This window comes from Zingiber officinale, chromosome 1A (assembly GCF_018446385.1).
Source record: "Zingiber officinale cultivar Zhangliang chromosome 1A, Zo_v1.1, whole genome shotgun sequence".
Classification (NCBI taxonomy): domain Eukaryota; kingdom Viridiplantae; phylum Streptophyta; class Magnoliopsida; order Zingiberales; family Zingiberaceae; genus Zingiber; species Zingiber officinale.
Genome location: NC_055987.1, coordinates 92465907 through 92537995, shown reverse-complemented (window position 1 = coordinate 92537995; position 72089 = coordinate 92465907). Strand labels below are relative to the sequence as shown.

Sequence of the window (72089 nt, the reverse complement as noted above, 5' to 3'; positions counted from 1 at the left end):
AGGTTGTTTATGTTCCTTAGTAGACTTATGCTTTTGTAGCTTAATTAGACATGCCAATTTGATTTCCTTTATAGCTTACTGGACCAGCATGTGTTTATTAGGCATTTTAGCTTCAGTTTCGATGTATATACAAATATATGCACATTGTGTATTTTGAGTTAGTTTAAATTGTTGGTTCCTTTAGTTTTCTGCCGTGAGTCTTAAAGGAAGAATATGCATGATTAAGTTTGGTTTTTGGATGCCCTAACTAATGTTTCGAGCATGAACAGTTTTAAGCTTAAGGTTGAGTTTTAGTTCCTTCCTTTGTATTCGGATTTTTTTCCTATGGCTTCCAGATCATGCTTTATAGAATAGGGTAGCTAGGGACCTATTTGCTTGATGCTTATGTTCTATTATAGCATGCTTAAAGGTATTTATTTGCTTGATGCTTGTGTTCTGTTATAGCATGCATGCCCTGAATTTAGTCTTGTACATGTGCAGATTGATATTTCATTTATATCATTGAAACAAGCATTATAAAGGTTTTAATTCCAGCATGTATTAGTTTTGTTTTGTGCTATTTGCTGGATATGAATAAGCATGCTTTTATTAGCAAATGCAGAACTTAGTTGAGTTCCTTTCATTGCTGTTTAGTATTTCCTGATGAAGCATGATATACTGTTAATTCCATGCAGCAATGATTCCTTTATTTTCTAGATTCTATTGCATGCCTAGTAGTTGAATTGGTTTTACTTTCACAGCATGCTTAAGTTGTTCTAGTTTCCTATTTGCTATTGGAATAACATGAGCAGTTCTATTTTTATAGCATGCAGATTTTTATAAGTAAAGTATGCAGATTTTTGATAGGCTTAATATGCAGATTTTTGGTTAAGCTTTGCATGCAGATTTATGTTAAGCTTTGTATACAGATTTTCAATACGTAGGGTGTGTTCTAGTGCACACCAAGTGCTTGATAAAATGCTTTGCTTAGCTCAATATAATGCTACAGTAGACATTTTAATAGCTCAGTAAATGCAGTAGAAGCATTTAAAATAACTTATTTAGTCTTGCTTTAGTTTATATGGGACTACGGTCCAATGGGTGGGCTCCCACAGTCGCCTCTAGGTTCAGATAACCTAGCTCTAGGTTCAGATAACCTAGTAAAAGCAAGATAAGAAAATTAGCTATGAATTCAGTATTTTATTTTCAGCAGTGGCACTGTACTGGATTAGATATCCATTGGGTTGGGCTCCCACAGTCGTCCCTAGGTTTAGATAACCTAGTAAACCCTACTAGACTCGGAACTTGCAATCCCGGGTTTGGTTAGGGATGCGCGCACAGCAAGTACAGTTGCCGGGCCCATCAGCAGCATGATTATTATTTTAATCTATTATGTAAATAATTTTCAAAACTTCACAAATTAGTTATGTGAATAAAAGTTAGACTCAGTTTAGCATTAATTAGTTTAGCTTAGGTATCAATTCAGTTTCTTATTGATACACATGAATGTTCTATGATTAGCTTTACATGTTAGCTTTTTAGTTAGTTCCTTTGCTATTTATGAGCATGATTAGCTATACATGTTTAGTATTTCAGTTAGCATGATATGATTTCTTTGCTATTCATGAGCATGAGTAGCTATACATGTTAGTTTTCCAGTTAGTTGATTTCTTGGCTATTTATGAGCATGAGTAGCTTTACATGTTAGCATTCAGTTTTAGCATGTTTTTATTTATATACATGCATATCGGGATTTTGTGAGTAGGATAGCGCTCACTAAGCTTTTAGCTTATAGATACTATTTTCCTCCTACTGCAGATAAAGGAAAAGGAAAAGTATAAGAAGGAAGGCGACAAGGAGATGCTGTGACAGTGTGTGTGATGCCAGGACTATGGAGAGATCTAGAGTTCGCTAGTGAATTTTCAGGACCTACCTGTTTAGAGTTTTAGTTTATGTTATTATGAAGTTGAGATTGTAATTGAGTTTATTTCCGCATTGTAGTTCGATACCTCCTATTGTTGGAGTGATATGGTTGTTTGCCATTGCTAGAGTAGTTTCATATTTTTATTGTGCTATTATACTGCGTGGTTGTGAAATTATATGTTCCAGCCGCCTGTGGCTGAGTATACATGTTATGTATCCCAGTTTGGGGTCACCGGTACAGGGGAGACTCTGTCGAAATTTTTCGGTAGAGTTTCTATGTGATTTTTAATCATACCGGTTAAGTAGAGTTAGTAGTCAAGTAACGGTCATCCTTAGAGTGTAGTAGTAGTAAGAAGGGTGGTCGTTACAAGGGGGAGGTAGACCAAAATTTTTACTTGTTTTCTTACTTGTTTTATTTTTACACTTAATTGCAAAATTTAGTTAAGTTTATTTTATGTCTATTTTTTCCCTAACTTAACTTGGGTTGCTCACACCAAAAAGGGGGAGATTGTTGGAACCCCAAGGTTGTTTTAGTGTGATCAACAAGTTAAGTTAGGTCCTGTGTGTTTCTAACCTTGTGTCTAAGTGTACAGGAGCTTAGGAGCACAGGTAGTCGAGTGGAAGACACAGCTAGCGAGAAGGGCGGCACGTGGTGCGTCCAAGGGACGAGGCGCTGCGGAAGAGTACACCGGCGGATGAGAAGGAAGCGTGCGGTGGTTCCGAGGGACGAAAGCCGGAGCGAAAGACTGCTCGAGGAGCAAGAGACGCAGCTAGCGAGAAGGACGGCATGCGGTGCGCCCGAGGGACGAAGACTGCGGATGAGTTCGCCGATTGACGAGAAGGAAGCACGCGGCGATTCCAAGGGACGAGAAGCCGGAGCGGAAGCCCACTCGAGAAGACCGGAAGTTGGGTTCGGGTGAGCCCTTTTCCGGATGGTCGAGATCACCCAAGCGAGCGGAGCCTGAGTAGAAGGTCCCGGACCGAGGCAAGCTGAACCAGAGCAGAGGCCTCGGACCAAAAGTCAACTGGAGTTGACTTAAGGGTCTCGGCGCCCAGACGTCCGGGCGCCCGGAACCACTCCAGGCGCCCGGAAGTTAATATTTGTCTGGATCACCTTTTATGTGATCTAAATGTTGGGGGATAAAGTTTTATCCCCCCTAGGGCGCCCGGAACCCTTCTAGGCTCCCCGACCAAGGCTATAAATATAGTCTTGGTCCAGAAGCTTAAAACAACTCAGAAATTGTAATTCCAACACTTGTGCGCTCTCAGTTGTAGTTTAGCTTCTTTCTTTTGTGCTTCATCGTTGTACAAGGTTTCTTCGCCTGAAGGAGTTTCTTTAAGTACGATCATCTTCCTTGGATTAACAACCTCCCCGGTTGTAACCAAGTCAATCCCGGTGTGCCTCATTTTTCTGATTTACTTTCTGCTTACTTTAATTTACAAGTGTTAGTTTAAGAGTTCGAGAAAGGTGTTTTTTATTTTTGTTTTATAGGGCTATTCATCACCACCCTTCTAGCCGGCCACAACGGTCCAACAGATACCCTCCTCAAGACTTTCTGTTGGGGTTGTAAGGTTGCAAACATAGTCCCATATTGGAAACACATGGGAAAGATCATGGGTTTATAAAAGAATTTAGATATCTCCACAATTGCATGATATTGTCCACTTTGGGCCTAAGCCCTCATGGTTTTGCTCTTGGGCTCTCCCCAAAAGGCCTCATGCCAATGGAGATATCTTTTTCTCTTATAAACCCATGATCTTTCCCATGTGTTTCCAATATGGGACTATGTTTGCAACCTTGCAACCCCAACAATCCCCCCCTCAAACAAAGGACCATAGGCTTCCCACGTCTGATCCTCGACCCACCAGGTCTTCCTGCCCCTCGGTCCACCCGACCTACTAGGACTTCCTTGCCTAGTCGCAACTAGGACTTCCTGCCTGGTGTCTGGTCCTCTTGATCCGAACATAGGAGCCTCCACTTTCTTTGTTCGAGGTCAATATTGTGCCCACATGACTCAATTAGACCATAGCTCTTGTACACAGTCGACGGTTAAACCTTCTGGCAGTCCGGGCTTTGATACCAATTGTAGGACCGATGCGGCCGGGTAGAAGGGGGGGTTGAATAGCCCTGAAAAAAAATCAAATACAACCCTTTCTCGTACGATTAAGCTAACACATAAAAAATAGATTAAACAGAAACTAAAGCATAAAAACGAGGCACCGAATTTGACTTGGTTACAACCGGGGAGGTTGTTAATCCAAGGATGAAGATCGCACTAAGAGCTCCTTCAGGCGGAGAAGCCTCATTTACAGCAGTGTAAGCACAGAAAGACAGAAGCTAATCTAAACAGTGGAAGCACACAAGTGTTGTTTACAATTTCTGAACTGATGAAGAGCTTCTGGACCAAGGCTATATTTATAGCCTTGGTCGGGGGGCCTGGAAGGGTTCCGGGCGCCCTGGGGGGGATAAAGTTTTATCCCCCAACGTTCAGATCACGTAAATCGCGATCTTGGTCAAAATCAGGGTCCGGGCGCCCGGAAGCATTCCGGGCGCCCCGGACAGCTCCGGGCGCCCGGATTGGTTTCAGGCGCCCCGGAGCAAAAAGTCAACTACGGTTGACTTTTTGTCCGGGACCACGTCTCCGTTAAGTCCCCGTCTCGGTCCGGGTCTTCTGCTCCGGATCCGCTTGATTGGGTGATCTCTGACATCCGGAATAGGGCTCACCCGAACCCATCTTCCGGTCTTCTCGAGCGTGCTTCCGTCCGGCTTCTCGTCCCTCGGAATTGCCGCGTGTCCCTTCTCGTCCACCAGCGTACTCATCCGCAGACTTCGTCCCTCGATCGCACCCCGTGCCGACCTTCGCGCTAGCTACGTCTCTTGCTCCCCGAGCAATCTTCCGCTCCGGCTTTCGTACCTCGGAACCATCGTGCGCACTTCCTTCTCGTCCGCCGGTGTACTCTTCCGCAGCGCCTCGTCCCTCGGACGCACCGCGTGCCGTCCTTCTCGCTAGCTGCGTCTTCCGCTCGAGTACCTGTGCTCCTAAGCTCCTGCACATTTAGACACAAGGTTAGAAAATAACAGAACCTAACTTAACTTGTTGATCACACCAAAACCAACCTTGGGGTTCCAACAATCTCCCCCTTTTTGGTGTGATCAACCCAAGTTAAGCTAGGGTTAACTAGACAAAAAATAAACTAACTAAATTTACAATTTAGTGCACAAAGATAGAGAAAAAAAATAGTTTTAGGCTACCTCCCCCTAGACTTATACTTATCCTTCTCCCCCTTTGATCACAAAAAAAATGGGGTTCCAAAAAAATCTAAGGGTTAAAGACTTAGAAAATTTTGAAAAGCTACCTTAAAAAAAATTTCTAAGTCAAAAGATTCTAAGTTAGAAAAAGAATTTTGCAATCAATAAAAGCAGAAAAATCTCTAAGTAAAATTTTAACTTAGGAAAAAATAATTTTTGAAAATTTTTCTAAACACTCTAAGTAAAAATTATTTTTGAAAATAGAATTTTAAAAAAAATTAATTATTAAAAAAAATTTATGTCAAAATTTTGAAACATGTTTGAATAACTTTTTAAAGCATTAAATAATTCTAGTATTAATGCTTTATTAATTAAACATTTATTTCAATATTTGGCTTCCAGGCAGTGGCGAGGCACTAGGCCTTCTTGGTTATTGGAGCAACAACCACTTTCTAGTCAAAGCCCATAAAGAAATTTTTGTTTAATTTTCTCACTTAAAGCGCTAACTTTGATTTTAAAATTTACACTAAGCAAGATTTAGGAACCCAATAAAGGTTCCAACCTACTGGATTAACTAAAAATTTCTTAGGGACATATTTTCTAGAGATATTTTTAATTTGTCCCTGGTGATATCTATAATACCAATTCAAATTATTGAACCTTCTAAAATTGGTTTTAGATGAGCAAGCAGAGTTTTTCAAGTTTTCTACTTGAATTTTTCAATTTTGAATTTCTAATTTTAATTTTTCATTTTCTAAATTTGATTTATCTAGCATTTCTAACGGACAAGATGTAGCTAATATTGCTTTTAAATCTTTATTTTCATTTTCTAATTTGCAGCAATCTTTTGTTAAAATTTTAATGAATTTAAACATTTTATCAGGAGGAAGAGATCGTACCTCACTTACATTGTCGATCTCGTTGTCGGTTTCTCCCCCTGAACTGTTGCTCTCTTCGGACGTGGCTCCCCCTTCATCGATGCTTTCGATGCTCATTTCGGAAGAGCTTGACTCGTAGTCGTCGTCTTGATGACTCGCCATTAACGCGAGCCCGGAGAACTCCTCGACTTCCGATTCCGACGACATATCGTCCCACGTCGCTTTTAGGGCCTTGTGTTTTTGGATAGGCTTCTTACCCTTGTCCTTCCCTTTGTTCTTCAGTTTAGGGCAATTGTCCTTGACGTGCCCTTCTTCATCGCAATGGTAGCAACGGATGGTTCTTTTCTTTCTTCCCTGTGGATGGTTAGATTTCCTAGATTTACAAATATTTTTAAATCGTCTTACCATCATTACCATTTCCTCGTCGTCGAGAGAAGATTCTGACTCAGGTTCGTCTCTCGAAGCTTTAAGAGCGACATTATTCTTGGGCTCCTTCGGACCTGCACATCTTGACTCATGCACTTCAAAAGTTGAAAAGAATTCGTCTAATGAAATTTTTTCTAGATCTTTTGAAATGTAAAAGGCATCTACTAGTGATGCCCATTTTGAGTTTCTAGGAAAGGAATTTAGGGCATACCTTAGCGAATCTCGGTTACTTACCTCTTCTCCGAGATTCGTAAGTCTAGTGATGAGTTCTTGAATCCTCGAGTGTAGATGTGCAATTGTTTCACCTTCTTCAAATCGGAGGTTTGTAAGCTGGTTACGAAGTAAATCCCGTCTTGCAAGTTTGGCTTCGGATGTTCCTTCGTGTAACTCCAGGAATTTCTCCCAAAGCTCCTTTGCGGAGTTGTAGGTACCGACTCGATTGACTTCTTGTGTTGGAAGTACACTTAGCAGATGGAATTCTGCTTTCTTGTTTGCCACGTGGTCAGCCTGCTCCTTCTTTGACCATTGATTTCTTGCTTTGCCCTCTGGTGCTTCATAGCCAAATTCCATTGTTAGTAATAAATCATAATCTGTTTCAAGAAATACCTCCATTCGATTTTTCTAGCTAGCGAAATCCCCTTCGAATTTTGGTGCGTGGATGTTGGATCCGGCCATCTTGTTGCTTCGTTCGGCGGTTAGTCCTCCTGAAGCGCCTCGGCCCTCGGACGCACCGCGTGCCGTCCTTCTCACTAGCTGCATCTTCCGCTAGAGTACCTGTGCTCCTAAGCTCCTACACACTTAGACACAAGGTTAGAAAACAACAGAACCTAACTTAACTTGTTGATCACACCAAAACCAACCTTGGGGTTCCAACACTTTCAACTCAAAATAAATAGCAATAATAATAAAGTAATAAGACAAAACGAATCAGAGAAGACCAGAAGTTGACTTGGTTACAACCAAGATGGTTATTAATCCAAGATGATGAAAAGCGCACAAACGGTCTCCTTCTCTGAAGGCGAAGAAGTCTTTTACACACTAAAAGTTCAGAACTATTGCTAAAAATGAATATAGAGTTAATTACTTGAATTGATTAAAAGATCTAGACCAAGGCTTTATTTATAGCCTTGGTCGGGGTGCCCTGAAGGGTTTCGGGCGCCCTAGGGGGATAAAATTTTATCCCCCAACATTTAGATCGAGTTTTGACTCGATCTGGTCAAAATCCAACTCTGGGTGTCCCAGGCTGTTCCGGGCGCCCGAACATGAAAGTCAACTCAGTTTGACTTTTGGTCCGAGCCTTTTGCTCTATTTTCAGCTCGCCTCGGTCCGGGTCTTTTCCGCTCCGGTTCTGTTTGCTTGGGTGATCTCCGCTATCCGGAATAGGGCTCACCCGAACCCATCTTCCTGTCTTTTCCTCGAGCAGGCTTCCATCTCAGCTTCTTGTCCCTCGAACGCCGCACACGTTCTTCTCATCCACCGGAGTACTCTTTAGCAGCTCTCTCGTCCTTCGGGCGCACCGAGCCTATCGGCTCTCATCCCGTGCCTTCCTTCTCACTAGCTGCATCTTCCGCTCGACTTCCTGCGCTCCTAAGTTCCTACACACTTAGACATAGGGATCAAATAACAAGCAGGACCTAACCTAACTTGGTTGATCACATCAAAATAACCACGGGGTTCAATAATCTCTCTCTTTTTGATGTGCATCAACCCAAGTTCAAGTTAGGATATAAAAACAAATAGTAATTTGAAAGAAATTACTAACTAATAGTTTAAGCATAAAAATTGTAAAAAGAAATTTGCAATACCAAAAAAAATTAATTTGTCAATTTTCCTAACTTCCCCTTAAGTTGTATACCTACCTCTCCCCCTTTGATCACAACAAAAAGAATGAGAAAAAATTTCAAGTATAACAATTTCAAGTATAACAATTTCAAGTAAAGTGTAAAACTTTAAAAAAATTAGGTATTTGAAATTTTTTCAGAGATGATTTTGAAAATATAGATATGTTTGAGAAAATTTTTAAAAAAAATTGAGTACAAAATCAGTTATTTTCAAAAAGATTTCTAGGAATTTCCTTAAGATTTCGCAAAAATTTTAAGTCAATCCAAGATTTTAAGTAAAAAAAAAATCTAACTTTTAGAGGACTTTTTAACTTAGGCAAAAATAGTTTTAAATATTTTCCAAGAAATTTAAGTTAAAAAAAATTTTCGTACGAGAATTTCTAAGTATAGATTTTTTTTAAAAAAAAAATAACTTAAACAAAAAATATTTTCTAAGAAAATATTTTTTAAGAAAAAAAAATGTTTGAAGAACTTTTAAAAGCATGATTTAATTCTAATTTTAATGCTTTTCAAGAAAGTTAATTAAACATTTCATTTCTATATTTAGCTTCTAGGCAGTGGCGAGATACTATGCCTTCTTAGTTATTGGAGCAACAACCATTTTCTAGTCAAAGCCTCATAAGGAAATTCACTGTTTAATTTTTTCATTGAAAGCCTTTAACTTTTTAAATTTAATCTAGCAATGGTTTTAGAACCCAGTAAAGGTTCCTTCCTACTGGATTAATCAGAAACTTAGGGGGTATATAGTTTCTTGGAACTTTCCTAAGTTGTTCCTGATGTTTTCTAATATACCAATTTAATTTTTCAAAAGTTTTTAGTTTTGATTTTGGAAATTTATTTAAGCATGCATGATTATTTTTCAACTTCTCAATTTCAATTTTTAATCTTTCATTTTCTAATTTTAAATTATCATACATTTCTAGTGGTCATGCTTTTCTTAGGTTCAATTTCAATTCAGTATTTTGTTTTTCTAATTTTACTAGATCTTTTGTAAGCACTTTGATAAATTTAAAGGACTGAGTAGGGGTGAGATCACGTACCTTACTTACCTCTCTTGGTGATGCTCCCCCTTCGTCGTAGCTTTCTTCTTCTTCTGAGGACCCTCCCCCTTCATCTATGCTCATCTCTGAGTTAGAGTCATCTTCAAGGAGATGGTTGGCCATTAGTGCTACTCCTGAGAAGGCTTCAACTTCTAATTCGGTGATGAAGAATCATTCCAAGTGGCCTTCAGACTTTTGCGTTTAGTGGATATCGATCTCTGAGACTTGTCCTTTTTCTTTAATTTGGGGCAGTCATCCTTGATGTGCCCTTCCTCATTGCAATTATAGCATCAAACTATCTTTTTATAGCGTTGATGCTTTTTCGACTGTGATCTAAATTTGTTAGTTTTAATAAATTTATTTAATTTTCTTACCAGAAGAGTCGCTTCAGTTTCGTCGATCGATGCTTCAAAATCGGGATCATCCTTTTCGGCTTGTAGGGCAATATTGAGGTTCGTCTTCTCCATTTGTTTAGGCTCTGCGATTCGAGACTTGTGAAGTTCAAATGTAGAGAATAAATTTTCTAAACTACTTACCTCAAGGTCCTTAGAGATGTAGTAAGCATCTACTAAGGATGCCCACTCTGGAATTCTTGAGAAGGCATTGAGCGTATACTGGATAGAGTCTCGGTTCGTTACCGGTTCTCCGAAGTTGGTCAGTTGATTTATCAATTCCTTAATTCTTGCTTGGAGTTGCGCTACCTTCTCGCCGTTGTTCATCCGGAGGTTTGTTAACTAGGTCCGAAGGATGTCGCGCCTCGCTAGCTTTGCTTCTGAGGTGCCTTCGTGGAGCTCCAAGAATTTATCCTAGAGGTCTTTGGCGGAGTCGTAGCTTCCGATCCAACTTACCTCCTGGGGCGGCAAAACGCTAAGCAGGTGAAATTCTGCTTTTTCGTTGGCCATGAAATCGGCCTGCCCCTTCTTCATCCAGTTGTATTCTTCTTTGTCTTTTGGCGCTGTATATCCATATTTCATTATTAAAAAGATATCAAATTTGGTCTTAAAAAATATCGCCATTTTTTGCTTCCAAGTAGCGAAGTCTCTGTCGAATTTTGGGGGATGAATGTTCGCGCCGGCCATCATCTTGATATTTGTGCTTCAGTTGGCAGTTAGTTCTTCTGATGCTGTCGGGCTCTGATACCACTTGTTGGCATAGCGGGGGCCGACAAGAGATGGGTGAATTGCCTGCAAAATTAAAGATACTCTCCTCAAGACTTTCAACTCAACATAAATAGCAATAATAATAAAGTAATAAGACAAAAAAGAATCAGAGAAGACAAGAAGTTGACTTGGTTGCAACTAAGATGGTTGTTAATTCAAGAGAATGAAAAGCGCACTAACGATCTCCTTCTCTGAAGGTGGAGAAGCCTTTTACACACTAAAAGCTCAAAACTATTGCTAAAAAAGAATACAGAGTTGATTGCTTAAATTGATGAAGAGATCTGGACCAAGGGTTTATTTATAGCCGTGGTCGGGGGGCCCTGAAGGGTTTCGGGCACCCTGTGGGGATAAAATTTTATCCCCCAACGTTCAGATCGAGTTTTGACTTGATCTGGTCAAAATCCAACTCCGGGCGCCCCCGGGCTGTTCTGGGTGCCCGGAGGTCTGGGCGCCCGGACATGAAAGTCAACTCAGGTTTGACTTTTGGTTCGGTCCTTCTGCTCCATTTTCAGCTCACCTCAGTCCAGGTCTTTTCCGCTCCAACTCCGTTTGCTTAGGTGATCTCCGCTATCCGGAATAGGGCTCACCCGAACCCATCTTCCGATCTTTTCCTTGAGCAGGCTTCCATCCCGGCTTCTCATCCCTCGAACGCAGCGCACATTCTTCTCGTCCACTAGAGTACTCTTCCGCAGCTCTCTCGTCCTTCGAACACACCGAGCCCGTCGGCTCCCTTCCCGTGCCGTCCTTCTCACTAGCTACGTCTTCCGCTCGACTTCCTGTGCTCCTACTTAGACACAGGGATCAAATAACAAGCAGGACCTATCCTAATTTGGTTGATCACATCAAAATAACCATGGGGTTCAACAGAGTACTTCCCCCAAAATTCACCTGGCAGCAGAGGAAAAAGTTTTTCTCAAACGTCAAACACTGCACATGGGACGAACCACTACTTTTTAGGAAATGCGGAGATACAATCTACCGAAGGTGTGTGCCGGAAGACGAAATCAAGAGAATTCTATTTCACTACCACTCATCATCTTACAGTGGACATTTGGGCATGTCGAAAATAGCTGCAAAAATTTTACAAGAAGGATTTTTTTGGCCAAGTCTATTTAAAGACACGAAGAATTTTGTGCGGTCCTGCGACTAATGTCAGAATACCGGGAACATCACTAGAAGAAATGAGATGCCACTGAATTGCATCCTTGAAGTAGAACTTTCGATGTATGGGGAGTAGATTTTATGGGGCCCTTTCCTTCATCATGTGGAAACAACTATATCTTGGTGGCAGTGGACTATGTGTCGAAATGGGTAGAAGCCATAGCTTCTCCTACTAGTGATGCCAAAATAGTAATTAAATTGTCTAAAAGGGTGATTTTCCATGATTTGGTGTACCTAGGGTAGTTATTAGTGACAAGGGTTCTCACTTCATTGAAAGACAATTTGAAAATTTGCTAAAGAAATACGGAGTTATCCACAAAGTAGCATCACCCTACCATCCCTAGACCAATGGACAAGAAGAGATTTCCAACTGGGAGATCAAAGCAAAATTAGAAAAGATAGTGTCCAATTCCCGCAAGGACTGGTCATTGAAGTTGGATGATGCTTTATGGGCATACCGTACTGCTTTCAAGACTCCAATTAGTATGACCCCATTCCGACTTGTATATGGAAAGTCGCGTCATCTTCCAGTAGAATTAGAACATAAGACTTACTAGGCAATAATGCAGCTTAACATAGACCTAAAGCTAGTAGGAGACAGAAGGAAATTACAATTAAATGAGCTTGATGAATTAAGGATGGATGCCTATGAACATAACAAATCCTATAAAGAGAGAACAAAGAGATGACATGATCAACACATCATGCAGAGAGAATTCAAGGAAGGGGACTCAGTGCTACTGTTTAATTCAAGATTGAAGCTTTTTCCTGGGAAGCTAAAATCAAGATGGACTGGACCATTCCAAGTCAAAAAGGTCTACCCGTTTGGAGTTGTTGACATTTGGAGCAAGGAGCATGGAGAATTTAAAGTAAACGGGCAGCGTTTAAAGAAATACCTCCACGATGTGCTAGCAAAGGAAGATATGCTGATATACTTCTCAGATCCACGCCCTCCTGAATGAGTTAAAATACGGTCGAGCTAAGGACCTAAAACGAGTGCTTCTTGGGAGGCAACCCAAGGGTTTTCTTTCATTTTAGTTCATCGTTCCTTTTGTTGCTTTATTTCTCTAGTGAGTTCAAGTCAAGCACTTTTATTATTTCTTTATTTCTGGGTATTTACTTTCAGGATGTCCATAGCCTCCATGAGCTGGCCATGAGCATTTCATGGGTGTGGGGGCATTAGGGGAACTGAAAGAGCAAAAGGCGAGTCACCGTGAGCCTAAAGGAGTCGGCTGTGTGATCCCACACGGTCGTGCAAAGCCAACAGCAGGACAAAGGCCACGGGTCGTGCAACCTTGCACGGTCGTGTGGCCTATGCAGAGAGAAGAAGGAAATAGGTCGTGCCAATCGGCACGGCCGTGCGAGACTACCAGAGAAGGAGAGAGCTCAGGCCATACCAATTGGCACGACCGTGAGACATGACCAGAGGAGGGGAAGGACGGGGACGTGCCAATTGGCACGGTCGTGCAACTTCGACCGAGTGGAGAAAAGAGGGGGTCGTGCCAATTGGCATGACTGTGCCATGGAGGGGTCGTGCAAACCTACACGGCTCGACCCACACCCCTGTTTTATTAGGGCACGGGTGTGTGGAGCTTGCACGCCCGTGCCGCCGCTTTCACCTTCTCCCCCACACCTCTTTTCTCTCCTCTCTTCCTCCAACTTCCCAAGGTGTTACCACTCCTTCCCCATGTTCTTCTCCTTCTAATCGATCATCTGTGATGTCGGACTTCGCAAAAGGGAACTCTCGTCAAAGGAAAGGAAAATAAGTGTTGGTCGTCTCAAACGAGGAGAATGCACGCTTCGAAGGTATATATATCGAACAACTTTAGTAGTACTTTCTTTAATGGTGATCAATTGCATCATTTTCATTCTTTATCTAAACGCCCCATTTTAAGCACTAGATTTATGGACAGAGAGACCTTAGAAGTATTGAGGTTTGAAAATGATATTGATTGGTTGCTTGATAGAATAGATTGGTCTAGCATAATGGCCCTAAGGTACCCAACTTACCCTCGTATTGTCTTGGAAATTTTAAGCTCTATTTCTGTTGATAATGTTCAAGGAGGAGGGAAACTAAAATTTCATTTATTTAATGATGACTATGAATGGAGTCTTGAGGATTTCAATATATGATATGATTTGCCTAGGGACGGAGCCTAAATAATCCTGCCTTCTTTTGAAAAATCAAATTTGTGGGAACAAATTGGTGGAGAGTCTGGGTTTAATCCACACGTTTCTAATGGGTGTAGTATCGTTAACCTAATCTTTCGATATGTCCATATGATGATGAGAAACACGATATTTGGAAGGGGTGGTAAGGATGGAATTGTAAGCCTTTCAGACTTATATTGTTCATGGGGAATGGTAGAAAATGTGCCTATTAATTCAGGATATTTCTTTTTGAAGCACTTGGTAAAATTAGGGAAAACTTCCTCCCCTACCCCCATTATTTTAGGTGGATTGCTTACTCACATTGCAGTAGTATTGGGGTATGACTTGAGTGGTCTTGAGATGATTGAAGATATTTCTCGAATGGATCTAAATTTTTGTTTAACCATTCATTTGATTTGCCAAGAGGAATTTGGGTACAGTCTTGTGATTAAGGATAGTTTTCCCCTTAGATTGCCCAACCCGGCTTTGACTACGATCCATGTTAAGGAGAATTGGCATTTGACATTAGCAAGGCAACAGATTAGGCCACCTCCAACCTCCCTTCGTAGAGATATGCCTTCGGTTAGTCGGGATGTTTTGCGATTTGATTTTCAAGAGTTTAGCCCTATCATTGACTCTCTTCATCATGATCTTGAACAAAATAATGGATTGCTTACTAGGAATTTTTACATGGAGAACGAGCAGTTTAAACAACTACAAGACTGTTTTAAGAGTGAGAGAGAGCTATGCACATGAATGCTCGAATTTATGGAAGCTCATAGAAAGAGAATGGTTTGGAACGAAGATTTTAGGTGGTATATGAGGAACTTTCAGAGTAATATCGATGAATTGTTTGCATATCATAAACGGGTAAGGGATCTGAGATGGGTGGTAAAGTCTTATCCTGAGCTTCCAGATCTCCCCAACATTCGGCCTCATCACCCATTTTGATTTCATCGGGATGATGAAAAGTCTAAGTATGGGGGGTGTTGTGTCTGTCTGCACAACCTGAGTCGAGTTTTCGAGTTTCTTTTCTTTTTGCATTTTCTTTCTGCTTTGCATACTTTATTCTTAGTCTGTTTTGTTTATCTGCATTTTTTTCTAGTTTCGTGTTTTTATTTGCACCTCATTTGCACTTTGCTTCATTTATTCGCATTTCTGGTTTTGAGGCATATTTGAGAATATCAAACCTTCTACTTTTTTTGCTACTTGTCCGATAGAAAAATGACTAGTGTTTTCTTAGTTTATGAGTTTTCAAGATGGTGTTAGTATGTTTAGTGTATCTCCTTTCTCTATCTCTAGTAGCATGAAATAAGCTAAGTATTGTACGGAGTTTAGTATAAATTTTGGTCTAACCTTAAGGATCTTATTTACACTACACCTATGTACTTAAGCTTGAATAGTAGAAATATTTTTGGAATAGTTATGATTCATCCAAATTGTTTAGTTCTTGTGTTCCCATGGAGATTTCTTATTTACATTTTGGTTACTGGATGACCTCGGATCATGGAAGCCCATTTGGAAAAATCTAAATCCCGACATATGCATCCTGCATGTGTGATTAGTGCTACACAACACCAAAAAAAGAAAAAAAATAATAAGGGATAAAAAATAGTTGTCATGAGTGGAAACTAACAATTCACCCCTTTGAGATCGAGTTAGGTTACTGGAGAAATGAATGTTATGTTTCTCTTAATTCTGAGAAGTATCCTTTAAGACCTTGTGTAACTTAAGAAAAATGAACCAAGTGTGTGGCAGGTAAGTGTCTATCACTGGGAACATTAGGAACTCAATTGTATGATAACTTAACTAGAACAGAGAATGAAAACATGAAGAGTTTGAGCTGCTTATTGCACCGAGCACAATGACTTATGCTTATGGCATACTTAGGTAACTCCACAATCATGCTTATCAATGAAACTAGTTGATAGAGTTAGGCGAATGCACTAGGGATTATGAAACATTTCCAGGCGCTCATGAACAAAGTTTGTAGTGTTTTGCTTTAGGGCAAGTAAAGGTTCAAGTCTGGGGGTGTGATGTGCGTAAATATTATGATGGTTTATGCATGTTTTTACGCACAATCACTTGCTTTATACGTACATATTCTTTGTATGATTGCCTCTTTTATCATGTACTCATCATATATATTCTTTTGCACAGATATCTGCTCTTTGTTTGGTTTTGTGTTGATGGGAACAACTTTTGGAGCGAAAACAACGTTTGTCGGTGCACCGGAGCGAGCCAGAGAACACGGTTGTGCAAACCTTGCACGACCGTGTGGCCAAACAGAAGACGAAAAGTGCATGGTCGTGCAACCCTTGCACGACCGTGCGACCAACCCAGAGGTGGATCAGAACACGGCAATGTGTCCCTGCATGGCCATGCCCTCCATGACCGAGACCAAGCAGCACACGGCCATGCAACCCTGCACGGTCATGTCCCCAAAGCCGAGTCCCAGCATCACACGGCTGTTCCAATTGGCACAGCCGAGCAGCGCACCCAGAGCCAAGAATGGGCATGGTCGTGCCATCCTTGCACGGTAGTGCTGCCACGCCGTGCCCTAGCCTATAAAAGGGGGTTTAAACCCTTTTTCGGAGGAGGGAGAGTCGGGAGGTGAGCGGTCAAGAGGAGAATCACTCTGGTGCCATTCCACGCCGTCCAGGACACTGATCCAGCAACCTTTCATCACCACATCAACTCCAGAAGTAAAGGATTGGATCCGAAGATCACTCATCGTCGTTGGAAAAGCATACATCTTCTTTCTTTCTTTGTTTTTGAGGATTGTATGTTTATATTCATTATGTCTTTAGGTTTTTCTCTGGCGTCTATAGAGTAGAGTCATTGTTCTAGGATGAGAGAGTAATTGTGGATTGGTTTTGATGTAAGACTCATGTTATGCTTATATTCATTGGATGATTTCACGTGCTTTGTTTCGACTACTCGATCTCTTTATCGTGTTGATTGATTGTGTAGGAATTACCAACCTCATAGAGGGAATACCTTAGATTATACATCCGAGGGGCCCTAGTGACAAGGGTAACCCGTTCACGGACATCTAGGATACTTCCTTGAAAGGAGAGGCAACTCCTCCACAAGGAAGTAAGAGACCAAACTAAGCTTCTTAATTCTATTCTTGATAACATCAATAAAAGTCATGTCCTTGTGATCTACCGAGGCACCCTAGAGACAGGGGTTAACCGTAACAGGATTTCATAGGGATCGTCTTTATTTAGTGCTCAATGATAGTTGCTTTAGCTTCCGGCGAATGCATGCTGATGGACAATGAGTATAGAATAGCATGAGACACATCAATACCACCACAATGAAACCAAACTCCTAGAACTCTTCATTTACCAGGTTGATTTCTTCTCGTTGCTAGTTCTCATTCCCCGCTTTCTAATCTCTTTTCTTATATTACTTACAACCATCGATAGTGTTGCTAATCCTAAGTGTGCCACCACTAGTGTTTATAATCAGTCCTTGTGGGTTCGACAATCTTTTATATTACTAACGATGAATTCGTGCACTTGCGGAATCTTAATAATGCTCTCGAAACGACAGTGAACTTGGTATCTTCTAAGTCAGTACCCTCTACTCCCACATAATTATGGAATGGGCATAAGCCTAGTCTGAAACATATTCAGATTTGGGGTAGTCCAGCACATGTGCTGAAGGGAGACACTGATAAGTTGAAATCACAAACAAAAGTTTACTTGTTTGTGGGTTATCCTAAAGGAACAAAAGAAGAATTATTTTATAGTCCTAAAAAATCAGAAGGTCATTGTTAACACCAATACCCAATTTTTAGAAGAGAACTATGTAATAAATCATAAGTCCATAAGTAAAATTGTTCTTGAAGAAATAAGAGAAGACACGTCTGTTTTAGTACCAACAGTATAAGATAAGATACCACAAAAAACTGTAACATGTGTCACAAATGATGCACAATTACAAGCAGTGCCACGTCGTAGTGGGAGGGTTGTTCAGCAACCTGATAGATACATGTTTTTGGGAGAGTCTTTGGACTTGATCTCTAGTGAACATGAACCTGATCCATGCACATATGATGAAGCACTCCAAGATAAAGATGCAGCATCTTGGCTGTAACACCCCTAGAAAGCCTAGATAAAGTAAGGGCAATGAGAGTACGAATGTAATGAAAAGAATGTGTAGATAGTCTACGTTGAATGTTACGATGGGAAGGATTTAGATGATTAAAAACTTTATGAAAGAAAATAAAGTTGAGAATATAAAGTTCTATACATGATTTATAATGCAAGGAATTAATGTAAACAAAAGAGATAGGAGATATTATATATGCATGTATGAAATATTTATGCATAATGCATATACATGAATTATTTTGTACAAAAATATGTTAGGAGAAGGATTTGATCCTTGGTTCTCTTGTGGATGCATGCATGTGTTAACCAAGTGTGATAGGAGTGAATATTGTAAAAGGAGACATGGGAATTATAATTAAAGGAAAGAAAGGAGAGAAATTAAGAGAAAGAAAAGAGAGAAACTCAAGAAGCATTTCTCTAGCATATTCTTTCTCATTAAGAGGAGAAGTAAATGAGGAGGATGAATCAAGTCAAGTTTTCCTCCCCTCACTTTAGTATAAATAGGCATGGAGGGGGGGGGGCTTCATCCTCAACTCACTCTCCTCCTCTCCTCCATTTGTGCCGAGCACTCTCCCTCCCTCTTTCCTCTTGTTGCCGAGAGCAACAACTCTCACCCTTCTTTCTTTCTTTTTTGTTGCCGAGCAACACAAGAGGAAGAAGCCTCCTCTTCTTCCTCCTCCTCTCCACCAAAAGACCTAGCCACTTCTTCCTCCATTGGTGCCGAGCAAAGAAAGCAAGGAAGAAAGGTCCACAAGCAAGTTCTCAACTATAGGAAACTTAAGCAAAGAAGGTAAGCTTCCCCTCACCTGCGGTACAAGGCTTTCATGTGATTTTCGGATTCTTTTTCTATGCCTTGAAAGAAAGTTTTCCCCTATGTTTGTATACATATATGATGCATGATCAGAGGTGTATGTAACCCTAGAATTTCAATCAAAAATATTGTAAATAGGTTAGGAAAATTATTGTCTAACCAAACTAGTGCAAGTTTCCCTCTATGAAATGCTAAGGACCTTCCTATGGTTTTCTTGCTTGGAAGTTGATTGGAACCAAAAGAACCCCACTCTCATGTTTCGGCCAAGAAAGAATTTAGGGTTAGGAGGACCTTGAATTTAAAATAACTATGCTTATATGACATGATATAAAGTTCTTAAGAGTTGTATACTTGTATGTTGACAGAAACTCATGAACCTTACTCTTAATATTTCGGCCATGGTAAGGTGATAGTTTAGAGAAGCTTAAACAAAATTCTAATATGCTCAATGACCTCTGTGATATTATGTTATGAAAGACGATTAATGCTCTCATGTTTAATTGGAATGTAGAAAATTAGTTACATGATTTATGACATGTAAGATCACAAGAGTCCTAGCTTGTTTATGATCCAACCTTGTGTATGATGTTCTTAGTAAATCTTGCTATGAAATTTACTTAGGTTTCCCATGATTTAGGCCACTTAAAGGAAGTTTATATTCTATGAATTTCGGCCAAGTAAGGTTTAAAGGACCTAGAGGCCTTGGAAATGAAACCTAAGGGGTTAAAAGTACTTCTTATGAAAACTTGATAATGTGTGAATGTGATACATGTTTGTATGACCTAAATGAATCATTATGTGTTCGGCCATGAAGGGATAGATGCCCTAGAAACCCTAGAATAAAAATTAAATATGTCTATACCATGCTGTATGAAAATGATATGATAATAAGTTAGAATGCATGATTGCTTTAGTTACGAAATGATATGCATAATGAAGTTATATTATGAAATATGCCATGATGTGTTATAGCATAGAAAATGCTATACATAATGAAAAGAAATGAAGTTATGTTATGATATGTGATAGCATAGAAGATGCTATACATAATGAAAAGAAATGAAAAGAATAAATGCATGAAAGATTGTTAAGGACATGATATGATAGTTATGCATGATAAGTTATTTTTATGGTTTGTACCAAGGGTGGGCTCCGTAAACGCCCCGGGGTCGATGGAGTAAGACTCGGGCCTCGTCAGTAATGGGCCTTTGAGTGCCCTAGGTCGATGGAGTAAGACTCGGGCCTAGTATGTATGCATGGTAGGGCTCAAGACTTGCTACCTTGGACCTACGCATTATGTATGTGGTACAAACCGGGATCCCAAATGATGATGATATTAATTTCAAGTACTATTAAGTATAAGTTTTCAAATTCACGATGCATTGCCTACATTCATATGTGCTTGAATTATATGATGATATGATATAATGTCATGTGATATTATGATATGAATATGATGCCCTTGTATGTCTCATGCTTGTGATTTATTTGTTTTATGATATGATATTCATGCTTCTATGAAATGATATGTGAATAAGAAATATGCATGATATGTTTGAATAGAATGATATGTTATGTTATGATTAGTTGAGACGATGATATGTTGATCCATTCTTGATATACGATGATTCTCGGTTTTAGTGAGTAGGAAAGGAACTTACTGAGCCATGAGTGCTCATAGCTTACTTTCCTTGTACCGCAGATAAAAGAGAAAGCTGGATGTACAAAGGAGCAGCAGGAGGAGCAGATAGTGATGTGTGTGGTGGTGGCTCGGCAAGAACGATTCGGACAAATTAATATTTTTAGTTATAAGTTCAATATATGCACATTTGAACAAATCAGAATATGTGATATTATGCTTAATAAATTAAATTCTTTAAAGTTTTTATTCTTCCGCTGTTATAACTAAAGCATGTACGTAAGTAGTATAAGAACGTAGCGCCACCTTTGGTTGGGTAAGAAGGGTGGGCGTTACGGGTGTTTGGTCGATGGGTTTGGCAATCACTACACACACATCAAGCTCCTTCCTGTCGCTCCAAGTAAGTACAGTTGCTTAATTTATTTATATGCAAAAATTAGTATGATACTCTAGGATACATGAACAATAGCCTAGGAAGGATACCTTAAGCTATACTCTAGAGAAGGGTGCATGATGACAAGTATGTGTTAAAAATAGTATGATACTCTAGGATGCATGAATGGTAGCCTAGGAAGGATACCTTAAGTTATACCCTAGAGAATGGTGCATGATGATAAGTAGGTGATATTCTAGGATGCATGAATGGTAGCCTAGATACAAGAACCTTAGGCTATAACATAAGAGGAATAATGAATCTTTAAAATCTTGTAGAAATGGACTATATCCCGTTCGAATACGATCCCGAGGATGTAGAATATTCTGGCGAATACCTCGAGTTCGCGGATGAACCCGATATGCTGGAATACTTCGACAACTATGTGAGCGACTCGGAATCTCCGGAACACGGCGAGTTCGGAGAGGAAGATCTCAAGGAAATCGAGGAAGGGAATTCGGACGATAATGAAGATGAAGATTCAGAAATTATGGAATATTATGAAGGAGAGAACGAGTTTCCTGAGATGGGTGAGGATGAATTTAACCTTGCTGAATACATGGAAATGGGTTTCAACCCCAACGATGTAATAGACTTTGAGTGGGGACTGAACAACCTCGAGGGGGAACTAAACGAAGACCCGATGGAACCGAACGAACATGTTGAAGAAGACGAGGGAATGGATGAAGAGACAATAATTGACCCGGAAGAGGCATCAGAGATTCAATCTCCGATAATGCCTGATCCACCCCAGAATGATCTGGGCAAGTCGATACAGGTTGGGTTGATGATGACTACTGCTATCATGTCCTTTATGGCATGAGTAGTCACAACCTACCTGGCCTTTTAAGAGAAGGAGTTATGAACAAAAAAAAAAAATGTAATAAAAGCTTTTGATGAATAAAAAGAGTAGAAATGGTATCAATTTAAGCATGAGTCAAGAAAGAATGATAATACCATCGGCTAGATCTTGACGCGTATGAATGGTAAGGTAATCTAAAGATGATATGACAACCTAAGAAAGAATACCTCAACGATAACCCAAACATGGCATGAAACCTAGACATGATATGTTAAGATATTCATGCATAAATGATAACTTAGACTAATCTTGTTATCATTTAGGAAAAATAAGTATGGCTAGAAGACGAAATACCAGAACGAAGGAGACCACACCCCCACCTGATTGGGCACATGTAGTTACTGAGCTACAACGACAGCTTACGGAACAGCAACAGATGATTGCTACCATGATGAATCAACAAAGGAATCCTGCTACCCCAAATCAGAATAGTACGCCAACCATACCAATAGTTGAACCGGAGCCAGTAGTAGCACCAGTACCACCAGTGAATCCGGCACCGGTGGTTCGCCAAGAAGCGTATCTGATCCAGTGGCAAAGACTGAGGCCAGAGAAATTCTCTGGTAATTGTGAAGCATGGGACGCACAAGCTTGGTTTAAGACAATGGAGAGCACGATAGAATTATTGGACTGGCCTGAGCATGAAAAGGTCAAATGCGTATCATTCTGTCTCACGGGAGACGCCCGAATGTGGTGGGACAGAGTGAAAGTGAAAAGACCAGTGAACCAAATGAGTTGGGTAGATTTTGAGACGGAATTCTTCGAAGAATTCTTCCACACTCGGGTAACAAGTAGGCACTATGATGAATTCACCGAATTTCGACAAGGTGACCTAACGGTGGAAGAAGCGGTGAGAAGATTCAATCGCCTGGCACGACTATGCCCGGAACTAGTTAGGACGAAAGGAGAAAGGGTCAGGCTTATGCTGAAAATGCTCAGACCGGAGATAGCACTTAATGTGGCCGGCGGAGTTAATAGGCCGCGGACCACGGAGGAGGTAATTAGCAGTGCCCTAAATACTGAGCACTACCTAAAGGCACTAGGCAAGGACAAGAAGCAAACTCAGAAGGAAGAACCGGAAAATATGAAGGCCAACTGGAAAGGGAACCACGGTGGAAAGGGAAAGCGACGGAACGACACTGAGAGTGGTCCGTCCAACAAGCAGCTCAAGTTTCTCCAGTGCAACGCATGTGGGAAGAAACATCCAGGAACATGTCGTACGGGTACTAATAAGTGTTACAACTGTGGGATAGAGGGTCATAAAGCAAAAGACTGTCGCAAGAGCAAAATTAAATGCTACAACTGTGGACTGGAAGGACATCTGTCTAGAGACTGCCCTACCAAAACTAAAGCACCACAGTATGTGCCGAACCAAGGTGGTCCCGCAAGGTTATACCAACTGTAGACTTCTATTGAGGGACCTTCAATAAGTCAAGGGAGATTGGAAGCTCCACCAGTATCTAAGGAATCGGAGCAGAAATTGTTATTCTAAGTTCGGGGACGAACTTTCAATAAGTAGGGGAGTTTGTAACACCCCTAGAAAGCCTAGATAAAGTAAGGGCAATGAGAGTACGAATGTAATGAAAAGAATGTGTAGATAGTCTACGTTGAATGTTACGATGGGAAGGATTTAGATGATTAAAAACTTTATGAAAGAAAATAAAGTTGAGAATATAAAGTTCTATACATGATTTATAATGCAAGGAATTAATGTAAACAAAAGAGATAGGAGATATTATATATGCATGTATGAAATATTTATGCATAATGCATATACATGAATTATTTTGTACAAAAATATGTTAGGAGAAGGATTTGATCCTTGGTTCTCTTGTGGATGCATGCATGTGTTAACCAAGTGTGATAGGAGTGAATATTGTAAAAGGAGACATGGGAATTATAATTAAAGGAAAGAAAGGAGAGAAATTAAGAGAAAGAAAAGAGAGAAACTCAAGAAGCATTTCTCTAGCATATTCTTTCTCATTAAGAGGAGAAGTAAATGAGGAGGATGAATCAAGTCAAGTTTTCCTCCCCTCACTTTAGTATAAATAGGCATGGAGGGGGGGGGCTTCATCCTCAACTCACTCTCCTCCTCTCCTCCATTTCTGCCGAGCACTCTCCCTCCCTCTTTCCTCTTGTTGCCGAGAGCAACAACTCTCCCCCTTCTTTCTTTCTTTTTTTGTTGCCGAGCAACACAAGAGGAAGAAGCCTCCTCTTCTTCCTCCTCCTCTCCACCAAAAGACCTAGCCACTTCTTCCTCCATTGGTGCCGAGCAAAGCAAGCAAGGAAGAAAGGTCCACAAGCAAGTTCTCAACTCTAGGAAACTTAAGCAAAGAAGGTAAGCTTCCCCTCACCTGCGGTACAAGGCTTTCATGTGATTTTCGGATTCTTTTTCTATGCCTTGAAAGAAAGTTTTCCCCTATGTTTGTATACATATATGATGCATGATCAGAGGTGTATGTAACCCTAGAATTTCAATCAAAAATATTGTAAATAGGTTAGGAAAATTATTGTCTAACCAAACTAGTGCAAGTTTCCCTCTATGAAATGCTAAGGACCTTCCTATGGTTTTCTTGCTTGGAAGTTGATTGGAACCAAAAGAACCCCACTCTCATGTTTCGGCCAAGAAAGAATTTAGGGTTAGGAGGACCTTGAATTTAAAATAACTATGCTTATATGACATGATATAAAGTTCTTAAGAGTTGTATACTTGTATGTTGAAAGAAACTCATGAACCTTACTCTTAATATTTCGGCCATGGTAAGGTGATAGTTTAGAGAAGCTTAAACAAAATTCTAATATGCTCAATGACCTCTGTGATATTATGTTATGAAAGACGATTAATGCTCTCATGTTTAATTGGAATGTAGAAAATTAGTTACATGATTTATGACATGTAAGATCACAAGAGTCCTAGCTTGTTTATGATCCAACCTTGTGTATGATGTTCTTAGTAAATCTTGCTATGAAATTTACTTAGGTTTCCCATGATTTAGGCCACTTAAAGGAAGTTTATATTCTATGAATTTCGGCCAAGTAAGGTTTAAAGGACCTAGAGGCCTTGGAAATGAAACCTAAGGGGTTAAAAGTACTTCTTATGAAAACTTGATAATGTGTGAATGTGATACATGTTTGTATGACCTAAATGAATCATTATGTGTTCGGCCATGAAGGGATAGATGCCCTAGAAACCCTAGAACAAAATTAAATATGTCTATGCCATGCTGTATGAAAATGATATGATAATAAGTTAGAATGCATGATTGCTTTAGTTACGAAATGATATGCATAATGAAGTTATATTATGAAATATGCCATGATGTGTTATAGCATAGAAAATGCTATACATAATGAAAAGAAATGAAGTTATGTTATGATATGTGATAGCATAAAAGATGCTATACATAATGAAAAGAAATGAAAAGAATAAATGCATGAAAGATTGTTAAGGACATGATATGATAGTTATGCATGATAAGTTATTTTTATGGTTTGTACCAAGGGTGGGCTCCGTAAACGCCCCGGTGGAGTAAGACTCGGGCCTCGTCAGTAATGGGCCTTTGAGTGCCCTAGGTCGATGGAGTAAGACTCGGGCCTAGTATGTATGCATGGTAGGGCTCAAGACTTGCTACCTTGGACCTACGCATTATGTATGTGGTACAAACCGGGATCCCAAATGATGATGATATTAATTTCAAGTACTATTAAGTATAAGTTTTCAAATTCACGATGCATTGCCTACATTCATATGTGCTTGAATTATATGATGATATGATATAATGTCATGTGATATTATGATATGAATATGATGCCCTTGTATGTCTCATGCTTGTGATTTATTTGTTTTATGATATGATATTCATGCTTCTATGAAATGATATGTGAATAAGAAATATGCATGATATGTTTGAATAGAATGATATGTTATGTTATGATTAGTTGAGACGATGATATGTTGATCCATTCTTGATATACGATGATTCTCGGTTTTAGTGAGTAGGAAAGGAACTTACTGAGCCATGAGTGCTCATAGCTTACTTTCCTTGTACCGCAGATAAAAGAGAAAGCTGGATGTACAACGGAGCAGCAGGAGGAGCAGATAGTGATGTGTGTGGTGGTGGCTCGGCAAGAACGATTCGGACAAATTAATATTTTTAGTTATAAGTTCAATATATGCACATTTGAACAAATCAGAATATGTGATATTATGCTTAATAAATTAAATTCTTTAAAGTTTTTATTCTTCCGCTGTTATAACTAAAGCATGTACGTAAGTAGTATAAGAACGTAGCGCCACCTTTGGTTGGGTAAGAAGGGTGGGCGTGGTATCAGAGCCAAGTTTTGCCAGCTCACTACACACACATCAAGCTCCTTCCTGTCGCTCCAAGTAAGTACAGTTGCTTAATTTATTTATATGCAAAAATTAGTATGATACTCTAGGATACATGAATAATAGCCTAGGAAGGATACCTTACGCTATACTCTAGAGAAGGGTGCATGATGACAAGTATGTGTTAAAAATAGTATGATACTCTAGGATGCATGAATGGTAGCCTAGGAAGGATACCTTAAGTTATACCCTAGAGAATGGTGCATGATGATAAGTAGGTGATATTCTAGGATGCATGAATGGTAGCCTAGATACAAGAACCTTAGGCTATAACATAAGAGGAATAATGAATCTTTAAAATCTTGTAGAAATGGACTATATCCCGTTCGAATACGATCCCGAGGATGTAGAATATTCTGGCGAATACCTCGAGTTCACGGATGAACCCGATATGCTGGAATACTTCGACAACTATGTGAGCGACTCGGAATCTCCGGAACACGGCGAGTTCGGAGAGTAAGATCTCGAGGAAATCGAGGAAGGGAATTCGGACGATAATGAAGATGAAGATTCAGAAATTATGGAATATTATGAAGGAGAGAACGAGTTTCCTGAGATGGGCGAGGATGAATTTAACCTTGCTGAATACATGGAAATGGGTTTCAACCCCAACGATGTAATAGACTTCGAGTGGGGACTGAACAACCTCGAGGGGGAACTAAACGAAGACCCGATGGAACCGAACGAACATGTTGAAGAAGACGAGGGAATGGATGAAGAGACAATAATTGACCCGGAAGAGGCATCAGAGATTCAATCTCCGATAATGCCTGATCCACCCCAGAATGATCTGGGCAAGTCGATACAGGTTGGGTTGATGATGACTACTGCTATCATGTCCTTTATGGCAGGAGTAGTCACAACCTACCTGGCCTTTTAAGAGAAGGAGTTATGAACAAAAAAAAAATGTAATAAAAGCTTTTGATGAATAAAAAGAGTAGAAATGGTATCAATTTAAGCATGAGTCAAGAAAGAATGATAATACCATCGGCTAGATCTTGACGCGTATGAATGGTAAGGTAATCTAAAGATGATATGACAACCTAAGAAAGAATACCTCAACGATAACCCAAACATGGCATGAAACCTAGACATGATATATTAAGATATTCATGCATAAATGGTAACTTAGACTAATCTTGTTATCATTTAGGAAAAATAAGTATGGCTAGAAGACGAAATACCAGAACGGAGGAGACCACACCCCCACCTGATTGGGCACATGTAGTTACTGAGCTACAACGACAGCTTACGGAACAGCAATAGATGATTGCTACCATGATGAATCAACAAAGGAATCCTGCTACCCCAAATCAGAATAGTACGCCAACCATACCAGTAGTTGAACCGGAGCCAGTAGTAGCACCAGTACCACCAGTGAATCCGGCACCGGTGGTTCGCCAAGAAGCGTATCTGATCCAGTGGCAAAGACTGAGGCCAGAGAAATTCTCTGGTAATTGTGAAGCATGGGACGCACAAGCTTGGTTTAAGACAATGGAGAGCACGATAGAATTATTGGATTGGCCTGAGCATGAAAAGGTCAAATGCATATCATTCTGTCTCACGGGAGACGCCCGAATGTGGTGGGACAGAGTGAAAGTGAAAAGACCAGTGAACCAAATGAGTTGGGCAGATTTTGAGACGGAATTCTTCGAAGAATTCTTCTACACTCGGGTAACAAGTAGGCACTATGATGAATTCACCGAATTTCGACAAGGTGACCTAACGGTGGAAGAAGCGGTGAGAAGATTCAATCGCCTGGCACGACTATGCCCGGAACTAGTTAGGACGGAAGGAGAAAGGGTCAGGCTTATGCTGAAAATGCTCAGACCGGAGATAGCACTTAATGTGGCCGGCGGAGTTAATAGGCCGCGGACCATGGAGGAGGTAATTAGCAGTGCCCTGAATACTGAACACTACCTAAAGGCACTAGGCAAGGACAAGAAGCAAACTCAGAAGGAAGAACCGGAAAATATGAAGGCCAACTGGAAAGGGAACCACGGTGGAAAGGGAAAGCGACGGAACGACACTGAGAGTGGTCCGTCCAACAAGCAGCTCAAGTTTCTCCAGTGCAACGCATGTGGGAAGAAACATCCAGGAACATGTCGTACGGGTACTAATAAGTGTTACAACTGTGGGATAGAGGGTCATAAAGCAAAAGACTGTCGCAAGTGCAAAATTAAATGCTACGACTGTGGACTGGAAGGACATCTGTCTAGAGACTGCCCTACCAAAACTAAAGCACCACAGTATGTGCCGAACCAAGGTGGTCCCGCAAGGTTATACCAACTGCAGACTTCTATTGAGAGACCTTCAATAAGTCAAGGGAGATTGGAAGCTCCACCAGTATCTAAGGAATCGGAGCAGAAATTGTTATTCTAAGTTCGGGGACGAACTTTCAATAAGTAGGGGAGTTTGTAACACCCCTAGAAAGCCTAGATAAAGTAAGGGCAATGAGAGTACGAATGTAATGAAAAGAATGTGTAGATAGTCTACGTTGAATGTTACGATGGGAAGGATTTAGATGATTAAAAACTTTATGAAAGAAAATAAAGTTGAGAATATAAAGTTCTATACATGATTTATAATGCAAGGAATTAATGTAAACAAAAGAGATAGGAGATATTATATATGCATGTATGAAATATTTATGCATAATGCATATACATGAATTATTTTGTACAAAAATATGTTAGGAGAAGGATTTGATCCTTGGTTCTCTTGTGGATGCATGCATGTGTTAACCAAGTGTGATAGGAGTGAATATTGTAAAAGGAGACATGGGAATTATAATTAAAGGAAAGAAAGGAGAGAAATTAAGAGAAAGAAAAGAGAGAAACTCAAGAAGCATTTCTCTAGCATATTCTTTCTCATTAAGAGGAGAAGTAAATGAGGAGGATGAATCAAGTCAAGTTTTCCTCCCCTCACTTTAGTATAAATAGGCATGGAGAGGGGGGGGGGGGGCTTCATCCTCAACTCACTCTCCTTCTCTCCTCCATTTGTGCTGAGCACTCTCCCTCCCTCTTTCCTCTTGTTGCCGAGAGCAACAACTCTCCCCCTTCTTTCTTTCTTTTTTTGTTGCCGAGCAACACAAGAGGAAGAAGCCTCCTCTTCTTCCTCCTCCTCTCCACCAAAAGACCTAGCCACTTCTTCCTCCATTGGTGCCGAGCAAAGCAAGCAAGGAAGAAAGGTCCACAAGCAAGTTCTCAACTCTAGGAAACTTAAGCAAAGAAGGTAAGCTTCCCCTCACCTGCGGTACAAGGCTTTCATGTAATTTTCGGATTCTTTTTCTATGCCTTGAAAGAAAGTTTTCCCCTATGTTTGTATACATATATGATGCATGATCAGAGGTGCATGTAACCCTAGAATTTCAATCAAAAATATTGTAAATAGGTTAGGAAAATTATTGTCTAACCAAACTAGTACAAGTTTCCCTCTATGAAATGCTAAGGACCTTCCTATGGTTTTCTTGCTTGGAAGTTGATTGGAACCAAAAGAACCCCACTCTCATGTTTCGGCCAAGAAAGAATTTAGGGTTAGGAGGACCTTGAATTTAAAATAACTATGCTTATATGACATGATATAAAGTTCTTAAGAGTTGTATACTTGTATGTTGACAGAAACTCATGAACCTTACTCTTAATATTTCGGCCATGGTAAGGTGATAGTTTAGAGAAGCTTAAACAAAATTCTAATATGCTCAATGACCTCTGTGATATTATGTTATGAAAGACGATTAATGCTCTCATGTTTAATTGGAATGTAGAAAATTAGTTACATGATTTATGACATGTAAGATCACAAGAGTCCTAGCTTGTTTATGATCCAACCTTGTGTATGATGTTCTTAGTAAATCTTGCTATGAAATTTTCATACATTTCCCATGCTTTAGGCCACTTAAAGGAAGTTTATATTCTATGAATTTCGGCCAAGTAAGGTTTAAAGGACCTAGAGGCCTTGGAAATGAAACCTAAGGGGTTAAAAGTACTTCTTATGAAAACTTGATAATGTGTGAATGTGATACATGTTTGTATGAAGTAAATGAATCATTATGTGTTCGGCCATGAAGGGATAGATGCACTAGAAACCCTAGAACAAAAATTAAATATGTCTATGCCATGCTGTATGAAAATGATATGATAATAAGTTAGAATGCATGATTGCTTTAGTTACGAAATGATATGCATAATGAAGTTATATTATGAAATATGCCATGATGTGTTATAGCATAGAAAATGCTATACATAATGAAAAGAAATGAAGTTATGTTATGATATGTGATAGCATAGAAGATGCTATACATAATGAAAAGAAATGAAAAGAATAAATGCATGAAAGATTGTTAAGGACATGATATGATAGTTATGCATGATAAGTTATTTTTATGGTTTGTACCAAGGGTGGGCTCAATAGCCCCGGGGTCGATGGAGTAAGACTCGGGCCTCGTCCGTAATGGGCCTTTGAGTGCCCTAGGTCGATGGAGTAAGACTCGGGCCTAGTATGTATGCATGGTAGGGCTCAAGACTTGCTACCTTGGACCTACGCATTATGTATGTGGTACAAACCGAGATCCCAAATGATGATGATATTAATTTCAAGTACTATTAAGTATAAGTTTTCAAATTCACGATGCATTGCCTACATTCATATGTGCTTGAATTATATGATGATATGATATAATGTCATGTGATATTATGATATGAATATGATGCCCTTGTATGTCTCATGCTTGTGATTTATTTGTTTTATGATATGATATTCATGCTTCTATGAAATGATATGTGAATAAGAAATATGCATGATATGTTTGAATAGAATGATATGTTATGTTATGATTAGTTGAGACGATGATATGTTGATCCATTCTTGATATACGATGATTCTCGGTTTTAGTGAGTAGGAAAGGAACTTACTGAGCCATGAGTGCTAATAGCTTACTTTCCTTGTACCGCAGATAAAAGAGAAAGCTGGATGTACAACGGAGCAGCAGGAGGAGCAGATAGTGATGTGTGTGGTGGTGGCTCGGCAAGAACGATTCGGACAAATTAATATTTTTAGTTATAAGTTCAATATATGCACATTTGAAAAAATCAGAATATGTGATATTATGCTTAATAAATTAAATTCTTTAAAGTTTTTATTCTTCCGCTGTTATAACTAAAGCATGTACGTAAGTAGTATAAGAACGTAGCGCCACCTTTGGTTGGGTAAGAAGGGTGGGCGTTACATTGGCAAAGTGCAATGAACTCCAAAATAGAATCTATATATTCTAATCAGGTCTGGGAGCTTGTAGAACCACCAAATGGTGTAAAACTCATTGGGTATAAATGAGTCTATAAAAGAAAAAGAGGGACAGATGGGAAGGTGGAATCTTTCAAAGCAAGGCTTGTTCCAAAAGGGTATACTTAGAAAGAGGGAATCGATTATGAGGAAACCTTTTCACCGATAGTCATGCTTAAGTCTATCCGGATTCTTATCTATTGCTGCTCATATGGATTATGTGATTTGGCAAATGGATGTCAAGATAGCTTTCCTTAATGGAAGTCTTGAAGAAAACATCCATATGAAGCAACCAAAGGGATTCATTGTGAAGGGCAAAGAGCATCTTGTATGTAAGCTCAATTAGTCTATTTATGGACTGAAGCAAGCTTCGAGATCTTGGAACATCTAGTTTAATGAAGTTATCCAGTCTTATGGATTCATTCAGTGTCTAGATGAGTCTTGTGTATACAAGAAGAGTGATAGAAATGTGGTGGTATTTCTTGTACTATACGTAGATGATATTTTGCTCATTGGCAATAATGTCAAAGTGTTGTTAGACGTAAGGGTATGGTTGTCCAAGTGTTTTGATATGAAGGACTTGGGAGAATGTGGCCATATTCTTGGGATCAAAGTAATAAGGGATCGCAAGAAAAGGATATTGTCCTTATCCCAAACTTCATACAGCAATACTATTCTAGCTCGTTTTAGCATGCAAAACTCCAAGAAAGGTTTTCTACCTTTTCGTCATGGAGTACCCTTATCTAAAGAGATGCCTCCTCAGACATCAAAGGAGATAGAGGAGATGAAGCGGTTCCTTATGCTTCGGTTGTAGGAATCCTAATGTATGCAATGCTATGTACGAGACTGGATATCTGTTTTGCCATGGGCATGATTAGTAGATATCAAAGTCACCCAAGACCAGGACACTGTCGTAAAGCATATATTAAAGTACCTGAGAAGGACTAGAGATTATATGCTAGTTTATAAGGCAGATGATTTGCTCCTTGTGGGTTACACAGATTCGGACTAATAAGGACAATAGTAATTCGACCTCGGGGTTTTATGTTTACTTTAGGAGGTGGAGCCATAACAATGGAGGAGTGTTAAGTAGAAATGCATTTCAGACTCTACCATGGAAGCTGAGTATGTGGCAGCCTCTGAGGCAACCATAGAAGCTGTATGGCTCTGAAACTTCATGATGGACATAGATGTGATTCCTAGTTTGCCCAAAATTGTTACAGTTTATTGTGATAATAGTAGTGCAGCAGCAAACTCGAAAGAACCACGAGCCCATAAGGCAAGTAAATACATAGAGCACAAGTACCACCTAATACGAGGAGAGGTTGTTGTTGCCAAGATTACATCAGTAGATAACCTGGCAGATCCTTTCTCTAAGGCCTTTCCAGTGAGAGCTTTTGATGGGCATATTGAGAGGATGGAAATCAGATGTATGGCAGTATATATGGCAGCATAGTCTTTTAGTATAAGTGGGAGATTGTTTGTATGTATACTAAAAGTCTAGTTTTTTGTATGAACATTTTGAAATAAGAATCACATTGGTCAAATATCTGTATTTATGTTAAATGTAGTTATCCATTTAATTTATATTGTAGATAACATAGTGTGTGGTGTCACATAGAAGATCATATTATCAATTCCTTATAGATTATAAATAGTAGCTCACAACCAAGATTGAATGGGATAAACCATTGGAGTGGTTGTAGTGTAATTTGACATTAGTTTATCTTGACTATAAAATTACACTAGTATACTATGAGTGTATTGAGCAGGACCATTTGAGGTTGTTCTTTTTATGCTGACTGCATAAAAGAACAGGACCTCTGTTATTATGGAAGTGTGTGTTCTTAATCCCGATATAATAACAAACACATATACTTAGTATTTATTTCTTTAATTTATCAATGGGTGAGATTTATTCAGTTGGATCAATAGGCCCGATAAGTTAGAAAATAATACTATTTATATGGTGTGTTGTTGATTATAGAAGGAAACTGTGTCCTAGTAATCTAGGTTGATGATGTACCCTTGAGGAGCTCATAAGGATTGTCATGTAAACCCTGTAGGTGGACTTAGTCCAACATGTGTTAACGATCCGCAAGTGTACAGATACGTCGTCAGTAATAAAGAAAAATATTGTATCCACAGGGACTGATATAAGCACTAAAGATATCTCAATAAAAATTAGCTAAACAACTAGTCAATTAATTTATGAAAACTAGTGCAACTATGAAAAGTAAAGAATAGAGATAAAAGATTAGAAACAAGAATAAGGGCTATGATTAAGGATGTTCTGGGAGTTTCGATTTCTTTGTAATGTTATTCAATATAGGTGATCTACCAAATCATATTCCTCAATTGCCCAATATTTGTAGAAGGTTGTCGATTCTCTTTTGCAATAGACAAATGACCTAGGACTGAAATCTATACCTAAATGTGATCAATTATGAATAATTCCTATGTTGTCCTTACATGGGCTTGCCTGTCACGTGTGTCCCTCGGAAAATCAACATAAAAATTCATTACCTCTCAACCTCATCAAGATATGAAAGATTGATGCATCCAATCTATCCTACCCCCTTGAATGCCCTTATTTCACCCTTAAGTTCATCCCTCAAACGTCCTTACACGTGCTTGTCTGTCATGAACGCCCCTCAGATAATCGAGTGAGGAATCACCTTTACAAGATCCACAAGATATCCAAACATTCAATCAATTGTGGTAATTAAGCTCAATCACAACAATCCACACAAGCTCAAATAGATACAAACAGGGCAAAATCATAGAAATATGAAATTAGTAAATCCATAAGAGTTTACATCAAATTCACATTACAAATACTCCCTCCATCCTAAAACATAGAGATCTAATCCATAGAGCAAGAAGAGGAATCCAAAGACAAGAAAATAACAAGCACGTTGATCCCAAATCCAAGAAGAGAAAAGGGAAGAAAAGCTTATCTATGATGAAGAACCGCCTTTGGATCCAATCCTCATTCCCCGGAGTCGATTCGTTGAAGATCCGCCCTTAGATCATCGGAAAATCCCGCCAAGGAGGTGAAGGATCACCCCAAATCTTGATTTCTCCCAAAAGGGAGAATTCCCCTTTCAAATGAGGAAGAAACCCTTAGATAGAGTTGGGGTTTGGGAGCCACACGGCCCCAAGACATGACCGTGTGAAGCTCACACGGCCTGGTCTATCCCCTTCACTACCCAGGTGACACGGCCGTGTGATGCTCACATGGTCGTGGCATGCTCTGTCACTGCCCCCTTGCACGACCGTGTAGAGCTACACGACCTTCTCTGCCTCTAGCTCTGGAACTCCTACACGGTAGTGTATGGGACACGACCAGGACTTTCTTAGCTTCTGGAAATGTTAAACGACCGTGTAGATCTACACGGTCATGTACTGCTTTGGCTCTGGTAGGCTTGCACGGTCGTGTCTGGGACACGGCCATGTACTGCTTTGGCTCTGCAAATGTGACACGGCCATGTCATGGGCATGTGGTTCTCACACACTCCTTGCATGGCCCTTGCAGACCCCTTGCACAACCCTTGCATGGCCCTTGCACAACCCTTGCACACCCCTTGCATGGCCCTTGCACACCCCTTGTCATGGCCCTTGTCATAGCTCTAAATGGCTATGTTTCATTGTAGTGTCTTTTACACCATTAATATGGGGTTTTCTATGGTTGAAGTCTTCATCAAAGTTGTAGATCTTGAAGTTATCTACAAATCAGTATAAATAACAGCCCAAAACTCCAATCGAGCACAATGTTAAAACCATTTTACTTTTGGTCTGCAGTGCTAAAAGTTCCACACGGCCTTCGCACGGCCGTGTGACATTCAAACGGCCTCAACACACCCCCAACACGGCCTCCACACGGCCAGAACTTGCAAGGATTTAGTTTTTGCATGTCTGTGACACTCTGGAAGCTCTAGACTTCATTTAAGCTTCGTTTTTACTCCAAATCTTGTCCTATCAATCAAAATAAGCAAAAAGCATATCTCCGAACAAAATATAATGGAAGTATGACATTACAATGAAATAAGGTGCAATAAACATAGATTATGCTAATGAAATATAAGTAGATGTTCGTCAAAGCATGCATAAAAGTGTATTAATCTACGCACATCACACCCCCAGACTTAAACTTTTACTTGTCCTCAAGCAAAACCCGCAATCTAGATTCATGTGGTTAAATAGTACATCATAATATTTAGCAAGTCAATCTAATCCTATCAGATGATTTTATTGGTGAGCAAGATACATGTAAAATACAACACCCAAATAATATTTAAATAATAAGGTTATTGGACAAATAATCTTATTGGATTTTTCAGGAATTTTTGGAAATTTTCTGAGAATTTTTCGGAGTCCGTTTGGCGTAGTTTAAGGGGATTAATTATGGGTTGCGAGAAAACCTCTTTAGAATACCCAAATGTGGGAATTGATTGAGGAATGTACTTAGGATTTAATTAAGCAAACCTAAGTATATAAATCTTATTGTTACTGTGCCCTAACCATATGAAAGCGCCGATCCCTTCCTCCCTCTTGCTCTTTGTCGCCGAGATCTCACTGCCGCACGCCTTCTCACCCGAGCCCCATTCTCATCTTCTTCACTCGTGCCCTAGCCTCCATCTCTTCTCACCGGCGCCGACTGCCAACCCTCAATCCGGCCATTGTTCTTACATCCCTAGCCGCGGATACTCGCCGGAAAACCAGGTACACGAGCTACCTCTTCACCGTGCCCTAGCCATCTCCACTGTTGCTCTCCCTCTCGCCACTGCCTAACGCGACCGCTGCCACCCGAGGCCGCGCCATCCTCCATCGATTGCCGAGCATCACTGTCGACCTTCTCCTCCTTTGAGGATGATCCCGATCAGGAGTCAGCCGGCGCGTTGGCTACCCACAGGTTTCGCCGAGCCAAACCCTAATTTGAGTCTACCTCACCGCACTAGCACACCAGGTCAGTCGTCGTGCTCCCGACCAAGAGGTGGAGAATCCGAGCCCTTGCTTTGCTGGATTTGGAGCGCTGGAATCGGTGGTGATCGGCAGTTTGGAAGGTGACTTCTCGTCTTCCCGAGTCCTGAAGCTGAGCATACGTCTTCGCCATTTTTGGGGGTTTCCGATACTGAGTTAGGTTAAGGTACGCCAATTGTTTTTCTTTGGTTGATAGCTTTGAAGATCTGAGATTTGAGGTCAGTAGAGTAAAAATTAGGTTAACTGAGGGTTGCTTCTTGGCAGTGGCTCACTGTGAGAAGCTCGGCTATAACTCCCAGCAGTTATTCTTCATCCGAGACGCATTAGTTAAGGCTCTACGACTCCAGATGTTAGATCTGTAGACCTAGGTGTTGGATTCAGTTTGAATTGGGTGCAATACATGGTTAACCAGTAGAGTTTTATGTATTGATTGATTTGGGGTTTATAACAGAATCAAAGTGTTGTTCTGTTTAGGTTGCTGGAGATGTTTCTGTGTGTAATATGATCAGGGATTGTATTAGTTGAGATTGATCTTGGGTCAGATCTGAAATTGTTGGAGGAAGCTAAGGTATGTTATCTTTAGGTAATGAAATGGGTTGATCCTGTGTTAGAAATTGGAATTTAGGAATTTATTCATGAGTTATATTAGTTGTCAGATTTCTAGTTAGCAATTGATCTCGTGGATAAACTATGTATGTTGGATTTATAATGGTTATTTGGTGAATGATTTATATAGGTGGATGCATGATTATTATTAGCATATTATAGAATTGGTTGATTATTGATGATTGATGCCAGGATTGGATTGTAAATGAATTAATGGATTCATGTTAAGTTGAGAAACTCAAGGATTAAATGATTGGATTAGTTGGTGATTTATGTGTAAACCTAACTTAATTAGGTTGTAGTATAATTAAGGTTGATTGGGGGATTACTCAAGGATCATGTTTGATTAGCGTTACCCTAATTTGAATAGGGATTCTGTTTGGTTATTTACTTCCTATGTAATTAGCTAAATAGACTATGTGATCGCAGGACTTTGTTTCGGGACGAGCATCTCGATGTCGGATTTCGGGACACGATCAACAGATAAAGGCGGGTACTTCTTGCTTTATCTCTTTAGTATTTTGATCCTAGTGCATGAGCTTTTTGTTCAGATAGTTGCTGTATCTATCTTGACTCCACTCTTATTTTTCCTGCATTTGATACTTTCACTCAATCTTTGAGCTACTCGTTTTCTGTATCTATACAGTCTCTCGTTGCTATCGATGATATTTAGCAGATACTATATTACTAGGTATCAGATACCAGATACCAGATGCCAGACATTATACATTAGGTATTGGATATATATAGACACCTGATATCATGTTTACATGCTTTGATTGCTGTTTATTTACACACATTACTGAGCATGCAGGCTTCATGTAGCATACCTGTTTCTGTTTATATATATATGATGACTGTTGCATTGTTCGCATCATGTCATTTCATGCATTGCCGACGATCCTGTCTCCCTTGTGGTTGAGGCGGTCGTTGGCCAGGGCCGCACGCTCGGCCACTCATGGGTAGTGGCGGCTGGAGTTACGGGCAGCAGGGACCCCCGTCACAGACGTAGCTATTCAGCTACTATGCAACTGTCCACTCGGTCACTCGAGAGTAGTGGCGGCTGGAGTGTCGTACAGTTGTCATCGATCCGGCCTCTCGACCATACAGGGGTCGTGGTGCAGAGAGGTGGGCGGGGTGACCATCCGTACATATGCTGTTGTTATTATATCTGCTGGTTGTTTACTTATGCTGTTGTTGCTTATCTATGCTGTTGTTATTAGCTTATGCTGTTGTTGTTTATTTATGCTATTATGCTTACATAGGTTGATATTTATACCTGTGATATGTGTTTAGACACTGACTTGCTTACTGTTGACATGTATATACCTCACACGATACCATGTAGTTCTGAGCAGTACTGTAGCAGGACTTTGCTACACTTTACCTTTTACTACTAGCCTAGGATATGGTTTCAGGTATGGACACTTATTAGGATATCACTGTAGTATCTGCTATTACCATACGAGACTGTATACCTTTGCATCTCTAGTTTGATTTACTATACTCATGCACTATCTGTCTATTACCCGCTGAGTCTTTATACTCACCACTCCGTATATTGGTAATTTCACCAGGTAGCAGGTAAACGATTTATGGAGTCGCCTGGAGATCCTGTCCGCCAGTTCCACGTCACATTCGAGGATGACCTTACGATTTTGGTATTTCTTACGCTATTTGTATTTTGGGTTTTATACTTGTTTATGTATTTGTGTTCTCTTGTATTTGGTTTGATATTATTGTGTTAAGCCGAGCCGGCTCGCAGTCAGTTGATTTGTGTTTTGTGATCGTTGTTTGTGATTTCCGCTGCGTTGATTTTAGTACAGCCGTGTGAGCTGATTAATATATATCATATAATTGCGTGGTTGTGTTTATTTCTGTTCCAGCCGAGTGGGCTGATTATATAACTGCGTGGTTGTGTATATATATTCCAGCTGTATATGGCTGTTGTATTTTGTATGTATGTATGCCTCAGATTGTCACCCGTACAGGGGAGATGCTGCCGAAATTTTTTGGTAAGGACTCCGTAAGGACTCCTCTAGGGGCATGACAATACAAAAGTAGTTTGAGTATGACCTAAATAGTAGTCCTTCGTGCTCAGTGCAAAAGTGGCCTATGTTTATCAAGTTTCAATCCCTAAGTCTAGTCAAGTCGTCATAAAATTATATTCCTTATACTTCCGGTGATAGGCACTTACCTGCCACACGCAAGGTTCGTTCTCCTTAAAAATGCTATGCATCGTCTACACAAGGTCTCAAAGGAATACTCAGTATCAAAAGAAACATAGCATTCATTTCTCCAGTAACCTAACTCGGCCTCAAAGGGGTGAATTACTAGTTTCCACTCACGATAACTATTTTTTTCTTTGAATGTTTTTAAAGTATCAAACTTGAACAAACTTTCATTTTTTTCTTGGGATTGATTTTTTCGAATGAGCTTACATGATTTGAGTTTATCCAGTAACCAAAATGTAGTTGAGAGGTCACCATAAAAGCACAAGTACTAGTCCAATTCTATGAATCATGACTATTTTAGAGTTATCAACCTTCAAAAATAGGCATAGTGTATAAAGATCCTAAAATAAGGCCAATACTTAAACTCTTATAGTAAAAAACATTGCTCACTTCATGCTATCATAGATAGAAAAAGATAGATCACTAAACATAATAGCACCATAAGTAACCAATAAACCACATGGAATCTAGAATAAGCATGCTAGTATTTTTCAATAAGGACAAATAAACATGATGTGATGAATGATGCAACTAGCAAATTTTATTAGGCAAAAAGAAATGAGCAAACTAAACCAAATGCATCTAATGCACCACCCTCCCCCCGACTTAAACTTTTCATTGTCCCAATGAAAACTAAATATAATGTGGAGGATATTAAAAGTAAGAGAAGTTACCAAATGATGTGTGCCAAATCTCCATCATGTAGTTGCACTCCTCCTAATCTTTGAGTCCTATAAAAGAAAATAGACAACAAAAACTAAGTAGAGGATATAAATTTAGTATAAAGAAAGAAATGAAACTAAAAATATGAATGAAAACAAGATTGAAGAACTTGGGTTGCTTCCCAAGAAGCACTTGTTTAAGGTCATTAGCTCGACCACCTCATAAGATTAATCTAAATCTCGCTCTTGGAGGGGTAAGATATTTCAACACCCTCCTACCGAGGGCTCTTATTATAGAGGGGGCTTCCAATATAGGAATTACAAAATGAAGTATTGTTCTCTCCATCTTCGTCTTCTTTGAAGTTCTCTCAGGTTGTCGAAGACGGTTCAGTGCGAGCTTCCAATTATTAGCCCAAGTGAAATCGGCACATGCAAAGAAAATACAAATCTCCTACAAACATATTAGATAAGATAGAGCCATAACCATATTAAGATAAGTAGAATAAGAAATAAAAACTGAATCACATCCAAAAAAGTCAATGATAGGTACCTCTATGAAATTTTCCAAAAGATCACAAGAAATATTAACCTTACTTTGCTGAGAGATACCTGAAATTTCTAAACATGTAGATGTGACTTCCTCTGAATCAAATGATGGTTCTAACTCTAGCTCAGGTGTTGATGATACCAATGATGGTGATTCTTGAGACTCTGCTAGCTCTGCAAAAGTCCCTACACATTGTTCCACAACATGATCAATTCTTACAACCTCTAAAGGTTTTGTGGACAAAGGTGGTGATCCTTGAGATGTTGCTTCCACAACACAGCTCTCTACATATTCTTCCATATCATCATCATCAACACATACATCAAAAAATAAATCAATATCTACATCCTCAATAGGAGAATCAATAACAAGAGGATCAATAACTTCACTTGCTGTTTTAAATTGATCTACCACATCACATTCACCATCTGAAAATTTAATGTCATTATAACACCCTATAAAATTTTAAGGTATATCTGGAAACATATTTACCACTGCATTATCAATAAAATCCTCATATGAAGAGTCATCATTTTCATATACATTCAAAAACCTGCACTCAACCATATTAGTGTCACAGGATTTGTCGAAATCTTTATTTTCATTGACCTCCACTAACCTTTAAGGAAAAGGAACCCTTAGTGAAGGTCCTAGAAAAGTTTGAACTTCCTTTTTCCCAAATTCCTTTTGAGCTTTTGGAGGACGTCCAACTTGCTTATCAAGTGTTGGTGTGATCAATAACCCAACATCATCACACTTTTCACTAGATCTTGTCTGCGAAGGAGGGAGATCTTCTTTAAACCATTTTAAAACAATACTTTCAATCTTTGCCCCCAAATATTTGAAATCCTCATTCTGTGACTTGTGATTTTCAAGACTCATAGATGGTTGAGTTACAATTTGTTTGACAGGCTCTATAGCATTTATGACTTACACTTCATAAATATTTGAGGGAAATTTCATCCAACTTATGTTCGACCATTCATGGAGGTTCAATGTCACTTGATCAATTAACATATATGCTTCATCTATACTTTTGTCCATAAAAGATCCTCCAACTGATGAATCCAATAAACTCTTGTCTGAAAAAGAAATCCCCCCATAGAATATGTGCAAAATCAACCATTTTTCAAAACCATGATGAGGGCACTGTCTTTGAAGACTCTTGAATCTATCTCATGCTTCAAATAATGATTCACCATATGTCTGAGCAAAATTTGTTATGCAATTCCTCATATACACTATTCTGCTTGGAGGGAAAAAATTATTCAGAAATTGCTTCTCCAATTGCTCCGAACTTGTGATACTTTGAGGATGGAGAGAATATAACCAAGACCTTGCTTTATCCTTGATGATGAAAGGAAATGCCATCAATCGAACTGCATCTACTGACACTCCATCACATTTCACCATATCACAAATCTCTAAAAATGTTTCAAGATGTAGATAAGGACTTTCTGATACTTCTCCTCCAAATTTGTGACCTTGTATCATGAAAATTAAATCTAGGTCTAGTTGAAAACTTTATGCTTCAATTTGAGGTTGCACAATCGGAGATAAAAATCTTGTAGAAAAGGGTGTAGAAAAATTTCTCATGGGTCTGCTTGACATGTTAGTGCTCATGGATATTCAAGAAAAAATTATTAGAAGGGGAAAAAAATTGAAGAGTCAAAGACAAGAAATAAAATGCAATATTAAAAGTAAGAAAGAAAATGCAGAATTTATATTGCAAGAAAGGAAGTGCATAATGAAAACAAGAAAGAAAAGACAAAAGGAAAAAGAAAAATGTCTAGAATAATTCAGATGTTAATAAACTAATGTGTTTATAAGTTCTTGTTATTCTTGATGCTTTTACAAAGTTTGATCTTCACATACACAAGAACAAGATTGTAAGATATGTTTACAAAAGAAAAGTAGGAAAAAATTTAGATAAAAAGAAAAATAGAGAAAAGCTAGACTAGAATGCTAGAAATCAAGAATGCAGAATTAGAATTAGAATTAGAATTGCAACAAAACAAATTGTCAAGAAGTAAAAAGATATGCAAAAATTATGAAAATAGAATTCTAAAGATTAGTTACAACTATGTTAATGAAAAGAAAAGGAAAATTATGTTCAGTCTAACTTAATTGATAATCTCTAATGTTATAGCGCAGTCCCCGGCAACGACGATAAAAATTTATAGCGATCCGCAAGTGTACGGATACGTCATCAGTAATAAAGAAAGATATCGTATCCACAGGGACTGATATAAGCACTAAAGATATCTCAATACGAATTAGCTAAACAACTAGTCAATTAATTTATGAAAACTAGTGCAACTATGAAAAGTAAAGAATAGAGATAAAAGATTAGAAACAAGAATAAGGGCTATGATTAAGGATGTTCTAGGAGTTTCGATTTCTTTGTAATGTTATTCAATATAGGTGATCTACCAAATCATATTCCTCAATTGTCCAACATTTGTAGAAGGTTGTCGGTTCTCTCTTACAATAGACAAATGGCCTAGGACTGAAATCAATACCTAAATACGATCAATTAGGAATGATTCATATGTTGTCCTTACACAGCTTGCCTGTCACGTGCGTCCCTCGAAAAATCAACATAAAAATTCATTACCTCTCAACCTCATCAAGATATGAAAGATTAATCCATCCAATCTATCCTACCCCCTTGAATGCCCTTATTTCACCCTCAAGATCATCCCTCAAACGTCCTTACATAAGCTTGTTTGTCACGAACATCCCTCGAATAATCGAGTGAGGAATCACCTTTACAAGATCCACAAGATACCCAAACATTCAATCAAGTGTGGTAATTAAGCCCAATCACAACAATCCACACAAGATCAAATAGATACAAACAGGGCAAAATTATAGAAATAGGAAATTGGTAAATTCACAAGAGTTTACATCAAATTCACATTAAAATACTTCCTCCATCCTAGAACATAGACATCTAATCCATAGAGCAAGAAGAGGAATCCAAAGACAAGAAAATAACAAGCATCTTGATCCCAAACCCAAGAAGAGAAAAGGGAAGAAAAGCTTATCTATGATGAAGAACCGTCTTTGGATCCAATCCTCGTTCCCCGGAGTCGATTTATTGAAGATCCGCCCTTAGATCACCGGAAAATCCCTCCAAGAAGGTGGAGGATTGCCCCAAATCTTGATTTCTACCAAAATAAAGAATTCCCCTTTCAAATGAGGAAGAAACCCTTATATAGAGTTGGGGTTTGGGCGCCACACGACCCCAAGACATGGCCGTATGAAGCTCACACAGCTTGGTCCATCTCCTTTACAGCCCAGGTGACACGGCCGTGTGATGCTCACATGGTCGTGACATGCTCTGCCACTGCCCCCTTGCATGGCCGTGTAGATCTACACGACCTGCTCTGCCTCTGGCTATAGAACTCCTGCATGGTCATGTCTGGGACACGGCCAGGACTTTCTTAGCTTTTGGAAATGTTGCACGGCCGTGTAGATCTACATGACCATGTATTTCTTTGGCTCTGGTAGGCTTTCACGGCCGTGTCTGGGACACGACCATGTACTGCTTTAGCTCTGCAAATGTGACACGGCCATGTCATGGGCATGTGGTTCTCACACACCCCTTGCATAGCCCTTGCGCACCCCTTGAACGACCCTTGCATGGCCCTTGCACAGCCCTTGTACACCCCCTGCATGGCCATTGCACACCCCTTGTCATAGCTCTAAATGGCTATGTTTCATTGTAGCATCTTTTACACCATCAATATGGGGTTTTCTATGGTTTAAGTCTTCATCAAAGTTGTAGATCTTGAAGTTATCTACAAATTGGTATAAATAACAGCCCAAAACTCCAATCGAGCATAATATTATGGCCATTTTACTTTTGGTCTACAGTGTTAAAAGTTCCACATGGCCTTCGCACGGCCGTGTGACATTCACATGGCCTCAACACATCCCCAACACGGCCTCCACATGGTCATGTGGTCTCCACACGGCCAGAACTTTCAAGGATTTAGTTTTTGCATGCTTGTGACACTCTGAAAGCTCTAGACTTCATTTAAGCTCCGTTTTTGCTCCAAATCATGTCCTATCAATCAAAACAAGCAAAGAGCAGATCTTCGAATAAAATATAATGGAAGTATGACATTACAATGAAATAGGGTGCACTAAACATAGATTATGTTAATGAAATACAAGTAGATGTGCGTCAAAGCATGCATAAAAGTGTATATAATCTACGCACATCAGCATGACAAAAAAGTTGAGTGGTACTACTTTTGGAGCTAGTTGTTAATTAAGTGAGTGACAGTAACTCATTTGATTAATGGGCATTCGATATCTTTAACACAGGGAGATTAACATACTCATAATAAGAAGGAGCCCATAATGTAATATGGGATTGATGCAGTAGTTCAATAATAGCTCTTTAGTGGTATGAGTTATTATTGATGAACTTGAGTTGGGTATTCGGGGCGAACATAGGAAGCTCAAGCTCATCAGGAGACCAAAACCAATTCCTCCTCTCGGTCCCTGTTGTAGCCTCTATAAATCCTTGTATCCACCAAGTCCACTTCTTACCCAAGTAATAGGCCAGACACATCCTTGCTTGGTGCAAGGGGGCCGACCAAGCATAAGCTTGGAGCACAAGAGGTGGTCGGCCAAGCCATGCTTGGTGTCCAAGCATGGGGCTAACGACACCATTAGATTAAAGGGAGATTTTATTTTTGTTAAAATCTTTCCTTTTGTAGCCATTCTTGAAGGGATTTAAAAGAGAAATTTTAATTTTAAAATTTCTTTTTATAGTCACCCTCATAGTTTTAAAAGAGAGTTTTAAAATTTTAAAATCTTTCCTTTTATAGCTATCTACAAAAGATTAAAGAGATATTTTAATTTTGGTAAAATCTTTCCTTATTTGTAGTTATTTATAATGTTTAAAAGAGAGATTTTAATTTTTGATAAAACTTTCCTTTTTTTGTAACCATGATTTAAAAAAATAAGTTTTAATTAATCTTTCCTTTTTGTAGTTGTCTACATGTTTTAAAAGAGAGAGATTAATTTTAAAACTTTCCTTTATTGTCATGTACACTAAGAAATTTAGAAAAGAGAGATTTTAATTGTTGTTAAAATTTCCTTTTTAATGGGATGCCACAAATAAGAAAGTTATAATTATGTTTAAAACTTTCCTTTTTTGCCATGAGCAAGATTTATAAAAGAAGAGGAGATGATGTGTAAGATATGCGAATTTATTTTAGGGCTATCATAGAATATCCTTGCGAAAGTTTTCGGAAATTATAGGTATTTTTCTGGATTTTTCTGGAGGTCGTATGGCTAATTTCACGGGGATAGGAGTGGGGGCCTAGTTGTAAATATACGAGTGAGAGTCTAATTAAGGAGGAGTACTTAGGGTTTAATTCCCTTAACCCTAAGTTACTATTAATAGCCTCATTTCCTCACCCGAGCCCTCAAACCCACCCGATCCTTTTCTTCCTCTTTCTCTCTCGCGTGAGCTCCCGACGCCTACCTCAGCGATCGCCGGTTCTCCCCTTTCCTCTCTCGGTGTCACCGACGAGGAGCAAATCTTGGAGCGTGGGAGGAAAAGGTTAGCTATATCCCAACCCTTCTTCTTTCCGACCTTTCCCCTTCTCTGATCTCGGCGAACAGTAGGTTTGGACCCCCGAATCCGTCGATCTCGCTTGTGGTTGGGAGAGAATCGAGCGTGCCGGTGTTGGATCAGGCCAGCATCGCTTGTGTGGAGGAAGTAACAACCATTGTCCCTTCCCGGTCTCTTCTTTGTTCGTCGGCAAGCACAGATCGAGCCCTAGCTGTGATTCCTGGAGGTAGGAAGTTGGTTTGGGTCTTGAAATCGATTCTTTGATCTTCTTTCTGATGTGATTCGGGTAGGTTTTGGTTGTGCATTAGGGTTTCCGATCTCTTCTCTCTTTGTTAGCAAGAACAAGACCGAGCCCTAATCGGGGTATTGGAGGTAAGGGTTGGTTTCTATCCTAAATTTGGGTTCTGATCCTCCTTCTGGTAATGATTCGAATGGTTTTGATTCTGAAAACAGAGGTGCTGTGGTGATTCCGGCCACCACAAATTGGTTGGATTAGTTCTTCCACCGGAGTTGTGATCATCTCCGACGATAGAAGAAGCAGAGGTAAGGACATCAGCTTGTTGTTGTTGTTAACAGATTGTTTGATGATTTCTGGCTGCTCTTCCTTCTTGTTCTGGTTGGTGGAGATATAATAGGTAGTCCTCTATGTAGGGGATTGATGCATTGTTTAAATCATATTTTCTTGACCAATCCGTGTATCCAATAGATTGTTAACACTGAATCCTTAGAGTCCATGATCTAGATCACTAGCAGAATTAACCGGATTTGGTGTGTTTAGGTGTTAGAAGCTCCTTTTATGTGCTGTCTCAGTGGAACTAACTACTGTGGATTGTGTGGAGCAATATTGGTTAACAGTGGTAAGTGTGATTATGTTGGATAATTAAAGGTTATACATGTAGATTAACCTAGATCTGAAGTCAAGTCCATAATGTTAAGGTTAGCTTCTCGTTAGGTGATAATGGAAAGTAGTAATTACAACTGGCTATTATTTTAGAATTGGTTATTTATTCATAGGTGATTCATTTATGTGTAGTATATGTATATTACATGAACTGTATGTGTGATACAGGACCTTGATCTAGACGAGCAGCGAGACGTGGGGTGGTTCGGTTGATACTGGATATATCGAGGCTGGCATTTCTTTCCTTTTTCCTATTTAGTTCTTTGAACTATAAAGCATGGTTATTGTTGGAAACTTAGGTTGCATTACCTTAATTCTTTATTTTGTTCCTGCGTGTTACCTTCTGTTCTAAGCTTTGTTATGATCTCGTTTACCTCGATACAGTCTCACCCTTGATATCGGAACTCTGCGATTATGCATAAGTAGAGTTTGCATCATAGATATGTCCATTTTGTACGGTTAGTATATGTATCATGCATATTGATGTCGAGTATACACGTGACGGGTATATGTTATTGGAGTTGCATGGTTAGTTGACCTTGGGGTAGGTGGGAGTATGTGTATACATTTGTGATGTTTATTAGGGGGGTGTGTTGGGATACGGGTCGGATGATGATCTTTATAGTGTGACTATTCACATCATGTCATCATTCATTGCATACTGACGACTGTTGTCTCCCTTATGGTGAGAGAGTCGTCGGTTGTTTATAGCTGTCCATTCGGCCACTGATGGAGAGTGGTAGCTAGGAGTGGAGCTAGTCCTGTCGTGCTCATTCAGCCGCTCAGTGTTCTGTCAGCCTCGACCACTCTGGAGCAGTGGGTCTTGAGGGTATAGTAGTCAGAGGGCTTGAGTTGTGAGTAGTCAGGGACCCGTAGCTATGTAGTTATATAACTACTTAGCTGACCGTCCGCTTCGGCCGCCTATAGCGGTGCATGTACTGGAGGCTTGTACGGTTTGTCATGGACCCAAGCCTCTCGGCCATACAGGGGTCGTGGTGTCTAGAGAGGTGGCGGGGGTGACCATGGAGCATGCATGCACTTTTGCATATGATGCGCGGTGCATCTGAGGAGATATTTTTGCATACATGCCTACTAGATATTAGTTGCATGTGATTGTGTATTGTTGCATTTGTCTGAGCTATGGATGCTGCATATGGATGCCATGTCGCATACATGTCATTTACTTTACATATATTTGCAGTTGTATATGTATTGCACAGGTGTCAGGAGTACGTTGTTGCCCCGGTGAGTTTACTGATCATGATATCATGGTATTGGTTCTTTTCGGGTATGTACATTTATGTTATGTGCATTTATTATGTCAGGTTCATTCATATACCGTTGTTGTAGTAGATACAGTTAGATGTGCTATACTTTGGACAACATGATTCTATTCTTTACATATGGAGACTGTATTCTTTGATTCATATATTATTATGTAATCCATGCTTTATTCTGTCTATACCCGCTGAGTTCCCTGTACTCACCACCCTGTCTATACTATGTTGGTTTCAGGCAGTAGGTAGACGATATGGAGATGCTTGGAGTATGTTGCTGGCCGGTCCCACTTCCCACATCATATCCGAAGACCCTTTCTGGTTTTGTTTCTCTTTTTCCCACACTTCGACTTTGTTGGATTTAGAGTTGTGAAAATGAATTATGTTTGATACGTGTATTGTGGACTTATACCTGTGGTGTGTTTTATGGTCTTTCGCATTTGTGGGTTCCTTATTCATTTTTCCGCTGTATTTTTGATATAGCCGTGTGGGCTAGATATTTAACTGCGTGGTTGTGGTTATTTTTTTTTATGCACATATATCCCAGCCGCATGTGGCTGACGTATTTTGCATGTATAAGAGGTTCAGATTGTCACCGGTACAAGGGAGGTGCTGCCGAAATTTTTCGGGAGGTACTTCCCCGAGGCGTGACAATTTAGTGGTATCAGAGCTTCAGTTTTTCGAGTTCTGTTGCTCGGGTTTTAGAGTTCTGAGGGGTACGAAGTATATTCTTCGTGTTTTGGATTTCCAAGGTTATGATGCCTAGTACCCGTATTTTAGATTTTCGAGGTTACGATGCTTCTTTCTCGTATTTTGGATTTCCGAGGATTGCGAGAGTATGGATTTTCTCAGGATTTTGAAGTTTATGAGGGGTATACTTTGGATTCGTATTTGCTTCCTCGATATGACTTTCCGGATATGGGGACCAGGCAGCGGCAAGATATCTCCAAGCAATAGGATGTAAGTTACTTTACCGTTATACTATAATTCTATAGCCTTACCTTGTTGTTGGTATCAGGAATGAAGCGTAGAGAGGCAGCCCCTAGTCAGCGACGTGGTCCAGGACGACCACGTAAGCAACCTACCGAGTCAGTGGAGGCTGAGCCAGTGGAGTACGAGGCGGATTCTGTCAGGGATCCTACCGAGGATGAGATTGACAGTCGTGCACAGACTCCTCGAGTTGCCCCGAGAGATCCGGGTTTCCAGCCTCAGTTGGTTCCTCCTACACTACCACCTGTAGTCCCCACTCCTACTGCTACTTCTTGGGCGAAAGATAGAGCTCGGATCCCGTTATTGGCCCGATTGGTGAAGGATCGATTCACGTTATTCTATGGAGTTCCCGACCCCAGTGTTGCTCGTTCTTGGTTGGGAAATGTGGAGGACACCTTCGAGTATTTGTCGTGTACTGAGGAGGAAAAAGCTGAACTGGCTGCGTACCACCTTCGAGACCAGGCTGTTACTTGGTGGAAGATGCAGAGGTCACTGTTTGGGGATCAGAGTATTACCTGGACCTTATTCCGAGACACCTTCGAGAGACAGTATTTTCCAGCCCCTTATCGTATGGCTCGCCGACAGGAATTCTTAAGTCTGAAGCAGGGAGATCGCTCGGTGATGGAGTATGATGCGGAGTTTAACCGATTAGCTGAGTACTGCCCGTAGTTTGTTGCTCAGGACAGCGATCGGTTGGACCAGTTTACCCAGGGTCTTGCGGCGTATATACGTATCAGGATGTCTGGTTTTACCCCTAGTACTTATCGGGAGGCCTTAGACAGAGCATTGATGATTGAGATGACACAGCAGCAAGTTTCTCAGGAGCGGGGTAAGGATAAGCAGAAGGCCCAGGGTACGACTCCAAATCAGAAACGACAGAATAAGGATCAGAAAAAGCGAAAGAAATGGCAGGGATCCCAGGATACTTCGGGGGAGTCTTATCGATCGACGAAGATAGGACGATCCTCAGCTGGTTCATCTAAATCTTCTCAGAAGGATTATTCTAGTGTGCCTAAATGTTACAGATGTGGTACTGAGGGGCATCTTAGACCTAATTGTCCATTGGGTCAAGACGTTTGCTATTACTGTAAACTGCCGGGGCATGTGAGTCATGAATGCACACTGAAGGCATAGATGGAGGCGGCTAAGAGTACTCCACAAGGGAGTCGTACTACTCAGACTCGACAGTCGAAGGGTTCACAGAGGCCACAGAGTGCTTCATATCAGCAGCGTGTGCCACCCGCTCAGGCACAGGCATATCACATCCAGGGCCATGAGCACCCAGCAGTACCAGTTGCTATGCAGTATGCCCCTGCTGTGTCTTCGCATCAGACATATCCGGCACCACAGACCCTTGTGACGCCACCCAGCTCCTATCCGGTGATACAGCCGCAGCGGTATGCTACCACTCACCAGCCGCAGCAGTATGCTACCACCCACCAGCCTCAGCAGTTCACCACGGCTCCACCAACACCGTTTCAGCCCACTACGGGAGTATCGCCGTCGGGCCCGGAAGTAGGACGAGTTTATGCTGTTACCCGCGAGGAGGCTCAGCGGGCCGAGGGATCGGTCTTTCGGGGTATGATTACTGTTTATACTTTTCCGGCTGAATTATTGATAGATACTGGTAGTTCCCATTCTTTTATTTCTCGGGTATTTCTGAGTAAGATTTGTAGATTACCGGTTCGTCGGACTCATACATTAGCAATATCTTTGCCCTTGGGAGAGATACTTAATATCAGTCAGGAGATTAGAGATTGTCCATTGGATTTCGAGGGTCAGACCCTTGTAGTGGACTTGCAGGTTCTAGATATGCTAGAATTTGACATCATTTTGGGTATGGACTGGTTGGCCAGATATTATGCTACTGTTGATTGCAGCACGAGAGTAGTTACATTTATACCTCCGGGTCTACCATCCTGGGTATTCATGGGTATCAAGGATGAGGGGATTTCTATCATCTCAGCAATGCAAGTTCAGAGATTATTGTCTCAAGGATGTCGGGGGTATTTGTTATCTATGATTAAGATTGATCAGGATACTACCACACAGCTATCTGACATTCCTATAGTTCAGGAGTACCCTGACGTATTTCCAGAAGAATTACCCGGCTTGCCCCCAAAAAGGCAAGTGGAGTTCACGATTGAGTTGATCCCGGGGACAGCACCGTTGTCCAAGGCTCCGTATTGCATGGCACCTAAGGAGTTGGAGGAGCTAAAAGTACAGTTACAGGAGCTGCTGGATAGAGGGTTTATCCGTCCTAGTGTGTCTCCGTGGGGAGCTCCGGTACTCTTTGTGAAGAAGAAGGACGGATTGATGAGATTATGCATCGACTATCGGCAGCTGAATGCAGTGACTATTAAGAATAAATATCCACTGCCACGTATAGAGGATCTGTTTGATCAGCTCAAGAATACTTGTGTGTATTCTAAGATTGATCTGCGCTCTGGCTATCATCAGCTCAGTGTGAGAGATTCAGATATACAGAAGACAGCCTTCCGTACTCGATATGGACACTATGAGTTCTTGGTAATGCCATTTGGGCTTACCAATGCTCCATCAGTCTTCATGGATCTGATGAATAGGGTATTTCTTGAGTTCTTGGATCAGTTCGTGATTGTGTTCATTAATGATATTTTGATATATTCTCGATCCGAAGAAGAGCATGGGCGACATCTTCATATAGTGTTGGAGACGCTCCAGCGAGAACGTCTCTATGCAAAATTCAGCAAATGTGCATTCTGGTTATCTTCTGTGGGTTTTCTGGGACATATTGTTTCTAGCAGTGGTATATCCGTGGACCCACAAAAGATAGAGGCTGTTACGAGTTGGGAGCAGCCAAAGTCTGTACAAGAAATTCGTAGCTTTCTTGGTCTGGCCGGGTATTACCGCAGATTTGTTGAGGGCTTCTCTAGCATAGCTTTGCCGTTGACTCAGTTAACCAGGAAAGGGGTGAAGTTTTGCTGGATAGAGTCTTGCGAGACGAGTTTTCAGGAACTTAAGCGAAGACTCATTTCTGCACCTATACTTGTACTTCCTTCTGGAGATGATGGCTTCGTACTTTATACAGATGCATCACTATAGGGGTTAGGCGCAGTACTCATGCAGCATGGACGGGTAGTTTCTTATGCCTCACGGCAGTTGAAAGAGCACGAGAAGAATTATCCAGTGCATGACTTGGAGTTAGCAGCTATTATATATGCGCTAAAAATCTGGAGACATCATCTATACGGGATCACCTTCGAGATATTCACGGATCATAAGAGCCTGAAGTATCTATCTACTCAGAAAGAACTGAACTTAAGACAGAGATGATGGATGGAATTCTTGAAGGACTATGATTGTACGATCAACTACCACCCAGGGAAAGCTAACGTGGTAGCTGATGCGTTGAGTAGGAAATCCGGAGGAGTTCTTGCCTGTCACCGTGTGATGGTTACAGAACTGGTACAGAAATTTTCTGAGTTGGGATTAGTGGAGCAGGGTCAGACTGAGCGGGGTATTCTGTTATCTATGGTTGCCCAGTCCCCCATGGTAGAGAGGATTAAAGAAGCTCAGGCTACAGATCAACATCTGCAGTTTTTTTGTAGCAGGATTATTCCAGGACAGCAGACAGGGTTTTCTTGCGACGGAAACGGGATTCTGTATTTCCAGGGGAGATTGTGTGTTCCTGAATCATCTTCCCTGAAGGAAGACCTACTTCAGGAGGCACACCGGTCCAGATTTGCGATTCATTCGGGTGGTACACGTATGTATAGAGATTTGAGGCGTTCATATTGGTGGATTGGCATGAAGAAAGACATTGCGGATTTTGTTGCACGATGTCTTGTATGTCAGCAAGTAAAGGCTGAACATCAGAGACCCGCTGGTTTACTCTAGAAAATACAGATACCGGAATGGAAATGGGAGCACATCACGATGGATTTCGTCGTGGGTCTACCCAGAACCCGACGAACACATGATACGATTTGGGTGATCGTCGATCGATTAACCAAATCTGCTCATTTCCTTCCGATCCGTAGGACGGAGTCATTGGATCGATTAGCAGAGTTGTATTGTAGAGAGATTATCAGGCTACATGGTGTACCTCTCAGTATTATTTCGGATAGAGATCCGCGGTTCACTTCACGTTTCTGGCAGAGTCTACAGCAGGCTATGGGTACAGAGTTACGTTTCAGTACGGCTTTCCACCCCCAGACGGACGGTCAATCGGAACGTACCATACAAACATTAGAGGACCTATTGAGATCATGTGTCATAGACTTCAGAGGTAGTTGGGAAGATCATTTACATTTAGTAGAATTTGCCTACAACAACAGTTATCATTCAGCGATACAGATGGCACCTTATGAGGCGTTGTATGGCAGAGCATGTAGATCTCCCACCTTATGGACAGAAGTTGGGGAAACACAGATTTTGGGGCCATAGAGTCTTCAGCGTGATGCGGAGATGGTTCGTACTATCAGGCGCAGACTGTCAGAGGCTCAGGATCGACAGAAGAGTTATGCAGACCGGAGACGAAGACCTTTAGAGTTTTCTGTTGGTGATCATGTATTCTTACGAGTATCCCCTACGAAAGGAGTAAAAAGGTTTGGGTTGAAGGGTAAGTTGGCGCCTCGCTATATTGGACCCTTCCAGATTCTCGAGAGGATAGGTGAGGTGGCGTATCGACTGGCATTACCACCATCACTGACTGGGGTGCACGATGTATTCCATGTGTCTATGTTGAGGAGATACGTACCGCACCCTTCGCATATTCTCACAGATGTATCAGTGGTTCTTCAGCCAGATATATCTTATGAGGAGATTCCAGTTCGGATTTTGGACCATAAAGAGCGCCAGTTGCGGAACAAGACAATTCGACTGGTCAAGGTCGGATGGCGGCATCACTCAGATGAAGAAGCCACTTGGGAGTTGGAAGATCAGATGCGGACTAGTTACCCCCACCTGTTTACAGGAGGTGAGTTAAGTTTATTTCAGTAATTGGAATAAGTTCATGTACTACTTCTTACTGTTAGTAGGTAGTGGTAAATTTGGAGACCAAATTTTTATTAGTGGGGGAGGATGAAAGATATGCGAATTTATTTTAGGGCTATCATAGAATATCCTTGCGAATGTTTTCGAAAATTATAGGAATTTTTCTGGATTTTTCTGGAGGTCGTATGGCTAATTTCACGGGGATAGGAGTGGGGGCCTGGTTGTAAATACGCGAGTGAGAGTCTAATTAAGGAGGAGTACTTAGGGTTTAATTCCCTTAACCCTAAGTTACTATTAATAGCCTCATTTCCTCACCCGAGCACTCAAACCCACCCGATCCTTTTCTTCCTCTTTCTCTCTCGCGTGAGCTCCCGACGCCTACCTCAGCGATCGCCGGTTCTCCCCTTTACTCTCTCGGTGTCGCCGGCGAGGAGCAAATCTTGGAGCGTGGGAGGAAAAGGTTAGCTATATCCCAACCCTTCTTCTTTCCGACCTTTCCCCTTCTCTGATCTCGGCGAACAACAGGTTTGGACCCCCGAATCCATCGATCTCGCTTGCGGTTGGGAGAGAATCGAGCGTGCCGGTGTTGGATCAGGCCAGCATCGCTTGTGTGGAGGAAGTAACAACCATTGTCCCTTCCCGGTCTCTTCTTTGTTCGTCGGCAAGCACAGATCGAGCCCTAGCTGTGATTCCTGGAGGTAGGCAGTTGGTTTGGGTCTTGAAATCGATTCTCTGATCTTCTTTCTGATGTGATTCGGGTAGGTTTTGGTTGTGCATTAGGGTTTCCGATCTCTTCTCTGTTCGTTAGCAAGAACAAGACCAAGCCCTAATCGGGGTATTGGTGGTAAGGGTTGGTTTCTATCCTGAATTTGGGTTCTGATCCTCCTTCTGGTAATGATTCGAATGGTTTTGATTCTGAAAACAGAGGTGCTGTGGTGATTCCGGCCACCACAAATTGGTTGGATTAGTTCTTCCACCGGAGTTGTGATCATCTCCGACGATAGAAGAAGCAGAGGTAAGGACATCAGCTTGTTGTTGTTGTTAACAGATTGTTTGATGATTTCTAGCTGCTCTTCCTTCTTGTTCTGGTTGGTGGAGATATAATAGGTAGTCCTCTATGTAGGGGATTGATGCATTTTTTAAATCATATTTTCTTGACCAATCCGTGTATCCAATAGATTGTTAACACTGAATCCTTAGAGTCCATGATCTAGATCACTAGCAGAAGTAACCGGATTTGGTGTGTTTAGGTGTTAGAAGCTCCTTTTATGTGTTGTCTCAGTGGAACTAACTACTGTGGATTGTGTGGAGCAATATTGGTTAACAGTGGTAAGTGTGATTATGTTGGATAATTAAAGGTTATACATGTAGATTAACCTAGATCTGAAGTCAAGTCCATAATGTTAAGGTTAGCTTCTTGTTAGGTGATAATGGAAAGTAGTAATTACAGCTGGCTATTATTTTAGAAATGGTTATTTATTCATAGGTGATTCATTTATGTGTAGTATATATATATGTATATTACATGAACTGTATGTGTGATGCAGGACCTTGATCTAGATGAGCAGTGAGACGTGGGGTGGTTCGGTTGATACTGGATATATCGAGGCGGGTATTTCTTTCCTTTTTCCTATTTAGTTCTTTGAACTATAAAGCATGGTTATTGTTGGAAACTTAGGTTGCATTACCTTAATTCTTTATTTTGTTCCTGCTTGTTACCTTCTGTTCTGAGCTTTGTTATGATCTCGTTTACCTCGATACAGTCTCACCCTTGATATCGGAACTCTGCGATTATGTATAAGTAGAGTTTGCATCATAGATATGTCCAGTTTCTACGGTTAGTATATGTATCATGCATATTGATGTCGAATATACACGTGACGGGTATATGTTATTGGAGTTGCATGGTTAGTTGACCTTGGGGTAGGTGGGAGTATGTGTATACATTTGTGACGTTTATTAGGGGGGTGTGTTGGGATACGGGTCGGATGATGATCTTTATAGTGTGACTATTCACATCATGTCATCATTCATTGCATACTGACGACTGTTGTCTCCCTTATGGTGAGAGAGTCGTCGGTTGTTTATAGCTGTCCATTCGGCCACTGATGGAGAGTGGTAGCTAGGAGTGGAGCTAGTCCTGTCGTGCTCATTCAGCCGCTCAGTGTTCTGTCAGCCTCGACCACTCTGGAGCAGTTGGTCTTGAGGGTACAGTAGTCAGAGGGCTTGAGTTGTGAGTAGTCAGGGACCCTTAGCTATGTAGTTATATAACTACTTAGCTGACCGTCCGCTTCGGCCGCCTATAGCGGTGCATGTACTGGAGGCTTGTACGGTTTGTCACGGACCCAAGCCTCTCGGCTATACAGGGGTCGTGGTGTCTAGAGAGGTGGCGGGGTGACCATGGAGCATGCATGTACTTTTGCATATGATGCGCGGTGCATCTGAGGAGATATTTTTGCATACATGTCTACTAGATATTAGTTGCATGTGATTGTGTATTGTTGCATTTGTCTGAGCTATGGATGCTGCATATGGATGCCATGTCGCATACATGTCATTTACTTTACATATATTTGCAGTCGTATATGTATTGCACAGGTGTCAGGAGTACGTTGTTGCCCTAGTGAGTTTACTGATCATGATATCATGGTATTGGTTCTTTTCGGGTATGTACATTTATGTTATGTGCATTTATTATGTCAGGTTCATTCATATACCGTTGTTGTAGTAGATACAGTTAGATGTGCTATACTTTGGACAGCATGATTCTATTCTTTACATATGGAGACTGTATTCTTTGATTCATATATTATTATGTAATCCATGCTTTATTCTGTCTATACCCGCTGAGTTCCCTGTACTCACCACCCCGTCTATACTATGTTGGTTTCAGGCAGTAGGTAGACGATATGGAGATGCTTGGAGTATGTTGCTGGCCGGTCCCACTTCCCACGTCATATCCGAAGACCCTTTCCGGTTTTGTTTCTCTTTTTCCCACACTTCGACTTTGTTGGATTTAGAGTTGTGAAAACGAATTATGTTTGATACGTGTATTGTGGACTTATACCTGTGGTGTGTTTTGTGGTCTTTCGCATTTGTGGGTTCCTTATTCGTTTTTCCGCTGTGTTTTTGATATAGCCGTGTGGGCTAGATATTTAACTGCGTGGTTGTGGTTATTTTTTTTTATGCACATATATCCCAGCCACATGTGGCTGACGTATTTTGCATGTATGAGAGGTTCAGATTGTCACCGGTACAAGGGAGGTGCTGCCGAAATTTTTCGGGAGGTACTTCCCCGGGGCGTGACATGATGTCATATGGTGGAACACATAATTCTATTCCTCTCTTCTATTATTCTTGTGTGGTCGGCTTCCCCTCTCCTTTCTCTCTTCCTAAGGCCAGCGACACACAACCTTGCTTCCTCTTTCCCTTTCTTCCCTCTAGGGCCGACACTCCATATCATCTTGGTGGTCGGAGGTTGGAGAAGAAGAAGAAGAGAAGAAAGAGCATAGAGGTGGCCGGTTGCTTGGAGAGGAAGAAGAAGAGGAGGTTTCCTGATTTGGCATCCCTTGGTGGCTCGAGAGTCATAGAGGAGAAGAAGTGGTTCGGGTGGAGTTATCTTGGTAGATCGTCGCCCACACGACGTCTAAGAGGAGGAGAGGAATACAACAGAAGATCAAGAGGTCTTTCGCTACAAAGAAAGGTATAACTAATTAATTGTTTCTGCTTCGAATTAATTAATTAGTTTTCTTTGTATAGATTCTGAAATACCAACACAAGAGGCTAGCGATTTTATATTTCGATTTCATGCTATCGATTTTATATTTCGATTTTGCATTTTGATTTTGTGCTTCTATTGTGGTCTCTGTAGTTAAACCTAGGGTTATTGTAAGAAGTTAAATATCTAATTTATTTGAAAGGCTTTGTCTAGGAAGTGGTGGATGATCTCATAACCAAGAAGGTCTAGTGTCTCGCCATGTTTAACTTGGAAGCCAATCTTTGAAATAGATATTTGATCAACTTCTGCAATATGGTTTAACTTAGGAAGATCACATCGGTTAAACTTGGATTAAAAATGTTAAGTATCGTTTCTAATCCAAGTTTAACTCTCTAAAGAGCAACTTGGATTAATAATGTTAAGCATCATTTGCAATCCAAGTTTAACTTCAATAGAGCACATGGGTAGCTATGTTAAGTTCTGTGCTTGTACAAATTTTTGTACTGGGGAAACAGAACGAAATCTAGGTGTAGAAACCAATAGACGGAACATCAAGGGATGAAAGTGGATAAAGCTCTAAGGTTTCCCCCGAAGGGGAGAACCTTTCCCAAGGAGAGGGACGAAGTCCCGAACTAAAGATGCCCCCAAGAATAGGGTTCTTGACCCTTATATAGGTTAGGGCACGAGCGCCGCACTACCCGTGCCATGGCCGTGTGACATCCGCACGGCCAACTGCCTTCTCCCTTTGGGTTGAGTGGCACGATCGTGCGAGATCTGCACGGTCGTGCCTTCTTTTGTCTCTGGCCGTGCTGCACAGTCGTGCCAATTGGCACGGGCGTGTGGATCTAGGGCTCGGCTCCTGGGACACGGCCGTGCAAGATTGCACGACCGTACATTGCTTGGCTGCAGTCGTTGGGGGGGGGGGCATGACCGTGCAGGATTGCAGGTCGTGCAAGATTGCATGACCATGCAAGGATTCGTCTTTATTTGGTCGCATGGTCGTGCAAGAGTTGCATGGTCATGCATTGCTCTTCTTCTATTTGGCCACACAGTCATGTGAGGTTACACGGTCGTGTTCTCTGCATCATTTCGGTGCGTCGATAATCACTATTTTTTCTCCGAAAGTTGTCCCTATCAACACAAAATCAAACAAAGAGCAAATCTCCAAACAAAATAGTATTTATGATGAGTATATGATAAAAGAGACGATCATGCAAAGAATATATACATATAAAGCAAGTAAATGTGCATTAAAACATGCATAAACGATCATAATATTTATGCACATCAATTATTTCGCTTGGCATACCTAATCCATTCGGTATATCATTTAGCCCAAGAAGTTCTTACCATGCTATTCATCTGTTTAGTTGGGTTATTCTATTTAGGGTTATTGCCTTGCCTAGCATATTATGTAGATCGATATATATTTCACAAAAGACACATACGGGATCTATTTGATTAGAAATAGAGGTGGTTCAAAAGATTCACACAGGGACGGGTAACATTTAACAATAGTTAAGAAATATTTAGATATTTAATTTTGGTTATGCTCAATAAGCATATACAATCATATGTCATGAAATTTAGCATAAAAAACTTTATTCAAATATGCTCAAGAGGTCCCCCAGGAGTTCTCTGAGAAGCCGATATTGGTTTATAGACTAGTGAGAGGGTTCTGTTGGTAGATGATCACTCTCCCATAATTGTTGGATCACTCCCCCTAATGTGTTATCGAGTCTACCAAAAAATCTCATAGCTAATTTTTTTAAAAAATCAACAGAATCGAGATAAGGTCTTGTCCCCACCTCGATGCGTTCATTTTCCCTAGCCTGGTAGGTCTACAACTCAGCCCCGACAGCATCTGTTTCAGCCCTTGCCGCATTCAACTGGGCCTGTGGGGATTCTATTTGAGCTTCCCGTACATTTAACTCCGTTTGTTGCTTTAGCAAGAAGAAATCCTTAGTGGATAACTCCTTGATTAGTTCAGGAAATCTAGATGCATGGGAAAGCCTTAGCTCTTCTAGCAAAGTAGTCTTGTGAGCTAGGTCTAAAATGACTTTATCTTTCATTGCTCTCTCCACTTCAAGCTTGGACTTGCTGCCTTGTAACTAGAGCTCTAAACTCTGCTTGTCCATATCTTGAGACTTTAATAACTGTTGGCAGTCTTGTAAAGTCTTTTACATACTAGAAATGAGCTCAGTTTGTTTCTCTATTTTTCCCTATAAGTGGGTCATCTAGTTATCGGGAATAGTGGAATTAGCCTCTAGTTCTACCATGTGATCCTTCAAAACTTTGTTGAACCTTTCCAAATCCACAACCAATTGGCTCAAGTATAATCTAGAGGCATAGAACTGAATAGAATAACGATAGAATTATAGTTCATAAAAGTAATTTAAGAAAACCTAGTCATAAACTTACTGTAGTAGCGTTTCGATGGTGTTCATCAGCACACTCTGAAATTATGATACCTTGTGCTTGTTTATACACTTGCACCCATGACTCAGCTAATGGACTCTTCAACTTAAGTATCCCATAAGATAAGGGTGAAGTAATGTCCACTCCCTGTTGAGATGGCAACCCATGGGATAGCATGAAAAGACATGAGGATTTAGTTGAAGGTGTAGTCCTTGAAGGTGGAGCAAGGGGGATATTGGGCAATTATAAATGAACGAGAGCCAGTTGGATGGATAAAGATTTTGTTGTTTGTCCAGCCCCCAGGACTCTGATTGGGTATTGATCCTTCAGACACATGGCTGGCCGATCTCCTATTGGATGTATGCTTGAAGCGGAGAGTAGTTGAAGAAACACTTAAGGCTAGTGGTGGAATTGGTTGAGTAGTTAGAGAAGTTGACGTTGTCTCAAGGGGACGGATAATTGAGGGAATCACATGAGACATAGGTATAAAAGGTTTGGCTTCATCATAGCAATTGCAAAACTAGAATGACTATATTTTTTAGACCCGGACTCTTTACCTTGATAAAAAGAGATCTTAGCTAAATCAAGAGGAGACTGCTCGGTGATGGGTAGCTTAGGTAAATCTAGACCCGAAACCTCTATTTGGGGCTTTTTTGTGCCTAATGATGAGAGGAGTATCCGATTCTGAGGAGTCAGAAGGGGACTCATGGGTAGGTTTAGCTGAGGGTAGTGGACCAGTAGATGCGAATGCTTGCTCGAGTTGACACTCCTTCAATAAATCCCCACTATCTTATTTAAGACCTCTCTTGTTAATCAAGTATTTTTATACAAAAAAAAAGCTGGGAGAATGGCTTCAGCTGTAAAAATAAGCAAATGTTAAAAGCTTATATAACAAATGGTCAAGGAAAAACAAATAATTAACTTTGAGGAGGATAGAGATTTTTACTCACCAAAAGTGACACTTAGTTCTAGGTTGACCAGGGTCAGCCTAAAAATAAATATTAAACCTTCTATGGTCATCACTGGTAAGCTGAATTTTACACATTTCAATTTCTCTAATGCTTCTTGAAAGGTGGGATTTGTGGAGATGTTACCTAAGTTAGGAATAGGAGAGAGATTTTTTTACTATGTTGTGGCAATAGGCGAAGGAGTTGGAAGATGAATGAAGAAATATTTATCCCTCTACTCCTCTTGGGCTAGAACTCTGCTGAACAAAATTGCTTTGAGGCGAGCTTGAAATTTGAATAGACCATTCACTATCTGGAGAGGACAGAAATAATAGTGGAATAGGTGAGGAGATAAGGGGGCATTGAGCAAACGAAAGATAACAATAGCACCGCTTAAGATGTTAAGGGATTGGGGAATAAGTTGGTGTAGTAGAATATTGAAATATCAGCTGACTGCAACAAAAAATGGATGCAAGGGAAAATAGAGTCCTGATACCACTTGTTCCTTGAAGATGGCAATTCTCTCTAGTGGAGAATGATGAGGACGATCTGATAGGGATGACTATAAAGGTAGGAAGGTCGTAGTTAATATTGAGGTCATAGGCATCATCGATGGTAAAGCTCGAAGAACATTGTGTATACCACTCATCACTCTCATCCATTTTTGAAAGAAAAGGTTATAGAAACAAACAGAGGAGATGAGCAAAGGGTCGAAGAAGAAGTAGCAACGAAAAAGAAGAAGAAAGCAAAGCCTTAGGATTTTTGCTCATTTTCACAAAGATTTTATAAGGATTCTTCAAAAATACCGCTAACTTGAACTGACGGATAATAATGAAAATGCGGGGTTAGCTATGAACCATCAAATAATAAAAAAAAAAGTAGGGGGTCGATAAAAGTTTGTACATCTATGATGATGCACACACCGTGTCACTAATGAAAAGTCTACCATGGTAACTGATTCGATGTTCATTTAGCTAGAAGCGTCAATATTTTTATTGAGGCAAGCATAGTTTTCTATGTAATCCTGTAAGGGGAGGTCATGACTAGTCCTTACTAGTCCTAAGCTTGGACAAGTTTTCAGAACTCGTCCAAGAAATACTAAGTTAAAAATGTGCCAGACTAGACCACATTTGTACCGAGCATGTTTAATTTTGACCAGTCCCGGGTTCCTTTACTTGAATAAGCAATGAGTATTGTAGCTGGTTCTTTTTTAAGGTTTACATCTAAACAAGTATAAATTTAAATGGATCTTAAATTTAGTTGCCCATAGGGATTGACATTCTTAGCCAAATGGATGTTATATGTTGTTTTTCGTCTAGCCTGGATGGTCGGTCCTAAGTAGTATTGTCCCATCTCATCCGAGCTTTTACCTTAACAGAGTTAGGTTATCTTTAATATAACACCCATATATTAAAAATGATGGTTTCTACACAGTAAAATTTTATAGAAAATGTGGTTGATGAGTTTAACCAAAGACTTAAACATGTAACAAAGGTATAGCAGACATTAAAAACCAATTCATTAGTTAAACAAATAAGGAAAAGAAAGACCAATTAGGGAAAATGGGGAAGCAAGCCGGACGGGGCAAAATGAACTATCTTCTTGTGGTCCAAAAATTTGGCGAGAGGATCGGAAGCTAGATATCCACCTTCTTTTAACTATGCTATCACTCCCTCTACTCCGAGGAAAAGAGCCCTGAAAATGGAGTTAGCACTGGGTGTATTGAAGTCGCGTGTATGAAAAAGGGCTTTCTTCCTCGCTTCAAACTACTCATCCTTCCTCACCTGATAGGTTGTTAACACCGCTTTAGCAGTTGTTGTTTGAATTTAGCAGTCAATAAATTTAAGAGCAAGGAATCTAGTTCAGCCTTTTGAGCCATCAACTCAGATTCTTTAGCAGCTCATTCAATTACGTATGTAGACTTTAATTCCTGAAGTTGAGTGCATAACTACATGTTCTTTGCAGTTTGTTCATCCAGTTTCATTTTTATTTCTTCCCGGAGGCTTGTTTCTGACTGAAGTTGAGCCTCAAGAATGTTCAAGGTGGTTGCCCATTGGGTCTCTTTATTGTGCTCAGCTTCGGCCAGCTCTTAAGCCTCTTTAAGTTGAGCAGATAATTCTTTTATTCGCTCAAAGGCTTGTGTAGAAATCACTTCGGAAGTATGCTGCTTCAGCATCTCATTTTCTTTAGCCAAATCATGCAATTACTGAGCAATGCTCGTGCTAATTGCCCAATACTGAAAGGTAAGTCTAGTTAGGAGCATTCAAAATAGGTTAAGGATAGTTGATTCGATACCTTAGTTTGCTCATAAGAAAATTCATCTGCTAGCTTTGTAGGTGTGAGTTCGCTGAGCTAGTTTTTGGCCTCTATCCAAGCATCTATTAAGCGACCTCCTAATAATATTGGGAGGGTAGAAGGAAGAAGAGATGTTGGAGAAATTAAATCTTGGGCAAAAGATAAAGAAAAAATGATTAATGATTGGGGAGGACACTCCGGAGCAGCAAGGGTAGTCTTCGTGCCAAGAGATACATTAGGAATGGGATCTGAAGGGTAGTCCGGTAAATAAGTGTCCTCTTGAGTTTGGGTATGGGCATAAGTTGAGAGGGCCTAAGGATGACCAAGGTCTGCTTGGGAGATTGCTCTCGTTGTTAGAATGTATACTAAAAGCCTAGCTTTAGGTATAAAACATTTATCTAGAAATAAGAATCACATTGGTCAAATGTCTACATTAGTGATAAATGTAGTTGTTCAATTAATTTATACTGTAGATAACATAGTATGTGGTGCCACATGCAGAAAATGATGTTATCAGTACCTTATAAATTATAAACAGTAGCTCACGACCAAAATGGAAAGGAACAAACCATTAGAAGGTCGTAGTGTAATTAGGTATCAGTTTATCTTGACTGTATAATTACACTAGTACACTTAGAGTGTATTGAGTAGGACCATTTGAGGTCGTTTCTTTTATACTGACTTTATAAAGAAACAAAGACCTCGGTTATTATGGAAGTGTGTGCTCTTAATCCTAATATAATAACAAGTACATATATTTGATATTTATTTCTTTAATTTATCAATGGGTGATATTTAGTTCGATGAATCAATAAGCCCGATAAGTTGGGAAATGACATCACTTATAGTGTGTGTTGTTGATTATAGAAGGAAACTATGTCCTAGAGATACTAGGTTGATAATGTCCTCAAGAGGAGCTCATAAGGATTGTCATGTTAAACCCTGCAGGTGGACCTAATCCGACATGATGATAAGGTTGAGCGGTACTACTCTTGGACTAAGATATTAATTAAATGAGTTGTCAGTAACTCACTTAATTAGTGGACATTCGATATCTTAAACACAGGGAGACTAACACACTCATAATAAGAAGGAGCCCAAAAATGTAATTTGGGATTGGTGCGGTAGTTCAATAATAGTTCTCTAGTGGAATGAATTATTATTGATAAAATTAAGTTGTGTGTTCGGGGCGAACACGGGATGCTTAATTTTATCGGGAGACCAAAACCAATTCCTCCTCTCGGTCCCTATCGTAGTCTCTTATTTATAGAGTACTATACCCACCTTCTATACCCACCTAAAGGGGGCCGGCCAAGCTAGCTTGGGAACCAAGTTAGGGCCGGCCTAGGTATAAATTGGGGTGGCCGGCCCTAGCTTGAACCCAAGTTAGAGGGGCCGGCCAAATTAAATTAAAAAAGAATTTTAATTTTAATTTTAATTTTTATTATGTGGAAGATATAATTTATTAAAGAGAATTAAAATTAAATTATCTCTCTTGTAAAAGATCTACAAAAGATTAAAAAAAGAGATTAGATCTCTTTCCTTATTTGTAGATTGGTGAGATATTTTATTTTCTCTTTAAAAATTATTCACATGTTGTAAAATTAAAATTATGGAAATTTCTTTTTATCAACCATGAAGAGATTTTGAAGAGAAATTTTAATTTTAAAAATTTCCGGAAACAAATTAGGAAGTTTTAATTGTTGATTGAAACTTGTCTAATTTGATTTCATGATGTGGTCGGCCATTAGAATTTAATTGGGGAAATTTTATTTTATTTTTCTCAATTAAATCATGTCAAGGAAATTAAGGAAATTTTATTGTAATTAAATTTCCTAATTTGCTTAGGCCAAGGAATATAAAAGAAGGGGTGAGGGTGCCTTCATGAGACACAACCTCTATTATTTCTCTCCCTCTTTTGTTCCTTGGTGTGGCCGACCATCATCCTCTCCCTCTCTTCCTCTTGTGGTGGCCGAACCTCTCTCTCCCCTTGGAGCTCTTGTGGTGGCCGGATACTACTTGGAGAAGAAGAAGAAGAAGGAGAGAAAGCTAGCATCTCTTGGAACTTGGTTGGTGTTTTGATCTTCTTCCTTGGTGAAGCTTCCTTATTGTTGGCCGAACCTAGCTAGGAGGAGAAAAAGGTGGTTGGTGGTTTCTCATCTCGGAAGATCGTTGCCCACACAATGTCCGAGGTTAGAAGAGGAATACGGTAGAAGATCAAGAGGTCTTTCTAGAAGGTATAACTAGTAATTTTTCTTTTCCGCATCATGCTAGTTATTTATGGAAATAATACCAAATACAAGAGGCTTACGTTCTAGTATTTCGAATATGTTTTTCGAAGTTGTGTTCTTTTGTTTTTTTTCCCTTGTGATTTGATTGTTCTTTTTGGTTAACCTAAAGTTATTTTAGGAAATTAAATATTAGATTTCTATAAAAGGTTTTGTTTAGTCGGTGGTGGTTGCTTCCATATCCAAGAAGGCCATGTGCCTCGCCACGTCAGTACTGGGAACTAATTATGGAAATTAATATTTAATGGAATTAATAACTTAAGGTGACTTGGGTCGAACGTGTTAAGTTCCGCAAGAGATCCAAGTCAAAACCTAAAAGAACAAATAGATTAAGTTTTGGATCAAACGTGTTAAGTTCCGCAGACGATCCAAAATTTAATTTAAAAGAACACATGGTAGCTAGGAAAATGTTCAGACCTTTGTACAAAATTTTTGTACAGTGGAACCTCTAGGTTTTCCGAGTAGCAACCAACAATTGGTATCAGAGCTAGGGTTTTGCCTCTGTGTATTTGGTATTAGTTTAATTATGCACATGTCATACATAATTTAGGCAGGTTAATAGTATGATGTGCTAACTTTGTGGATACAGGATCCAACTATTATGGCTTATAGTTATTATGTGTGTGATTGGACCCTTGGACATGTCAAGGGCATTTTATTGTGTGTGCATGATTGTATTATAAAATACAGCAGGAGCTGTATTTAGTTTTATTAGGATTTTATTTTTGATCTAGTTATATGTACATTCCTTTTATGGAATATAGGATCGATGGATGTAAATTTTATTTTATGTTCGATCTAGTTTACATGTACATTCCTTCGAGGAATATAGGATCAAAATGTAAAATTCTATTTATGTCGCGGATCGAATCTTGCAAAGCATGGAACCTTCTAAGGACCGGAGGCGCAGCGGAACTAGTAGCAAGATGGATGCGACAGCTAGACCCGATGGCAGTGGCCAAATATGGCAGCAGCTTTGGATGACAACACACGGAGGACAACAAGAGATAAAAGTCATAATAGTTGAAAATTAGATTTTTTATTTATTGCTTTTATATTGTGCTGTGTATGCATGTTAGTTTACATATTTAGTAGGCTAGCATAGTTAAAATTCCTCATTTATAAATAACTAAGTGGGAGAGGGATTTTTAAGTAAATCTCATGGTCTCTATTACTGGTTTGTAAGTGATGCAAACAAGCTTGCGCGTTGGCTCCGAGTGCCTTCCTCCATAACGGATGAGCTTGTTTGTGGATCACTAGAATAGACTTCCATTTTTGGATGACTATAGGAAGTTAATTAAGAGCGTGTGATCTTCCCCAACGGAAGGGGCATAATCTTATTAATGGACTTAGTGTCAAGTAATGGTATACACTTAGACACATCTAATAGTATCCTCCCCATCGGAGTCACTGCTATTATTTGTGTGACCAAATGATACCAACTATTAATTTTATTTGTCAAAAAGTTAGGTTGACAAGATAATAAAATTAATGGGTTAAAACCCTCCTTTTACAAATGTTGAATTTGTATACGTCCACACTAACGTGGCATACAAAATTCACGGTGTTTGAGGTGTTGGTGAATTTAAATAATATTGTTTGAGGAATCAATATTTTTAAATTCAAAGTTTTGACCAAATATTTGATCAAAGACATATCAACTATTAATTTTATTCATCATAAAGTAAAGTTGACGAGATAATAAAATTAATGAATAAAATCTTCTCTTCGATTTTGTATACGTCCACACAATCGTGGCATACAAAATTCATGGGGATTTTTAAGGAGTTGATCTTGACCAAGTATTTTTGTGATTCTTAGGATTTAAAATGTTTGTCAATCCCCTAGTAGTCATACTATAAGAAAGACTTAGTAATACCAATTGTAATGATTGGAAATAGGACTTGGACATTAAGGTAAACTGTCTTCTTAGAACTAAGAACAATATAGGTGTATTTAATTCATTAGTTGAAACATGTTTAGTGGTGTTATCTACCAGAACCTGGAGTGTAGATACAGATGCCATTAATCATGTCCGCAATTCATTGCAGGGTTCCAGGAAACCCAGCAACTAAATGAAAATTAAATCACTGTCTACATGGGCACTACTGTAAAAATGGTAGCTGTTGCAGTGGGAGATGTTTATCTTTTGATAAGAATAAAACATGGATTTTTGAGTAATTGTCTTTACGCACCAAGTTTAGAAAGAACTAGTTTTCAGTTTCTAAACTATTCAAAGAACTTGATATTCTGTCTCTTTTAATAACAAAGTTGTTATTAAGAAAAAAAGGGAAGTTATCTGTTCTGGTATGTTGGTTGGCAATTTATAAATCCAATAACTCTCACGATGCAACAAATGGAAATTAGTAACACATATTCTAACTTTAAGAGAAAGTAACCTTCGAAAATGAACCAATTATATCTTTAGCTTCTAAGGCTAGGTTATAATAACTTGAGTAGGATTCATTGGTAGCTGATGAACTTTTGGGTTCATTAGTAGTGGAAATCTTTCCAACCTACGAGTCTTACTTGGAAGGAAAAATAACCAAGAAGCTTTTAAGTCTAAGGGGTATGGAGTCAAAGATATGTTGAAATTGGTTCATTCTGATTTGTGTGATCCTATGACTATCCAGACAAGAGGTAGTATTGAATATTTCGTCTATTTTATAAACAATTATTCAAGATACAAATAAATTTACTTAATGTACCGCAAGACTAAGTACTTTGATTAGTTCAAAGAGTACAAGGCTGATGCGGAGAAATGTTAAAGTAAAAGTCACTATGGTAAGATCGTAGTGGCAAGTACCTTTTGGGAGAATTTAGGAGTCACTTATCAGAAGTAGGGATTCAATCCCAACTAACTGCACCTGGTATACCCCAACAGAATGGTGTAGAAAAAGGAAGGTATAGGACTCTTATGGAAATAAGTAGATTAATGAGTTATTTAGAATATTACCAAAATCATTTTAAGGATATACTCTGGAAACGGAAATGAATATAGTACCTTCCAAAGACAGAACTCTCTACTCATATAGAATTGCTGAATAGGCGTAAGCCTATTTCGAAGCATATTCGAATTCGGGTAGTCCAGCACATATGCAGAAGAGAGACAATGATAAGTTGGATAGGAATTCACTTGTTTGTGGGTTATCCTAGAGAAATGAAAGTAGGTTTATAGTCTTAAAAATCAGAAGGTCATTGTTAGCATCAATGACCGATTTTTAGAAAAGGACTATGTAATAAACCATGTGCCCATAAGAAAATTTATTCTTAAGGAAATAATAAAAGACATGTCTAATCTAGTACCAACTGTACAAGATGAGATACCACAAGGAAACTACAATACATATCACAAATGATAGTGCCTTGTCGTAGTGGGAGGGTTGTTAGGCAACCTAAAAAGATTCATGTTTTGGGAGAGTTTTTGGACTCGATCCCTGGAGGACATGAACCTGATCTCCGGACATATGACAAAACACTCCAAGATAAAGATGCAACATCTTGGCAAAGAGTAATGAATAACAGAATTAGAATATATGTATTCTAATAAAATCTGGAAGCTTGTAGAACCACCAAATGATGTAAAAACCTTTTGGTGTTAAAAGGTCTATAATAGGAAAAGAGGGATAGAAAGGAAGGTAGTAACTTACAAAGCAAGGCTTGATGAAAAAGGAAACTTTTTCACTGGTAGCCATGCTTAAGTCTATCCAGATTCTTTTATCTATTTGGCAAGTGGATGTCAAGACAGCATTCCTTAATGGAAGTCTTGATGAAAGCATCCATATAAAGCAACCAGAAGGGTTCATTGCAAAGGGCTAAGAGCATCTTGTGTGCAAGCTCAGTCAGTCTATGGACTGAGGCAAAGCTTCAAGGTCTTGGAATATCCGGTTTATCAAAGTAATCCAGACCTATGGATTTATTGAGTAAACGGATAAGTCTTGTGTATACAAAAGGTGTGATGGAAACGTGGTGGTATTTCTTGTACTATACGTAGATAGCATTTTTGGTAGTTGGAAACAATATCAAAATGTTGTCAGAAGTAGGGGTATGGTTGTCCAAATAATTCGATATAAAGGACTTGGGAGAATGTATATATTCTTGAGATCAAAGTAATAAGGGATCACAAGAAAAGAATATTTTACTTATCCCAAGCTTCATACATCGGAAAAATCCTTGCTCATTTTAAGCATGCAAAACTCCAAGAAAGGTTTCTTACCTTTTCAGGATGGAGTAACTTTATCTAAAGATATGTCTCTGTAGACATCAAAGGAGATAAATGAAATAAAGGCAGTTCTTTATGCTTCGGCTGTCGGAAGCCTAATGTATGCTATGCACGAGATCAGAAATCTGTTTTGCCAAGGGCATAGTTAGCAGATATCAAAGTAACCCTGGACAAGGACAGTGGACTGCAGTAAAGCATATATTGAAGTACCTTAGAGGCACTAGAGATTATATGCTATCTCACAAGACAGTTAATTTGGTTCTTGTGGGTTGCATGGATTTTGACTTCCAATCGGATAAGAACAATAATAAGTCAACCTCGGGGTTTTGTGTTTACTTTAGGAGGAAAAGTCATAACTATGGAAGAGTGATAAGCATAGGTGTTTTTCTGGACTCCACCATAGAAGCTGAGTATATGGCAAGCCTCTGAGGTAGCCATAAAAGCTGAATGACTTAATAACCTTAAGATAGACTTAGATATGATTTCTAGTTTGTCCAAAGATTATTACAATTTATTGTAATAATAATGGTGCAGTAGCAAACTCGAAGAAACCATGAGTCTATAAGGCAAGTAAACACAATAGAGCGCAAGTACTACCCAATACGAGAAATTGTATAACGAGGAGAAATTGTTGCCGCCTAGATTGCATCAGATGATAACCTAAGGTCCTTAAGGCAAGAGCTTTTTGAAAGGCATAGGAATCAGATGTATGGCAGCAGATATGGCAGCTTAGTCTTTTTGTATAAGTGGGAGATTGTTAGAATGTATACTAAAAGCCTAGCTTTTGGTATTAAACATTTATCTAGAAATAAGAATCACATTGGTCAAATGTCTACATTAGTGATAAATGTAGTTGTTCAATTAATTTATACTGTAGATAACATAGTATGTGGTGCCACATGCAGAAGATGATGTTATCAGTACCTTATAAATTATAAACAGTAGCTCACGACCAAAATGGAAAGGAACATACCATTAGAAGGTCGTAGTGTAATTAGGTATCAGTTTATCTTGACTGTATAATTACACTAGTACACTTAGAGTGTATTGAGTAGGACCATTTGAGGTCGTTTCTTTTATACTGACTTTATAAAGAAACAAAGACCTCGGTTATTATGGAAGTGTGTGCTCTTAATCCTAATATAATAACAAGCACATATATTTGATATTTATTTCTTTAATTTATCAATGGGTGAGATTTAGTTCGATGAATCAATAAGCCTGATAAGTTGGGAAATGACATCACTTATAGTGTGTGTTGTTGATTATAGAAGGAAACTATGTCCTAGAGATACTAGGTTGATAATGTCCTCAAGAGGAGCTCATAAGGATTGTCATGTTAAACCCTGCAGGTGGACCTAGTCTGACATGATGATAAGGTTGAGTGGTACTACTCTTGGACTAAGATATTAATTAAATGAGTTGTCAGTAACTCACTTAATTAGTGGACATTCGATATCTTAAGCACAAGGAGACTAACACACTCATAATAAGAAGGAGCCCAAAAATGTAATTTGGGATTGGTGCGGTAGTTCAATAATAGTTCTCTAGTGGAATGAATTATTATTGATAAAATTAAGTTGTGTGTTCGGGGCGAACACGGGATGCATAATTTTATCGGGAGACCAAAACCAATTCCTCCTCTTGGTCCCTATCGTAGTCTCTTATTTATATAGTACTATACCCACCTATACCCACCTTCTATACCCACCTAAAGGGGGCCGGCCAAGCTAGCTTGGGAACCAAGTTAGGGCCGGCCTAGGTATAAATTGGGGTGGCCGGCCCTAGCTTGAACCCAAGCTAGAGGGGCCGGCCAAATTAAATTAAAAAAGAATTTTAATTTTAATTTTTATTATGTGGAAGATATAATTTATTAAAGAGAATTAAAATTAAATTATCTCTCTTGTAAAAGATCTACAAAAGATTAAAGAAAGAGATTAGATCTCTTTCCTTATTTGTAGATTGGTGAGATATTTTATTTTCTCTTTAAAAATTATTCACATGTTGTAAAATTAAAATTATGGAAATTTCTTTTTATCAACCATGAAGAGATTTTGAAGAGAAATTTTAATTTTAA

At 39.8% G+C, this 72089-nt stretch overlaps 1 protein-coding gene and 1 non-coding gene across 2 annotated transcripts; both read left to right on the top strand.

Moving 5' to 3' along the window:
* The first annotated feature begins 41512 nt into the window (after nt 1-41512).
* LOC122039128 lies at nt 41513-41618 on the top strand. Its single transcript, XR_006128023.1, has one exon. It is a non-coding gene; the product is annotated as a small nucleolar RNA R71 (small nucleolar RNA).
* Nucleotides 41619-52579: 10961 nt separating this feature from the next.
* LOC122000173 (zinc finger and BTB domain-containing protein 11-like) lies at nt 52580-53026 on the top strand. The gene has a single exon (XM_042554669.1). It carries the CDS (start codon nt 52580-52582, stop codon nt 53024-53026), a length of 447 nt encoding a protein of 148 aa, XP_042410603.1.
* Nucleotides 53027-72089: the final 19063 nt, after the last annotated feature.

What these genes read in the sequence shown, in the direction of transcription:
- LOC122000173 (XM_042554669.1), top strand. Translation starts at nt 52,580, where the DNA reads ATGGTTACAGAACTGGTACAGAAATTTTCTGAGTTGGGATTAGTGGAG.